The sequence below is a fragment of the Pseudopipra pipra genome, chromosome Z (assembly GCF_036250125.1).
Source record: "Pseudopipra pipra isolate bDixPip1 chromosome Z, bDixPip1.hap1, whole genome shotgun sequence".
In the NCBI taxonomy this organism is placed as follows: domain Eukaryota; kingdom Metazoa; phylum Chordata; class Aves; order Passeriformes; family Pipridae; genus Pseudopipra; species Pseudopipra pipra.
This window is the reverse complement of record NC_087581.1, coordinates 73966327-74038415: the sequence shown is the minus strand read 5'-3', so window position 1 is coordinate 74038415 and position 72089 is coordinate 73966327. Positions and strand designations below refer to the sequence as shown.

Below are 72089 nucleotides of genomic sequence, written 5' to 3'. Positions count from 1 at the left end.
GTTTATCCCAGCATGTTAAAGTGCTCTCCTATTTAAAGAATTCTGATGTGAAAGGCAACCTCTATAGTGTAATACTGGCAGGCCAGAGGATGCTCTGCAACATCTAAATAATGATTTATCTAGATGTATTCCTCAACAATATTCACCAATCTTTTGGATTTCCATTTTTATCTCTCTCTTTTTTTTTTTTTTTTAAGAATAGGAAAATCCCGTGAACCTGCAAGAGAGATTTCAAGGGAGATTTCCATGTGAACATCTGACTGACCATTCTGAAATGATTGTCCCATAGACAACAGGCAAAATCACGTGGCTTTTGCCCTGCTGTGTTACACAAATAGTATGTCAAGGTGTGGTACAAATACCTGGATGCAAGTAGGAGGGAAAGGCTCTCCCGCTGTTACTAAGCTGGGATTCTTAGACCTAGCTGAAACATTTTTTAGGTAAAACAAATGAAAAAAGGTAAAGAAATACTTTTTGGATTCCTGGAAGCATTTAAGGCCAGGGTGAATGGGTCTCTGAGCAACCTGATTCAATGAAAGGTGTTGGCAGGGGGCTGGAACTGGATGATCTTTAACGTCCTTTCCAAATCAAACCATTCTGTGATTCTGTGAATTGCATTTAATTCCCTTATTTTATGTTTTTGTGGTCCTTATCAGGATTCCTTCTTTCCCCTCCTGTTTTCTATCATACAAAAATTAAGTGATCAAAAAAAAAATATCTCTATGCTATAAATAAGAGCACATTCTGAAATATTAATCTTCAGGTCTTGATTAACCAAAGCCTTGCATTTTTCACATAATATTTGAATGTTTTAATGCCGTGTTGGATATTTGATAGAATAGATCCAGTCCCATCTAACTTGGCAATGTGGAAAATCTCTTCAAAATAGAATCACAGAAATTAGATGTTCAATGTTAGGGATTTTTAAACATGTGAAATTTATGTGAAATTAAGGTTAACCTTGACTTCCTCTTTTGGAGTTAGTGGACAATGTTTAGCACAAAAGGAGATATTTTGCTAATAAAGAAAGCCTGCTGTGACCTTTACGTTGTCTGTGATACAAAAACCTCTCACCAATAGCAGAAAGCAACATCAGATTTAATTTAAATCCTTGCAATTTGAACTGTCATCAACTATAATCTCTCCCTTGTCAGCAACAGGGGAATACATGTTCAGTAGTTTAGAAAAGTGTGAAAACCTTTCATGTCAATGAGAGCAAGTTGAGTATTGATTCCCAGGTTAAAAACTTGGGTTGCATAAACCTAAGATGATTGATCATGACTTTAGCAGGGTAATAATTTCTCCTATCAAAAAACTTCAGACCACAAAAAAATTTCAACTGGTAGTAATTTAGTTTCACATTGCTAATGCAGATCAGTCCAATTGCCTGCCTATGGAGGCAGATATAAACTGAATGAAGCAAAGATGCAATTTTCCAAGAGACATTCTCAGATAATTTTCTTGTAGGCATAAAATTTGGAACTAAGAACCCTTTGTTGACATCCAAGGGAGGCCTGAGTGCCTCATTTAGTATTAACAGATATTTAGATCAGTTATCTAGAGAAACAACTTGAATCTTGGACAATAATTTAGTCTTCATTCATGTTATTCCTGCTACCTTCTCAGGAATTTGGAGCCAGGGCTGAGAAGTCCATTATTTACAAAGTTCCTGGCAGTACTAGATAGTTCATGTTGTCTCCAATGGACTTACACAAACATTCATTTCACTACTATCTTTTTACTACTTAGCAGAGAAACAAAATATAAAGCAGTTTATTCTCTCCCTATTCAAAACCTAGATCATAATTCTTAAAATAAAAGTTCACCTTTTAAAATGCACATACTTCATGTATGCATGGCCATTATAACATTCCTTTCTTCTGTCTTTCATATCTGTTCAGTAAAGCAAAGTAAATGAAGCAAGGGCTGGTCACAGAAAAAGGATATGTAACTTTAGTTTAACAATATGACTTGTATTTTTATTACTGTTTAAAAAGCACACTAGATTTTATATAAAGTACTTAATAAGCTTTGCTTCTTACCAAGTTTTAATATTTTTATGGAACATATCTTTTAAATTTTTCCTTAGGAATGATTTATATTTCTGACAATACCGAAACTTGTTTAAGATGGCCAACTGATTTTTGTAGAAACAGTAAAAATAAGAACAGGACACCATGCTGGGAGTCTGAGTTACCACCCAACGTGTATCTTATTTTTAGATGTCATTACTCATGCATTTACGTTTTTTAGATAGGCTCTTGGCTTTACTTCCTGCTTGAACGACGTGGCTAAGATTGACTTTCCTGCCATTTTTGTACACAAACTGAATCAAACTGCAGATCTCAGCTCTGTCAGAGCACAGAATGGTTTGAGTTGGAAGGGACCTTGAAGGAAGGACCACCCAGTTCTAGTGCCCCTGTCACAGATGGGGGGTTGGAACATTCCCCTTATAGAATCACAGGATCATGGAATCAGCTGGGTTGGAAGGGACCTCCAAGATTATTAAGTCCAACCCTTGATCCAACCCCACTGTGGTTCCCAGCCCATGGCACTGATGCCACATCCAGTCTCACCTTAAAAACCTCCAGGGATGGAGAATCCACCCCTTCCCTGGGCAGCCCATTCCAATGGCTGAGCACCCTTTCTGGAAAGAAATTCTTCCTAATATCCAACCTAAACCTCCCCTGGCACGGCTGCAGACCCAGCCCTCTTGTCTTGCTGAGAGTTGCCTGGGAAAAGAGACCAACCCCCCCTGGCTCCCCCCTCCTGTCAGGGAGTTGCAGAGAGTGAGGAGGTCTCCCCTGAGCCTCCTCCTCTCCAGGCTGAGCCCCCCCAGCTCCCTCAGCCTCTCCTCACAGCACTTGTGCTCCAGTCCCTTCCCCAGCCTCGTTGCTCTCCTCTGGACCTGCTCCAGCCCCTCCATGTCCTTCCTGAGCTGAGGGCCCAGAACTGGACACAGCACTCCAGGGGTGGCCTCACCAGTGCTGAGTCCAGGGCAAGAATCACTTCCTTGGACCTGTTGGCCACCCTGTTCCTGAGCCAGGCCAGGATCCATTGGCCCTCTTGGCCAGCTGGGCACACTCTGGCTCCTGTTCAGCTCCCTGTCCATCCCCACTCCCAGCTCCCTTCCTGCCTGGCTGCTCTCCAGCCACTCTGTCCCAGCCCGTGGGGCTGCCGGGGGTTGTTGTGGCCAAAGGGCAGGACCCGGCCCTTGGCCTGGTTGAACTTCATCCCCTTGGAATCAGCCCATGGATCCAGCCTGTCCAGGTCCCTCTGCAGAGCCCTCCTGCCTTCCAGCTGATCCACACTCCCTCCCAGCTTGGTGTCATCTGCAAATTTGCTGATGGAGAATTCAATCCCCTCATCTAAATAATCAATAAAGATATTAAATAGAACTGGGCCCAACACTGATCCCTGGGGACACCACTGGTGACCAGATCCCAACTGGATGCAGCTCCATCCCCAGCACTCTCTGGGCCTTTCCACTGGACCAGCCCAGAGCTCCATCCAATCTGGCCTTAGAGGTGTGGGACATGCACAGCATTTTAGGCAACCTTTTCCAGGGCATCACCTTCACATTTGTGAACCTACAGCCTTGTTTCAAATGCACTTTACTCCCAAAACATTTGTTTTTCTGCTGTGGAGAGGTGAGGGGTCTTTAGGCAATGTAACCTTTCTGGAGCACTGAGAATTGAGAGTCCATTTCCCCACCCCTGGGAAAAAGCACCACTGCTAATAAAACTTTTCTAATGACTTTTGGATTTTGTGTGACAACATAATTTGAGAAAGAATAAGGGTAATGGTAAATTCAATCCAGTAACATTACTCACCAATGTAGGTGAAAACAGAGTTCAGATTCCCACTAAGAGTGGCAGAAGATTTGTTATGAGGGTGGGGATTGCACTCACAATCTATAGCAGCATTAGGCACTAGGAATATTACTGAAACACTGTGCTTAATAATGATTAGATACTTAAAAAAATTAAACTTGAAAGCTCAGGACAAGTCATCATTCTTGATCAATATAAAGTATAAATATTTCCTCTGCATACTCAGTTAACAATGGAGAATTTTACTTCAGTGAATTTTTTAACAACTGTCTTGTTACTTGTCAATATATTGTTCTTAATAGGTGGTAAAGATTTTAGTGTTAATAATCACAGAGGAGTGTTTTGCTCATCTTGTTGGATGAGCCATCCACAGTTTTCAAAGAATAATGAATTTGGGAATGTGCATTTAAGCAGATGGATGCATACACAGCATATGCAAAACACACAAATTTTTCATGGCATATATCTTACCCAGGGGTCTGGATGTCTTTTGTGTTTATTAGATCCATGTAATGAAAAGAAAAATGAAATCATCATCCTGATGATCCTTCTCATTAAATGTCACTCACCCACATCTGGGATAGGTATGCACAACACTCTAAAATGACACTGAAGATTATGGAAGTTTTTTCTGTGCTCTCACTCTTGGCAGGTCACTGTGAGAGCTTCTTTTTTTTCTTCCTGACCTTTCAGCTTATACATCTGGCCTCCACATCTCTTACAGGCTCATGTAAAACTCTGTCCCTTCTTGGATACTCTGAGTCCAAAATAAGCATAAACACCCAAAACCTCTCACCACTTTTGGAGGCAGATTTGCATTAGAGTCTTCACTGCTAATAGACTCTCCAAATGCCTTATCCTGCCCAGGTTCAGGCAAACCTAAGTTGGTTTCTGGCAGCTAAATAAGTAATCATTTCCTATCAAGCTCTACCTTTCCACAGGAAGCATTCTTCCTTAGGTTCTGGTGCTCAGCCAGTGCTTCTACTACCATGGTAGCAGATAAAAAACTCCACGTTTTCCTTCCATTCTCAAAGCAAAAAGAAAAAAACCAAACCAAAATAAGCCCCCAAGCCCCACCAATAATACCCACCCCCCAGTGCTTGGCTTCTCCCTTTGAGTCCCCAGAGAAGCTCAGTGCAGGTCTAAGCTGCTCCAATGCTAATTAAGAGTTTTTGAAGCTCTCCATCATATCTCATATGTAAGGCTGACAAATCCCACTGGAGTTGTCTGAAATTTTTGGGATGCCTAATTCAAGAGAAATAAAGATGGGATGCCTTTTTTTTTTCTACAAGAAAAAGATGTTTCTACCAGAGGTGAAAAGGAAGACCACATAATCATACCCTGTCTGCTCCACACATTTTGAGGCAAATAAATTCTAAAAGTGCCTTAAAGTGTCTTGATTGCATCTGTATAATATACATAAATATACTGGGGGAATGTGAAAGAAGGGGTGGAGGAAGAGGCATTCCAAATATTTGGTTGCACCAAGGAAACTACAAAGATAGACATGTGGCAGTAATTAGACCTCACAGCTGTCATCCTGTTAGCTGAGATACAGACAGGAACGCTCCAACAGGTGAGAGTATGGATTCACAGGGTATGTACAAAGGTAACAATCTCTTCCAATCCCATCATAAATTAGAACTATCACATAAAAGTGGTCTGGGAAGCTGTATCTATATAACAAAAAAAAGTAAACTTCCTATATATCAGTTCTACTGATCCATTTGCTGGCATTTGTTGGCACCACTGTGCCAGTTTACCCTAACAGCTCAAGTTTTACTATCAATGTTTAGTATGTAAGGAAGTGCTTCAGGTTTATGCATGTTGGAAAAAAAAAAAGAAAAAAGCTCCACTCCATTGTATAGATCTTTTTTGGTTTATTTTGCTGCTTACTGAAAGACTTAATGTATATTGGCTGTGCCAGCTCCATTGCAGATCACAGGATTATGTCACTGTTGATTCTCAAATGCAGTTGAATGCCTCACATGCTTGTTCCTATTGGTGGCCAAAGATCTTCCTTTTAGTTCTAAAAGTAAAGTAAAATTGAAGGATCATTCATGCCTGGGCAAACCCTACATCTTTCATTTCATGTACCTGTTGCTCCAGATAAAGCTTTTGGTTTTAGCTCCCACTTTTCCTTTCTGCTCATTTTCATGTTTTGTTTATCATCCAGTATCTTTCCCAGGCCTAATGTGGTATGGATGCATTGACAGATTGCTTTCAAACCCTTCCTCCTTGTCTTTCTGTGCTTGGATGCTCTGCATGTTAACTCACTGAGGAGAGCAAGGCTTTCTTCTTGAACCTGCTCTTGTGCTTCAGCACTCCACCTCACAAGTGGGAGTTGTTTATTAGGGGAAAGGAGCAAGCTTTTCAAACCAAAACTGAGAACTTGTTTGACAAGAAGCAGAAAAGAGACAGAAGATCAGCTGGTGCACTCCAGCTAAATGGGGTGTTGCCATTTCCTCTCCCTCAACACCCAGAGATTGGTGTTAAATATCCAATGAGTGTAGAGTGATTTCTTTTGGCTGTTGAGTTGGATTCTTCTGGAGGCCATGTGGCCCAGAACATGAAAGATGGGTTTTTGGATTCAGAAATAATCTATATGGCTGAACTTCAAATCTCAAAACCAAATCTTTACTTGTAACACTTGAATGCACATCTTTATAAACTTATATAGCCAAGGCAGTAACTCTGTATAACTTTTAGTCTAGGGCCTGATAAAGAAATATGCCTGCTGAGATGAGTGGGACATGGCCTTGGAACTTACAATAAACTTCAGATAAGAATCATCCTTACTTACTGAGGAAGCCATGAAGAACTGGATAACAAATGTTATCAATTACCAAATCTTCCCAGGCTGCTTCTAATTTTGTATTTTAATATCACAGAGCAGCTTCAAGCCCTCTGTACTTGGGCTTGTATGCATAGAGATGAGGTGTTATACCAAAATAGTATAGGGAACAAAGTGCAAGTTGAGACACAAAAGACTCCAGTGGCTAGAATTGAATAAGGTAATAGTCAGATTGTGGTAAACTGGACAAATGACTGCAGAAACCAGTTCAGGTCTGTCTAGCTAAAGAGTGAACATGTTCTTCAGAGATTGCGCATCTCAGTGGCCTCATAACCTTTTTTTTCAGGGCAGCTTTCAGCTTAACTGTGAGATCAATTTTTTTTGTTTGTTTTGTTTTGTTCGGGTTTTTTTTTTTTTGAGAGTGCACTCAGTTCTACATTAGGAGCATGTCACTGGAGGATAAAATGTTAGTATCATTTACATAGAAAAGGACCCATTATCAACACAATCTACCCCTCAAGAAGCAAAATTCAGAATTTCTTTTGCTATCAAATTGTCTTTGGGTCTTAATCTTGATAATATCTGTCAGAGAAGGCTCACTGGTGTTGGCTATAAGTGTATGGTCAGAAGAAAAACTGGCTTAAGTCCTGATATATGGAATGGAAGGTATGAAACAAGCTTTTTCTTCTCAGAACTTGAAGTTTTCCAAAGTTATAATTATCATCTGAATTTCTCAATGACCACTTGGGATTCATATCTTTTATGATTTACTTCTTGAAGAGCTTGCTTTGAAAAGTAAATAATTTCCATGTTGCATAATATTTCCAAGTGTTATTCTATTTAGCTCCATGAGCACAAAACTAATAGGTCCATACACCCAGTTGGTTCATATGTGGTCCACTGAGAATTTGTTACTTTTAGTCACCAGGGGCACTCTGAAGTCCCACCTCACCAGACAAGGAGCATTTCCACCCTCTGAAGGCAGCCAGATAAATAGATATTGTCCACAAATAGATCTTCTTCTGCAGTAAGACAAACATTTACCATAAAACACAATTCAGGGACTGCAGTCTAACATTACCACCACTGCAGATCACAAACTCAGATAGAAATTATTCCCCCTGCTATTCTGGAGGCCCCTTGCCTATATACTTGACCAAAAAGAATCTCTTCTCCATTCCTCTATCTGTCCTCAGCCCTCATGTTTTAGGTAAAATTAGTATTCTCCAAAAATGGACTTCCGTTGAACATGAAATGGATGATAACAACAATTTTAAGACACACACACCACACAGCCTCCTTGTTCTCTTTTTTTTCAAGTCAGTCAGAATGGCTGATAAAAATGCAGTCCTGAACCTCCAAAAGCTGTGTTTGAAATATAAAGTCCTTGTGGGCAGAAAATATCCTCCAGCTCAAAGCAATTCCTCACAAGGAAAACAGGAATGGAAGTCCCCCCAAGCCATGCGGGTTGTGTCTGGATTGCATTCTCCTAGGGCCAGAACTTTATGTGTTTATTAGATGTAGCAATGGAGAACATTGAGGAAGAACAAAATGTATTTTGGAGGGCAGAGGGTCACTCCTAAAGAGCAGCCTGGCAGTGTCATGCTGCAGGATTAGACCATCGACTCATCGTGGTCTTTGTCACAATTCTCAGACAATGTGGACTAGAACACAACTGCCAAATCTTTCCACCTCCAGTTGTCAGTTCCCAAATCCCCCCAAACCAGAGATATTTCACAGAAAAGGAACTGTTGGTTTTGTCCAGTTTTGAGTGAAGAATTATCCACACTCAAAATCTACCAGTGCGGCTAATTCTGTTGAACTGATTAAATAATTTAAATCTTTTAGTTACACACATGACTAAGACTTGTCTGGAATACACTGTCCAAAACTCCAGCCACTTCCCATGGGGCCTCTGTCCATGGTGCCAGACCAGGCACTTTCTTGTTTACTGTCTGTTTGGTAAATGGCACAATACAAGAGCAGAAAGCATGAGTACTTTGGGAAAAAGTATCTGAGGGGTCTGTAAGACACAATTTAAGATGGCTCTTTAACTCTCCAGAGGACCCCATGAAAAATCAAATTGCAGCCATTTGTCCTGTTTCTAAACCAAAGGCTTAAGTGTGTTATTCATGTCACCCCATGTATGGAGAAAATGGCTTTGGTCCCAAAAGTCTACAATATGGCAGATAACAGAAAAGGCAAAATAGTGAAGAACATGCAACAAGAGTAGAATGATACAGCAATGACACCGAGCCCATGTCTTTGTCTGTTTTCTTCAAATATGTTCTTTATTATTTTCTCCCTCTGTGCTAACTGCCATGTTGAAGAAAGGATTGAAAAAAGGAACAAGATAAATGCATAAGCACTAAATGGTTAGAAAATGAAGCTCAGTAATCTCAGAAGTTTGGAGGTTTTTTGCATAAAACTCACCCTAGCAGAAGCTGTGCCTTTTAAACCAGCCTTTTCTGCAAAATACTTCCCCCAGGAAAGGACAAGTAAATTGGAAACACAACATAAGGCATCTAAACAAGAAGCCCAGTTGTGAAGATGCCATCTCTTTATTTGCCGTAAAAGAAATCAGGCCCTTACAAACTGCATTATAGCTCCATCTGTAGGAAGTTGGGACATAAATAATTTTGTAAGTCAGCAGATATACATATGGATACTTCTTTCAGTTTGGGGATTGCTCGTACCTGTTTTTGTAGTCTACCAATCATGTCTCTAATTCTTGCCATCCCCTGGTCCTAAGAGTCTTTCCTGAAATCAGGAGGAAAATGAGTGAAGGGAAAGGGAAGGTGAAGGAAAAAAAAAACCCCTCTGTCTTCATTCCAGTTCACTGAACTGGTTTGTATCACTCAAGAGGTACAAAAGGCCTTTCGGTAAGATGCAGGCTTGCAGTGTGATTGGAACACTTTGCAAAGTTTACTTCCTGCTCCTTAGGCATTTGAATGTTCTTTGAAGTTAGTCAGCCCATCTCCAAGAAGGGTGGGAAGAAGGATTTGGGGAATTACAGGCATGTCAGCCTGACCTTGGTGCTGGGGAAGGTCATGAAGCCAACTTTCTGGGCTTTTCTCCCAGGTAACAAGTGACAGGGCAAGAGGAAATGACCTCAAGTTGAAGCAGGGGAGTTTTAGACTGGATATTAGATCTAAAATTACGTGTAAACTTGGTAAAACAGTACTCCATTTTCTTATCCTTGAGGCACATTAATTCCAAAACTAAAGAGTGTGAAGTCAAGCATGGAGCAAAATAGTATTTTCTGGTTATCCTATGGAAACAGCCACACCCACTGTAGTCGATGTACAAGAATGACTTCTGTGTTTTTATAAGATTGTGTTCTTGACCTGAACAATGCTGTTTCACTGCAAATTTGTATATTTTGCATTTCTGCAGCTAAGCTTGCAGCTCAGTTTAGTACCCTTTGACTTCTCTATTAAACTAATTTTTTAGTAGAAAACAACATACTACTAGTAAAAGATGATCTTAGAATTTCTGTTTAGCAGTGCAAATTTGGAGTTCAGAAATGAGAAACTAAAAATCAAAGGACACTGCATTCCTGACTACTGTAAGAATTATTTTTCTCTGAGGCAAGTCTTTCATTCAACCTCCTAATATTTGATTGCTTAGCTGGGAAATACTTTGCTGCAATATGTTATTGATCAGGTGGCAGAAATGCTGTGACAGAAGGTGTTGTTACTATTAAGTAAAATATTTGAAGAAAACTGATTAGCAACAACTTCACACAGCTTATGGTATATTTGTTTTTTGGATATATGTTTATCCTGTCACCTATTTTGCATTGGTATGTTCCAAGTTGATAATACAGCAAAGAAGAGAATTGAGCAAACACACAGTTGCTTCTATGACATACTGGAGTTTAGTTTGTTTTGGATGTGCAAGCTACAGTGTCAACAACACTTTGAAAATTCCTCTAGCATTTTCCCCAGTGTCTGGGTTTGTTTCTGCTTGTTTTCATATTGCAACCTGAACAGCATGTTACCATCAATCTCGATCCCTGAGAACACTGTAATTAGATTTATCCTGCAGGAAACCCCATCTAGTGAATAAGATGGAAGCACTTCATGTCTCAGAGGTAATAATCCCTTGCAATCTATGAAGATTTGGATCAGAATGCCAAATATGAAAAAAATTGTTCAGCAGGACATTGTGACAGAATTCTACAGATCATAATCTTTAAAGACTTCTAATAACAATGAATTCTGGAATATCCAGTGAGAGCTGCATGGTTGTTCCCAGGATGAACTATCATTCAGCTGTGTGCCCTCTGGATCTTTCCTTGGATATGGCACCATACACATTATAATCTTTCAGTGATTTTGCAGAGCAGGTGTCATTATATTATCCACTAGTCTCCTCTAGTAATTCCCAAATCTTTGGGCCAATTTCAACTGAAAGGAGGAAAATCTTTGACCAGTCTAGCCAGAAGAAGTTCTGGGTGATCATACATCCAACTTCTAGCTAAAAGCATGACTAATTTCTGGTTAGAAGGTCAACATAGAAGCTTGAAGAATTTCAAGTTCAAAACCTAATTTCAAGTTTGAAACCTAATTTCAAAGCTAGAAACTTAATTTTGAGTTAAAGCTCAGCATTTTTTCCAGTCAAGTTTTAAAAAAATGTCTAAAAAAGAGATTATATATTTCCTAAACAACCTCTTGTTATAATTACATCTCTAAAATTTAACAAAATTTGTCTTCTGGGGAGAGAGGTCAACAGAAGTGTCATAGTCAAAGGAAAGGCACATGGAAGACAGTTGATACACATTTTGCTTGGCTTCCTCTAGTTAGCTGTTCAGCTCATAGCTGAGGTTTTTATGGCATAAAGAGAAACTGTAAAGAAGGAAGCTAGTGAACAAATCAAGGATAAAAAAATGTTTTGCTAAGTCTCCTGTTTCCAGAATATCTTGGGGAAATTAATAACCACAAGATTGCAAGCAGAATTTTCGTTTTTCAACTATTTTTTCACCCATGTAAAGCAATGCCATTTCATGAACAGCATTTGCACTTAGAGATTTAAAAAGAGTATACATACAACTGTCCCAGATTAAGAACTGTCATTTGCAGACACCTTTCAAGTAAATGTAAACCACCTAGATGCATTTTAAGCAGAATTTAATCTATTTTGGAAGGCTGAATTCAGATGGGCAGGTCTGTTATGTACTGTCTAATCCTGAAATTCTTTCACAAATCCAGGATTTTACTTCCTGTAACAGAGTTCCTTTAGAAACCCAGAAGAGTAAGAGAGTATCAGAGACTACAGAATGGATATCAGTGTCTCAGATGTAACACTCATAATTCTGTAGATTCATACAGATGGTAATGTACAGTCAGCACTGATGCTCTCAGAGTCCTGTATTTGGCTAAACCTTGATTTCTGAGCAAATCTCATGGAAGACAAACGGCAAAAAATGGCCACTTGCACTGTTTATGGCTTTCACCAGAAATGAAAACTTTATAAATATAATATATTCTTATCATATCTTAGTGATTTTAGACTTCTTGACCTCTGAATGTCCTAATATGGTAAGAAAATACAGGTTTTATTGAGTGATTGGCTTTCATGCCAGTTGTCTAGCAATGGAAGACAAAAGTCTCTTTTATGCAGTTTTAACTGAACATTTTATTGCACTTGATCAGACACATCAATTTAAATAAAAAACCCTTAAATCATTTTATATAATTTAGTACATTACATCAGAGGCAGTAACAAAGCTGAAGACCTCTCCAAAGGAAACAGATTAGGCCAAATTTGTTTTTCAGACTGATTTCACTGTTGTTCAAATTGGTAGCTAGCCTCTAATACAAAAGAAAAATAGCTTAAAAGGATAGAAATAAATCTCAATTTAGAGGTAAAGGCTTACATTTAAACCACTCCATGAAATGGGTTATACATAACCAGGGCAATTGTGGTTTCTGCATATCAGCACTGCATCCAACAGTACTTAGTAATCTTGCACTGTGTATTCTTGAAAGGGAGAGTGACATCAAAACCACTGAGCATTTCAGAAATCCAGTAAAACAGACTGATTTCTTCTTATTTCAGGCACGGGCATTTGTTTAACTGACAAATTGAATTTTTATTTCCTAGTCAACGATATCTTTCAATGACTGATCATCAGTCATCCCTGAAATAAATATTACCTGATTAAAGCAGTAAAGGTTAAAGCATTTAAAACACATGCTGTAGATCTCAGAAATCAAGTCAAGATGTGTAAGGATATGAATTATTAGAGGATTTATGAAATCTACTGCGAACAAATTAATTCATCAGTTGAGCCAAAGGCTTGTCAATGAATTCAAGAACTTTTCAAGGAATGAAACATCTGTTGCATATTTAAAGATTCTGTTTATATGTAAATGTAGTAGATTATTCTTTCCATGGTGGGATACACAGTTTACATAAATGTATTTGGAAGTTAATGTGCAATTCCTTTCGTGTCCTTGAGGATCAGGGGCAATCCATGAAGGATTCCAGCAATCCCTAGTCCTCAAGCCTTTGGAGTTATTAAGGCAAATTAGATCTTGAGTGAAGCTGAAAGATACATCCATAAATCTGGATAATGACATCATTGTCAAAACAACCCATTACCCCACAAGAATTAAAAGCAGCTATACTTTTTTTTTTATTATTTATTTATTTTTTTCCTTCAAGGAATCAAGATTATGAGGCTTTTTAGAAACAATGTGAAATTCTTTCTGGATCCTATTTTCTTTCTGAGGTGACATCATAACCTAGGCTCTCATTTACCCTACACTGAAGAACTAACTAATCTCATTCTATTTTAGAAAATCTTTTGAGCTAAGACTTAAGTTCACTCCGCTAAAAGAATTTGTCTTTGTTGTGAAACAGTGCTAATGATGCAAAAATTTGGACTAAACAAAAGTTTAGCACTTCTTTTTCTTCTGTAAATCTATACAAATACTGTGGTGCAAATGAACATATTCTGTAGATCATGAAGAAATCATACCTGATTGTGAAGAAATCTGTTTAAAATAAATTAAAAAATTAAGGTTGGGAACCAATCTCAGAGTAAGGCTGAATACTCGAGGTTTTCCAGTTTCAAGTGTTTCTTATAAAGAAGCCTACTTCTTTATAAGTCTGTGAGATAAATTAAGGCTACAAACCCCACATCTTTAACAGTGACTCTTTTTCTTTCTTTCTTTCTATGGTTTTTAAGTAACTTATTCTAAGTGTTAAATCTCGAAAAAAAAGTGGTCTCAACTCAGATTTTTCTGGGTGAAGTGAATCAGAAGATAACAGTGTGCTCCAAAGCAATTGAGAATTTGCTCACAGGTGAGGAAGATACAGATGTTTGATTTGGACATTAAGACTTAGCTATTATGGCATACGAGTAAAGTTTGCTATTTTGTGTTTTAATTATGATTTAATTACTGATACTTTAAGGCATTTAAACAGCCTTAATTACAAACTATGAATGATTTTCAGTCTGGTTTTGGGCCGGTGACACAGCATATGCATGCACAGGTATGTGTACAAACCAACAGATTGCTTTTGATAAACCAACTAGAGATATTATCTATCACATTCATCAGGTATCTAGCAACAATTTTGTTACATTTATACAATAAAAGCTATGCATGGCAACTTACTTTTTAATATAGAAAGTATTCCTGATGATTCATTTAAATTAAAGCAACTTTTAAGATAACTGGCTTGACAAATCCTTTGATGCCTTAGAAATCATACCATGATATTTCTCCTATTTTAATTTTATCTTCTGTTTTATTTATAAGCAGTATAGTAGTATGGCCAGTCTTCGCGAACGAAGATTTGGGAAAGGTCATTACCCTTCGAGCCTGCGCAGTGGATTTTTTAGGTGAGACACAGTGTGCGCTGAACTGAGCCCACCCTTTAATCCTGAGGTTCATCTGCCGGGGCCGAGCGAAGCTCGGACGGTGGCAGCGAGGTCCTCAGGATGTAGGTTTGTTTAGAGTGACCTTCTCTTAGATGGATGGCCTTACAGGGCTCACGAGCTCCATCTGCCCGGAGCGCTACCCTGACCGGGAATCGAACCTGGTTCGCGGTGGTGAGAGTGCCGCATCCTAACCACTAGACCACCAGGGGGCTCAATATTTATAAGCAAATACTTGAAAAATCTACCAGTAGTTTTACTCTTGACAGTGTCACAAAAGTTTCATATTTTTTTTAACATAAAAGTGAACATTGGACAGGGGCTGAGAACTTGTTGAAATCAAAGATTTATTTTGCAGTGCAGTTACCCTTGTGCTATGAAATTCTCTGTGCTTGGCTTATTGGCTTAATACATTTGTTACATTGAGAACTGATTCAGCAGAAATAATCTCTGACATGCTGGTCCCAGATGTTTGTGGTTTTTGGCACCAAGAGTAGCTTGATTCCCCCAGTAAAAGATGTTAAATTACTTCAGAGTTAGGGAAAAATACCCCCAGGGATATAGCAAAAATATCCCTGCCTTCCACATGAGCAGGCAGCACTCTCACATGCTTTAGGGGAGCTGACTGGTGAATTGTTTGACAAGCCCTCAGTTTAGCCTGTCTCCAGTTTACATCTCCAACATATTTGTACACAGCTATAATACTCCCCTAAAAACTGCCACTTCATCAAGCTACCCCACTGCTTGATGTGCTGCATGGACAGCACAAAGAAGAAACACAGGAAATAACCTGTATAAAGCACTGGATTCTACTCACAGTATTGGAATAGGATTTTTTTGTGTTTAAATGGGAGTCCTTTATTTAATCAAGCTTCAGAGTTGCTTCCTAATATGCTTTATTTGTGTATGTGTGTGTGTGTCTCCTCAAAAGTATAACACATCAGGTTATGGCTCACACAAGTAATGAGGTAAATTGCTTAAAACAGGTCAGAAAGAAAAACAAATTTTATACTTAAGAGAATAGTTTTTCTTTTTGCATCATCATAGCAGCCTAGCAAGTCACAGATGGCATCCCATTTCGAAGAAAACACTACAATTTCATTTGGTAAAGAGATGTTTTGGCTAGTTTTGACCTGGTTAAGTCATATATCTGTTTACAAGGGTTGTGTATTCTGGGTTTTGTGATTTTGGTTATGGAAGGTGCATGTTCTAGCCTCCCACAGATCACATTTTCATCTCATCTGCTTAGGAGGCTTTAAATGATGATTTTTTTAACCCTTAAGGATAGCTTGCCATGTTATCCGCCCCCAAAAAAGGAAATAATCTGTCCAGTTTTAGTCTTTTTTGCTTTTTTTCTGTGTGCACTGCTTCTAAGCCTTTTCCCTTCATGCTTTGCTGTCAATCAAAACTCGAAAAAAAAAAAAAGTGAAATCAAACATGAAGAAGCAAATACTTTTTATTTTTTCCTCAAGGAAAAAAGGGATTACGGGAACCAAACTCAACTGTAATCTCCATAAACCATTTCTATGACTACTACTCCTCATGGAAAGCAGTGTTCCATTTCTAAAATAATTTTTTATTTGTAAAGTGAAATGTGTAACACATAATAAAAGATCCTCTGAAGAACAATTAGGCTGATTTGGTTTAACCAGACCCAGAGCATAACTGAGACTGGTCCACAAGCCTTTCAAATATTCCCGGATTTTTCTGAAACATTCAAAACTGCTCTGCACAAATACCTGCTACAAATCCAGTGGAGTTGACAAGTCTCATTATACAGTTCCCACTCCAGGCAATCAAGAAATCTGAGTGTTGCTGACATGATCCATTTATATACAATATTTATTTAAGAACAAAACTTTACATTTTCCTCAAATCACCCTTTAGCCAGACACTCAAAGGAAATGAATCAATACTTGGTAACACTTGTGGAAGCGGTCTCTCTGGTTTATTCAAGCTGAGTAACACATCATCTGGCAGACAAACTTTAAAGGACAATTTTGCAGCAGGTTATAAGAATTATACTACCCTGGCTTCTCAGAGTTAGTAAGATTTAGGACTAGCCAGAATATTTTTGAGAGAGAATGAGTTAACAATGAAAGGAATATCTGACTCACTGAGTTAAACTCTCAAGGTGTTGTGCACATATTTAAGTGTTGTGCAGCATTTCCAGACATCCTCAGTGAGCATTTTCAGGCTTTTATTTTACAATTGAGGATACAAAGAGAATGACTTGAATACCTTTAAGTCAGTTTGACCCACAGAATTCTTCAAACAATCTCAGAATTACTGAGGCTGGAAGGGTCTAGAAAACACTCAGTCCAACCTTCCCTACTCAAAGTAGGGTTACGTCAAGCAGGTTGCTCAGGCCTGTGTCCAGCTGAGCTCTGACTCTCTCCAAGGATGTGGATTCCACAACCTCTCTCAGCAAACTGTAGCAGTGTTTGGCCACCCTCACAGCTGAAGAGCTTTTCCTTATCCTTAAATGGAATTTCCTGTTTCAATTTGCACCCGTTGCCTTTTGCCTTGGGCACCGAGAAAAGTACGGATCTATCCTCTTTATACCCTCCCATCAGGTGTTTGTGCACAGACAAGATCTCCCCTGAGACTTATCTTCTTGAGGCTACACAATCCCAGCTTCAGTTTCTTAAACTTCATGGCCTTGGATTTTCTCCAGGATGTCCATGTCTTTCTTGTGGGGAGCCATGAACTGGACACAGCACTTCAGATGTGTTCTCCCTTGGGCTGAGCAGAGGGGAAGGCTCGCATCCCTTGGTCTGCTGGGCAGTGCTCCTCCTGGCACAGCCCAGGCACTGTGGGCCTTCTGTGCTGCCAGGGTACACTAGTGGTTCTTGGCCAACCTGTTGTTGTTGTCATCCCTTTCTGCAAAGTTGCTTTCCAACTAGTTGACCTCCAGTCTATATTGCAGCACAGGGTTATTTGACCCTTGCTGTGGGACTTTGTTGAACTGCATGAGATTGCTACCTGCCTTTTTTTCCAGCCTGTCACAGCCCTCCTGGATGGCAACATAAGTACCTGGTCTGCAAACCACTCCTCTCAACCATGTATTATATGTAAACTTGCTAAGGATTCACTCTGTCCCACCATTCAATTGATGAATGGCCAGTACTGGCCCCAGTATCAGACTCCAGAATACTCTAGTAATGAGACTGCAGCTGGACTTTGTGCTGCTGATAACAATCATTTAAGCCCAGAAGTTCAGCCAGTTTTCAGTCCATCTTATCTACTTTTCTACTCCATGCTTCATCAGCCTCTATATCCAGGATGTTATGGGAGAAAGCAGTGAAATCATTGCTGAAATCAAGATAAACAACATAGACTGCTTTCCCCTAATCCACCAAGCCAGTGAACTGAAGTCCAGGGTTGTGATCCTGCTATTTGATTTGCCTTGTTCCCTTCTTTCAAGGTCTCAGACCCCATCTTCTCATGGTCACTGCAGACCAGGCAGAGCTCCAGGTATCCCTGCTGCTGTCTGATGGAAAAGGCCAGACCTGCACCCCGCCGTCCTGGTCTACCCTTCCTAATCCTGCCCAGATCTGCCCACTGCAGCAGTCAGGCAGGTGAGCCATCCTTCCACATCTCTGGGACTTGATGCCCATCAAAGCCAGGGCTCTAATACCTTTTCTTTGCTCCTTATGGACATGCATCAGTTTACACTTTGGAGAACCCAGTCATGCTCATTTCCAGGAAGAAATCTGAGAGCTTCTTCAATACTGTAAACGGGTAACATGTAAAACACTGTGGCAAATGAAATGCTGGGGAGACTAAAGGTCTTCCAAAATGTTAATTTGATGAGTTTCATATTACAGAGTTCCTCTCTGTAGCACTTCTGATGCTGCCATGCTTAATTAATATCAATTAACTGAACCACCCCTTTCTTCTAATACAGCAGTAAACAACTGACATTCAAAAAAATTCTAGATGGCTGTACTTTCTGTGGGTGCCAGTTAGGCTTTCCAATGCTGAGTGCATCTGAAAATCACTGGCTTGCTTTGTTTTCAGACATACTGATGTGTAAATGTAACCAAGCTGCTCTTTTTAGATGCACATCAGTTAATTTATCTCCTCTCTCTGTCAAAGAAGAGTGAACAGGAAGGCCACACTGTTACATGTGAAATGCTTTCAGGGATATAGCACATATTTAAAAAGTGCTTAGCCCCATTATGGTATTCATTTTGGTTGTTATCTGAGCCTAACACTACTCTTAGGAAACCTAAACTAAGTCACATATGAGCATAGTTCAAATTTTAATATGGAGTTTGGATACATTCAACTTTTCAGTAACGGCAACAGCTTTTCAAAATGAAACCCTTTTACAAATCTTTCCCTGAAGAAACATGGTGTGAAGCACTTTTGATATCCCCAAAAATAACTTGTGTTAGAAAGATTCCTGAAAGGACTTTCATATAATTATTCATATTTTAAAAATACATGACAGAGCTAAAGAATTCTCTGGTCTTGGGAAACATTTTCATTATCAGCCCAGTCTTACAAGGGTATTACATGAAAGATGTCCTAATCTCAGAGGGACAGCTTGTTTTCTAGCAATTTTTTTTTTCCCAAGTGGAGTAAAAATACAGAAACTGCTTGTAATTTGCAAGAGAAATTTTAATGGTAAAAGAAAACCATCTGCTCACATGCAGCCAACGAATTGTTCCTGTTAAGGGTGCTTTCTTCCCTTTGTTCTCCCTCCTGAAGGGAAGAGCTTCAAGAGTGTACCTAACTGTAATGGAAACTCATCCTGGCATTTTCAGGTGCAATTCTGTTTCCAGCTATGCTAGTGAGATTTTATCACTGACATAAAAGCACAATTGGATCCTTGGAGGGTAGGCAGAATTTTACTGCCTGTTTACTAGAGAAATTGAAGTGTTTGAGTTTAATCTGTTTCTTATTTTCTTCTATTGTGAACTCATAATACTGAATTTGTGACCGTAAAACAGCAACTTTACTCTGCATCAGAGTCCTTAAGCACAACTGATAAGAAATAAATGCAGCACAGTACTGATTAAATAAACACCCTGTAGTATAAACACACACATCTTCAAACATGATCCACTTTAAAAGCATCCTTAGAATCAGAACCTATATCCTTGCTCCTCTTCCTAAGATGCTCTGAGGGTGTATTAGGTACCTGAGGTCATGGGACCGTTCTTGCCATGTTTCATTGGAATGAATGCATGACTACATGTATATTTTAAAATAATACAATTTATTAGTACTGTATTATGTTTTATTGTTGAACAGCCTCCTCGAACATATGTGGTGCTCGATATTCATGTAAGTTTATTGCTACAGCAACTGGTAGTTTCATGCTTGCTACTTTTTTGGTACTGTTGCTTTCATGTTTGCTATTTTCCCATCAGTCTAACATAATTGGCTGAGCAAACACCACCCACCTTTCATTGACTTCTTTTAGAACAAAATTCTAATTGCAGACAACTTAAGGAAGCAACTTAATGCTGCTCCAGGCCACACAAGTCTTCATTACTCTCAGGGCAGACAGGTCTGCATCTTGGCTGCATGCACAAAAGGCACAGAGATCCACATACTGGAAAATTTATTGCCTTGCTTCTGAAAATACTGCAGGATGTACAATTTTAATTAGCCAGTCTGACTATCCATCTTAATTGTACACACGTTCATGGCATATGACAAAAGAATCCTGCTTTTTTTTACTGCCAGTGATTACTCCCTCCTTAAAATTCACCAAAAAATGATTGAAGTTAAAAAGATAATTAAGAACAATGGGAAAATAATCCCAAATTTGTTGTCTTCTGCATTAAAAACCAAAGCCACTTTAAAAATAGGTCTTGCATGCTACTTACATATACGCACTCACCTTTCAAAAGTGAAACTACTTAGTATTGCTCTATTAAAGTGTTTTTTCAAAGCAATAGCAGGGATCTGGGAAGCCAAACTCTTCATGTAACATTCTATGGCATTGCTACTGAAGTATGAGTCCATCAGGATAGATTTTTTAATGGGGCTTAATTTTTTTCGGCAAGAACCACGTGGTTTCTACTGACCGTGTTTGTAATCTGTGAAATGTTACTGCGTCCAGCTAAGCTCTCCTGAGAATGGAGAGGTTTTCAGGGGTGGAGGAGGAACAGCTGTAGGCGAGCAGGCCTCTCTTGATTTTTTACTTTTCCCAAATGTTGGACCTTCGGCCCTCAGCAGCTCCAGCTCTGCGCAGCTGGCTGCTCTCTGCCACGCCAGCTGCACCTTCCACTGCACCACATCTTCTCCCCACTTCCTTACCCACCCAGTTTTTTCACAGAGAATAAGTTTAGCTCTCTTTCCCCCCTCCCGTGCAGAATCACGGAACGGGGGCAGGCTGGAAGGGGTCACAGCAGGTCACCTGGTCCAACCTCCCTGCTCCAGCAGGGCCATCCCACAGCACATGGCACAGGATTGTGTCCGGAGGGTTCTGGAATATCCCCAGTGAGAGAGACCCCACCCCTCTCTGGACAATCTGTTCAGTGTGTGGTCACCCACATGGTAAGGAAGTTCTTCCTCATGTTCAGGTGGAACTTCCTGGGCATCACTTTCTGCCTGTTCCTCTGGTGCTGTTATTGGGCTCCACGGGCAGAGCCTGGCTCCGTCCTCCCTCCCTTCAGATGCTCACAGACATGGACGAGGTCCCCTCTCAGTCGTCCCTTCTCAATGCCCTGATCACCCTGTGCCGGACTCGCTACAAGAGCTCCCTGTCTCTCTGGTCCTGAGGAGCTCAGCACTGGGCGCAGCCCCGCCGTGCCCGCCCCGCTCCCCACACACGGCCCGGCCGTGCCCGCCCCGCTCCCCACACACGGCCCGGCCGTGCCCGCCCCGCTCCCCCCGCCCGCCCCGCCGTGCCCGCCCCGCTCCCCACACACGGCCCGGCCGTGCCCGCCCCGCTCCCCACACACGGCCCGGCCGTGCCCGCCCCGCTCCCCACACACGGCCCGGCCGTGCCCGCCCCGCTCCCCACACACGGCCCGGCCGTGCCCGCCCCGCTCCCCACACACGGCCCGGCCGTGCCCGGCCCGCTCCCCACACACGGCCCGGCCGTGCCCGCCCCGCCGTGCCGGGCCCACCCCTGGCGGCCGCTCTGTGCCGCCCCCGCCGCCCAAACCTCGCGATACCTCCCGCGCTCCGCCGGCTCTTTTAAGTTGTCGCGATAGCCGCGCGCCCCCCTCACCCCCGGCGGGCCGGGCCGGGCTGGGCCGGGGCCGTCCCGTGGCCGGAGCGGGGCCGCAGCAGGGCCGGGAGCGGCGGGGCATTACCCCGAGGCGCCCCCCGGGCTCCCTCAGAGCCCCCTCCCAGCGGAGGGGCGGCGCTGGGTCCCCAGAGCGGCGGTGCCCGCCCGCCCCCGGTGCCTCCGCCCAACGCCGGCGGTGCCCGCCCGCCCCCGGTGCCTCCGCCCACAAGGCTGCGTTGGGCTTTGCACGGCCCAAAGTTAAAATGTGTGATGATGGTGCCCCAGGTAAGCGTCTTCCGTGTGTCTTACTTTACAGTATCCTTGAATTTTGGTTTTACAGTCGTTTATTGAAGGGTAAAAAAAACCCAGAAACCCTGACGCTCTACATTAAGTGGTCAGCTTTCAATAGTTAGAAGCATTCATCATAATTTCGCCTTTTTTTTTTTTTTTTTTTTTTTGGAGGAGTAGTGGTTGAAAGGAGCTAGTGTGTGATAGGAGGCCATTATCACAATGATTTGGCTTAAAATAGACAATGTCACATTTTTTCGAACTGTAGTGTAGGCAACCATCTGAAATACCAGCTTTCTTCATGGTGGCAGGTGTACTGTACCCATGCCAGGAGGCCATGCCAGGTAATTTTCTTTGTTTTTAAAGACAGTACTCCACATAAATTATGGTTCTAGTTCAAACCCCACGAACTTAGTGAGTCAGGCTAGTTTAAGTAGGAATTCTTGCTTTGGCCTGGTAGGCTTTTGTAGCCATGGTGTTCTTAATACCACTTTTTGTGTGTGTGTGTTTTTCTCATTTTATTCTTTGTTTCTCACTAGATTTGGAGCTTGGTAACACTAGTACTGTTGCCCAGTGTGGTTATTCCACTTTACACCTGGAACTCCAGTTGTGATGAGTCCTATGCAACTCCTTAACCTCACATAAATGCTTAGTTAAAAACAATGATGCTGTCGTCTTAAATCGTGGATTTAACTTGAAAGTCTCTAAACTAATGTTGCGTGTCACTGCAGATATTACTGTAAAAGAAAGTAATTACAGAAATGCTCTCCTGTTTTAGACTTTGGTTTGCATATTTATCAGTGTACTGTACAGAGCTTGTCTCAGGTTTTCAGTTTTAGTTCCTGTTTTTATGAAATTGTTGGAAGACTTAGATGCTGCTGGGAGAAGTTAACGTACACACCTTTTTGCGTCGATTTGACCATGTGTGAGACACTGGTACAGATACTGAGAGCTTTAGGGACTAGTTGTTTGTGATTTGTTGAACTTGTACTTCACCCTTTGCCTCAAGAAGATACGTTTGAGCTTCAAGTCTTGGAGAAGATCCGAGGGAATGGCCGAAGGTAGGAAACAGCTTATGTGCAGGTCCCAAGGTGCAGGGCTGAACTCCTCAAGTAAGGATGATAGGGGGCATTATTAAAGAGGTCTGCAAAGTGGTGAGTCTTGTGGAGAGGTCATGGTTTATGTCCTTGTTAGTGTAAGATCTAGTGGGCCATCAGTTTGGGTCTTGGGACCGAAGTTCATATCGAGCAAAAGCGTGACAGGTATGAAGAGCAGACCTGCAATATCTGTGGTCAGAAGGCACTGTATGCAAGAAATCTGCGTATGTTGAAAGGGAAATGTAGCTACTGAGAAGAGAGCAGTCAGCTGGGGTTAGCTAAACAGACAAATCACACATGGCCTGTGGAATCTCTGTAGCTAAAAGACTACTTTAAGGCCCAAGAGTTTTAGAAGAGGAGTACTCTGTATGTCTGTACTGTTTTTATTGTTACCTCATGTCAGGTTATGGCCAGTGCTGGTTGCAGAATAGTGGGCTACATGGATGTTTTTGTTTTAGGGTATATTATTCAATCCATTTAAAAAAATGGATTGTAGTTATCACCAATTTAACTGATACATTGTGGAGAATAGTCCTGTGAGCATACAGTTCCAGGACCTGCTGAGGAGAATCTCCATGGGGTTTTCACACAGAAACATAAAAATGGGTGAAGTTTCTTGCCTTCAGGACTCCCTCTTTTCCTTACCTCTGAAAGGTGTCTGTGTTGATGTGCCCAGAAGCGTGTACTACCGCTGGTCATAAGCATGAAGTGTGAATACTTGCTCTTGGACAAGAGTCTCTCTGGCTTGCTCTTTCCTGGAAAAACCTTAGGGGCCTCTCATTGTCATTGATAATGACTTTCTTAGCAAATAAGCAAATAGATAAGAAGCAATAAAAGTCCTGAAATTAATCATATATCCCTTTGTTTTGTGGCTGCTGAGCAGGGGAAAGTTGGAAATTTTTTCTACAAACTCAGAAGGACACCCCTTTCTCAGTTCAGATTTGGAAAACTCCATGCCTCCATTATTTACGAGGTCTTTTTACTGCGAAGAGTGAAGGCCTTGTGTTTTCTGATAGTTTTTTTTCTTCTAGTTTTTGTTGTCAGTATGATGTAGGTTCTTTTGATGCTGATATGCACTGCTGTATTTGCCTGTGTGAAGCCACTGTGTAACAACTTAATGCATCACAATCTGACTTTTACTTTTTTTTTCCATATACACCTTCTGGTATTTATAAAATAGCAGTGTTGGAGCAAACTATAATTTTATGTTTAGTTGTAAACAGTAATTGGTTTCTTTATTTTAGTGCTTCCTTCAGTAAAGTGTTTTATCTTAAGATGTATGCATTTTGTCAAATAAATTTACATCCAATGTTTTAATAGTGTGAAGAAATTAAACACTTTGTATGTCAGGCCAGTTTGTCACTGTGTGTTTGGTTTTTTTACAGATTGTTGGCGTATTGGGGAGAAATGCCTTGCCCCTTGTCTTGAAGATGGAAAACTTCAGGAAGGAGTAATAACCTCACTTGAAAAGGACAAGAATGGAAAATCATTTGCTGTTGTATTTTTCTTGGAGTCTGAAGAAAGGAAAATATTAGTAACTAAACTTTGCAGAGTCAAAGACAGTAGAGGACCCTGGAAAAGCTTAATATTTGATGATGTTGATCTGGAAAAGCCATATTTTCCTGACCAAAATCTTCCATCTCCTGCAGTTGCTTTTAAATTATCGGACAGTGGCGATTTTATCCCATATACAATTAACAGATACCTGCGTGATTATCAAAGGGAAGGAGCCCAGTTTCTGTACAGACACTATGCTAATAAAAGGGGGTGTATTCTTGGAGATGATATGGGCCTCGGAAAAACAATACAGGTATTCTTTTTGATTGTTACAGTGGGAGAACAGCATGTTTTGTGTGAACTGTAAGTCTGTATTTGTGAAGCTTAACCTCTCCTTGTTATTGTGGAGTCAGATGAGCCAGGACATGACCATCCAGGACAGCACTCAGAGCCAGGAGCCATTGCTGATATAAGATTCACTCCTGACAGCCATAAAACTGGGATGTGGCCCCTTTGGTTTACTGTGTTGAATTTACTTTGAGGGTTGCTACCTGTCCATCCTGAAAGGAATTTGCACTGCAGTGCACTAAACCAACTTGGGGCCCTTACCTGACTGTAGCTTTTAAAATGTCTCTTTTCTTTTTTTCCTGAAAATAAATAGTTTCCCTGTTTTGAGAATGGGAAGGAGCAGGCACATTTATTCCCATCTCTGGACCATCCTGCTTCTGTCACTCTTTTGGAAGTGCAGCTGGGTTGATGAGAGGACAAAGTATAGCTGGATTTTTTTGTTATACTTGGATTCTGTGTGGCCCAAATTGTTTATTTATTTTGCTATAATTAGGGTGTTTCTATGTGTGGAAATTCACTGTAATCTGTCTAGTTTAAAGTTAGCAGCCTGAGTCTGGTGGTATCTAGTCTTTGTCCCCGTCTCCTTTTTCTCTGTCCATGTGTCAAATGCAAGCTCATTCCTTCAGTGACAAGTATTGGCTGTGGTATCTGTTGCCCTTCCATTTAGGAGAATGTTGACAGAAGCCTTTCAGGGCAAAGAAGTATTGTTCTGTAGCAAACTTGACAAGAGGAGTGGGTAAGCTAAACTGACAAAACTCGCTGATGATGGTCTGTTAACAGATGCTTGTTAAAAATAAACTGCATCCATTTGAAGCATGGCCATAGCAGTTTAAGAACTCAGTAGTTAGGGAAGGCTGTTTCTACTCAGAACTGTGAATAATCTGATTTCATGTGGTAAGAAGTATATATAGAAGATAATAGTAAACTGGGAGGGGGGGGCAGTAATTGTGTGGTTTTGCTTGCATTGCTTTCATTTTTTGGATCTCAGAGCTGATAGTGTGTTCCTACGTGGAATTCACATATGATGGTTATTTCTTTTAATCTGTGTCAAATTTGCAGAAGAAAAGTAGAGGTTTCAAAAAACATCTTTTGTGAGGAATAACAAGGAGGGATTCTGTAAGTACACAGGTCAGAAAAGAAAGGCCAAGGAGAGCAATCTGAGGCAGGCAGCATGGCCTTAGTAGGGGCAGATTGTGCCTGACCAGTCTGGTGGCCTTCTGTGGTGGAGTGATGGCAATGGTCGATCTGGGGAGACCAACAGATGCCATCTACCTAGACTTCTGTAAGGCCTGTGATATGACATCCTTATCTCCAAACTGGAGAGACATGTATTTGATGGATGGGCAGTTTGATGGGTGCAGAGAGTTGTGGTCAGTGGCTCTATGCTGAGGCGGAGGCTGGTGATAAGTGAAGTCCCTCAGGACTGTTCTACAATGTCTTCATCAGTGACACAGACAGTGAGAGTAGTGAAGCCTCAGAAAGTCTGGAGATGACACAAAGCTGAGCACTGCAGTTGACACAACCGAAGGATGGGATGCCATCCAAAGGGACCTGGATAAACTTGAGAAGTGGGCCCATGAGAACCTCGTGAGGTTCAACAAGTCCCAAGTGTAAGGTGCTGCACCTTGGTCAGGGCAATCCCAGACATGAGCACAGGCTGGGAGAAGAGGTTATTGAGAGCAGTTCTGTGCAGAAGGACTTGGGGCTTCTTGTGGGTGAAGAGCTGGGCATGAGCCAACAGTGTGTCCTTTTAGCCCTGAACTGCAGGTCAAGGGAGGTGACTCTGTCCCTCTGCCCTTTGAGACCCCACCTGGAGTGTCCAGCTCAGCACCAGAAAGATGGAGGGCCACAAAGGTGATCCCAGGGATGTCCTACAAAGACAGGCTGAGAGAGTTGGGGCAGTTCAGCCTGGAGAAGAGAAGGCTCTGGGGAGACCTTCCAGTACCCTTTATGTTAAAGGGCAGGTTGGATGAAGGCCTGATCTAATGAATGGCACCCTTGCCAGTTGCAGGGATTGGAACTAGATGATCTTTTAAGGTCCCTTCCAACCCTAACCATTTTATCATTCTGGGATCTTGTGATTTTTTTATAAAACACAGTGTTTATGTTCCAGTTCAGTATGAAAAAGGCAGTTCAGTGGATTTGAAGTAAAGGGAAGAATTCACTTGTTTAGAAAAAGTTAATACATATTAAAAAATAAATACTAGTTAAACTTCATCGAGTAACTGATTGAGTCTTATAGAAAACTTATGCTTGTCAGTTGCCTGAACCTTATTGTTTCTCAATTATGATTTATGAGAAAAAGACTTTTCTGGAAACCTTTATGTTCTTTGTACTTCTGAACTGATTTTTGCTTAAATTGGCTTGACTGTAGGGCTCTTTGAATTCAAGCTGAGGTTGAGATGGAGGCAAGTAGGATAATGTTGTTTCTTAATGTGAATACAGTAAGTTGTTTTCCTGTTAAGGCCTCTAGGTTGCTTCTTGCTTTGTCTGGAAGAGCTGAAGATTTCTCAGAGTAAGTTGCCATGTTATGGTGTTTGCTGTTGTTAGAAATTTGTGATACAAATGCTTCCAAAAATGAAGGATCTGGAAGAGACATGGAGTTTTATTGTTCAGTTGAATTTAATTCTTATTCTCAAAAGGAGTTAAAATTAATTAAAAGTAGTTAATTAAACAACATATGCAAACTTGCAGTTCCTCTTAACCTCAGCTTATGTGAAATACTATGTATAAAAATGTTTGGGTTACTTTTATTCAACGTACCTCTCTCCCACCCTGCGGCCACATTAATGATGGATTTCCTCTCTCTTCTGTCCATCTGACTTTTCTCAGGCAGGTATTTTTTCTGCACTTTTGACCTCCTGACTGGCTCTTTCTCCCTGTCATTAGAGGGAAACAGCTCTTTTTTTGGAAATCAACAGTTGATAGCTTTACCTCTGCCCTGCTATGAGCAGCTGTGCGGCAGCTGCAGAAGGAAGTGTCTGGAGCTGACTGCTCTGAGGAGAAGGGGCCTGTTGAGTTTTCAAAAGAAGGGCACCTCTCTGATGATGCATCTGGTCCTTGCTGCTGCTTAGTCCCACACATACCATTTATCCCAAGTGGATTTTACGGATTTGCATGTTCTGGCCAGATATCTTTCTGCTTTATTCCTGTTTTGGTTTGCCATGGGAGCAGTTTGGAAGAGCCTGTGCTGTTTGTCCTTGCAGTGGTGTATTATAAGAAACGTCTTCTCACAATCACCTTGACTGGTCTGAGGCAGGTGGGAGAATATGGCACAGCAGAAAGAAATGGTTTTGATGTTAACAACAGCAATTTGAAGCAATGGAACATACAGAAGAAGACACACTAGTAAGAAACAAACCTCTAGGTTAAGCATCTTCTTCCTATTGCAAAAATAGTGTTGAGAGTATAGTTGGCGAGTGTATGTTCCTTCTGAATTCTCATCTGAGATTCAAGTGCCCTCAAAAGGAGGAGAGTTGCAGGGCGTGCTTCATCTCTTATTTTTTCCTGGCTTATTTGTACTCCGTCGGGGCTTTTTCACTTAGAGGATGAAAGAGTGAGATAGAGCAATTAATTGCTGTTATCATAAATTCAGGGAATTCATGGGAATCCAACGGAAGGGGGTCCCATTTTAAAAAGTGAGACTGTTTTTTTTTGTTGTTTTGTTTTTTTTTTTTGTTTTTGTTGTTGTTGTTTAGGGTTTTTGTTTGTTGGTTTTAAATCAATCTCCCCCCTCCGTGAAACCATCTTACTAAGTCACATCCAGGATTTTGTCCTAAATGTTTATTTTCAGTGGAACTCATTCAATTTCTTGTTGTACATAATCACTGAGAATTGTTTTCTTTCTCAAGGTCATCTCATTTTTGGCTGCAGTGTTGCACAAAAAGGGAACACGTGAGGATATTGAAAATAATATGCCAGAATTTTTACTGAGGACAATGAAAAAGGGCTCAAATTGTAACCCGAAGAAGGTACAACTTTTAGTGATATAATCTTACGGATTTTGGTAAAATGCAATACTTGGATTTTTTTTGTTTGTTTGTTTGCTGTAGGAGCTTATGTACATTAATTTTTAAAATTCAGGTACTGAAGTAGATTAGTGGTTCATGCCTTTCCTGTTAGGGTTAGGGAAGCCTTCAGTTTTCCAGACTATCTAGCTGTTATTGTCTAATATGTTACTACTGTTGATCTGCACTAAAACAAAACATTTTGAAATATCTGGGTTAGACTTGTGGCTAGAGTACTTCGAAAAAGCCTGTGTTAGTGAGTAGAAAATCAGTGTCTTGTGATTGTATTTTTAAAGTAAAAAAAAGCATGTATAGCCATAATAACAGGATATTTATTTAAGACAAGTGGATATAGATGGAAAATCTATTGCTAATAGACTTGTGACCTCCCATATTTTCTTGATTGGCTGTCATAATGTCAGAAGTAAGTTTTACTGATAATCTGAGTAATTCAATAAGCAACAGCAAATAAAAGAAACTTCTAAAAGTTCTGTGTGAATAAGATAATATGAAGATCATTTTAATTTTACCCATCATGGAAACCATGTGATTTCTTTTTTCTGTTTTTATTTTATTGGAATAATTAGAGAATTTGACTGGCATAATGAGTCATATGACTGATATGGTTTGAAGCTGGCTCCCTGCCAAGTCTCCAAACTTGGTACCACCAGAAGTCGTCCCGTCCCCCCCCCCCCCAAACCTCAGGGAGAAGAGGGAGAAAAAAAAACTAAGAAAACCCGAAACGAGAGAGAGACAACCAAAGTGAGATATATAAATATATTTACACTTATATATAATTAAAATATACAATTTCAAAAGGGAAAGGGAAGGGGGAAAGGAAAAAAAGAACAAAACTAAAATAATATATATATATGTATCCCAATTAGTAGCCCAATATCTAACAACTAAAAGAGTTAGCAAAGAAATATCTCACTACTCTCCTGGGACAACCGAGAGTCGCTCCGGAACGCTCGCCGGCAACCTCTGTCTCCCAAGGTCGGCAAGGCCCAACCAGGCCTCGCTCCCCAACCGACAGACTCAACAGCAGGGAACCTGCACCTCCAACCGCTGAAGGAAAGAGAGCGAAGGCCTCTCCTCCTTTCTTCTTATAGTCTGGCTGACGTAAAAATCGTAGGGAATACCGGGTAAATCTGGGCCCTTCCTTGGTTACAAACTGGTCACCAAGGAAGGCCTAGACCAAACCACCACAATGACTAAGCTCTGAATAATGGATACATGTTCCTCAGGAAATACAGGCAAAGAGGAAGAGGTGAAGGGATAGCACTTCATGTGCAGAGAAACAGGAATGCTGCTGTCTGGGAGTAAGAGAAGAACGTCATTTTGAGAACATGTAATGTTGAAACAGGTCATAGGATGGACCCCACCCTTCCTTGTGGGGTTTTGAAGACCTGAGTTGGGAAAGCCCTGGTTTGAATTCAGTGTTGCCCCTCCTTTGACTGTAAAGGTGGACTAAAACCTTTACTTCCTACCTCATTAATTTTATTATTCTATGATATGAAGTGAATTGTATGAGCTGTCTTAAGTTTTTAAACCCTTTTCAGGTCTTTTTGTTTTGAAGTCATATAATGGCTAGACTTGTGGATGGCTAGACTTCATCTTTTTGTTTTCTCATCTGTAAAACAGTTTATGGTATACAGATGGTATAACAAAGCAAAGTGATAGTGTTTCACATCTTACTTCAGTTGTTAACGTATAATTTGAGTAAGTAGTGCTGTTTGGTATTTAATTTTAGTATTATGGTATTTTCTTCTGTATTATTTATGTACTCAGAATAAACTGATTACTTTTAAATTTGTATTAACTGTTCAAATATTTTCCATGCTATGTTTTGAAGTGACAGAATTAAACAGTTGAAACTGTTCAAAGCAGTAAAATAAATGTTGAGATTTTGACTTTCCTTGTTGAGAAAGTGCTATGTTGTGGTTTTTCAAGTAATACTGTAATACATATTTGTTTTCAGACTTTCCTCATAGTGGCCCCTCTTTCAGTGCTGTACAACTGGAAGGATGAGTTAGACACATGGGGATACTTTAAGGTCTCTGTCTTACATGGCAGTAAAAAAGATGATGACATGAGTCGCATCAAGCAAGGGAAATATGAAGTTGCTCTTACAACATACGAGATACTTCGCCTGTATTTGGATGAATTTAACAGGTAATAGTTTTAATGTGTTTTTCTACACATAGAATTTTAACTAATTGTGCCTTGTTCTTTGCAAGTACTTTTTCTGTGTAATGTATTTACATTACACTGTTAAATCCAGTAACTCACTGTGCTGAAGAGAAGAATCCCATTTAACTCTGTTTGATGACTGTAGCCTCTAATATCTTTGTAGTGGGATACTTGGTGGCAGTAATAAGCATTTAAATAGTTTCCATGAAGCTAGTCTTTGCTTTTAGCACACTTATGACATGTTCTCTAAAAGATGCAGGAATTGCCTGCCTGAAAACTGGTGACAACTAAAAGACACATAGAAAATATTTCTACCTTTCAATACAGTGTAAAGAGACCAAAAACCTGGAATTTTTAGCAAATGTTCAAAAAGGTATTTTCCTTGTTATTTGCACTTTTCATCAGCTTGATGAAATTCTTTAGTCCTAAAAACTCTGAGATTTAAACCCACACATTTCTTATCTGATCCTAGAAGTCCTTTTCCCTTATTTTGTCTTGGAAGTAGAGTACAATTTATAGTAGCAGCCTGCTCTCAGCAGCTGAAGTTGTCAGTGGATCTGGCAATCTTGTTTCAGGTGTTGGGAAAGGTTCAGGCCCCAGAGAGTGCCCCAGTTGTCTGGACAGCCATCACCAAAACAATCAGATCTTCATCTCTGTGCTCAGGTCTGAGAAGTGCAGATAGAAGAGCAAATTAGTTTTGTCAGTAGTACCCTGAATCTTTGTGTTGTCTTCGAGAGACTCTTCAAGCTTGGTCAGGAAATAGGTGCACGTGCAGAGCAGACCTGATGTGTGACTGCCTGCAAATCCTTTGCTTCAGCTTGCTGGTTTACCAAACTGTTTCTGGTCTGTGAAGCCATGTCTTGCTTAGCTACAGTGATGGATTGGCCTCAAAAACTGCTCTTAAAAAATTAGCTATCACTAATAAGAATACATATGCTCAGTTATGCCTGTAAGTCAGCATAATGAGAGATTAGGTGGAAGGAGCTAGCCTATGGATTTCTGTTAGGCTCCTTTCAGAAACTCCAATTTTTAGCATATTTTAGGAACTCTGATATGAATGAATGTGTTTAGTGGGTATCAAAAATTTCACAAGAGCCTCGAGATTAGCTAAATCTCAGGATAGAGGCTTTCTACTAAACATGTCTGTTTCAGTTTTTTATAGCCTTGAAGGATCATCAAACTGAATATTGTGTTCTGAAATATTCACTCATATATGTAAAGTGAACTCATAATAAATTCCCTCATAGGGACTTGATGGCTTAAATTAGTATAATTCTGTACAGGTCATTCTACCCTTAAGTTTTGTGCTTGAACTGGCTGCAAAATATCTGTTGGTGACTGCCTCTAGATATGCTTCTAGTCACAGTCACAAAATATTGAAATTCCTCTGCCATATTGGTAGTGTGTAGATATTCTTGTCTGGGTTGCTTTCTTGTAGAAAACCACACAGATAGAAATGTTTTCAGCCAACTGCTAGTTATGCTGGATAGTTTTTGTTGGGAAGATGAAGCATGTTTCAGTAGTTCATGTTCAGGGACTTATTTATTTTTTGTAAATCATAATTATGAGCAGAGCTAATACTGGGGAGATGTGCTGCCTTCATTGCTCCAGAGATTGAAATCTGCTTTCTTCACAGAAAGTATTCAGTACAGTTAACACTGCTTCATTTATTTGGCTGTGTAGTTCAGGTGTTATATTCTGCCATATTCAACTATGGCAATCAATTTTACTAAACAAACAGAATATAAAGAAACTGAGTAATATAATACAATGTGAAACAGGGAAATAAAAAAGTAATAGTGTGTTATAATGATCACAGCCTCTTGTGCGTCTGCCTTCACTTTTGTTATGTATGTGGGATGACAGGATAAGAAATGTCAGTTAATAAAATGGTTTTCTTGATGTGCAGTGTAGAATGGTCTGCTGTGATAGTGGATGAAGCACACAGAATCAAGAATCCAAAGGCTCAAATAACTCAAACCATGAAGTCATTAAAATGCAGTGTTCGTATAGGTCTTACTGGAACCATTCTTCAGAACAATATGAAAGAACTTTGGTGTGTCATGGACTGGTAAGTAATTTATTTTTTTTTTATGGTTAAACACCTCTATATGCTAACTGTGCAGTGGGAATGGGGTAGAACTGGATGATATGGTCCCATCTGTGTCATAAAACCAACAAAAACAAACCACAACATCTGCCTCAAACCCCTGGATGTTTTGTGATAATGTAACTGTGTTTTTTTTAATGCAGCTGTGAAGGTGAGCCCTCAGTATGAATTTTCCAGTTATTTAATACATTTGGAGCTCCTCACAACTGGCTTCTTTGGGAAATGTGGGAAGCAGTTAAAAAGATTCTTCCCCCACCCACCATATTTACCTTTTTTTTTCTTATGGACGCTTTTTATGTCTTCTGTCCTTTGCCCAGTAGAGAGGAAATCGTTACAGAACCTTAACCAACATTGTGCCTTTGCTCTGTCCAGTATGTGCAGGTCATTCTGACCTGCTTGGAGGATGAATACAAAACTGTTTTGATGTTTTTTCAAAGTGCACAAATGCACTTATTTGCAAAGCAATGGTCTTATCCAGAAAAACTTTTAATGGAGAAGGAGAAGTGCAACTAACTGTAAATAAAAACCTAAACAGAGAAGACTTACTGGCAGTGCTTTATAGAGGAGGAACAAAGCAGACATACTTTAAATATAAGGATATACAGAGCAGAAATAGCAGGAAAAATACTTTAAACTTAAGTATTGCATCTGGTCCACTGAAGCTATGCTTGTGTTGTTAATAGATTGTTCCGATATGTAGTGCTGCCAAGGATTACTAAATTCTTTTTACTGTTGGGTTTCTCAGGATTTTATTTAGTAGATTGTAATATCTGCATAATCTGATTTAATAAAAATGGTAAAATTTGAAAACATGACTGTTTAGCTTCCAGTTTAGGCTCTGGATGGTAGCAGCCTTGTAGTTTAGAGGTTCTATATATTTGTGACTTCTGTTGGTCTGCTAAGCTTTTGCTTTTCTGGAAATTGCAAACCTTTTTCTAAGGGGTATTCTCAGCACGTGAGAGTCACAGAAAGCAAATGAGAAGTGGCATGTCTGAAAGTAGTATATGTTTCTATTTGCACATACAATTTTTAGTATTTTCTCTAGTGATTGTTAATTTAAGATCTCTTGCTGTTAGCCAGAAAAAAAAATTACGATATGCTTTCAATCAGTAAATCAACCCCATGAATCTGAAAAATCGGTCCAAGAAACTGCTCAGAGACATTTTTTTATCTTTAAGCAGCAAGGTATTTGTTTATTTAATGTTGGGAGCAAACCAGCTCGCGCTGGACAAACTTGCTCTACTTGAAAGTGCAAAACTAAGCCATTTTATACACTTTAGATCCATGGTTACATCATTTATTATACATATTAATAAGCAGGCTGGTCTCTGGGCAGAGTCTTTCCAGACATGCCCAGTCTTCTACTGTGGGGTCTTCTCCTCAAGCCTTCATCCCTCTGGTGGTCACCCATGGACGTCTTCCTCAATTTGACCTCTTCAATTAGGTGACCTGAATTCTTCAAGCTTGCACAATCCTGGCTCTGGGCCTTCTAGATCTTATTCAAAGGTCTAGTTTACCTAATTTATTACTGTGTGTGTACTACTCCTGTTCTTTCTATAATAAGGCCTCTGGTCCAGTGATCAGAACAGAACATGATATCAACCAGTGCTCCTAAAATGTTCTTCCAGCAACACAGGTACTGGGGTTTGTTAGCAGGCCCAAATTTCTCAGTTAACTCTTTTGGGCCTGGCATCCTGTTTCCGTCCCCCCTTTTGTTTTTTAATAGGGCTGTACCAGGACTTCTAGGTAGCAGAGCAGATTTCAAGAAGACGTTTTCTGACCCAGTGGAGCATGGCCAGAGGCACACTGCAACTAAAAGAGAGCTGGCAACAGGCAGGAAAGCCATGGTGAAACTGGCAAGAAAAATGTCTGGCTGGTTCCTGAGACGCACCAAAGCACTCATCAGTGACCAGCTGCCAAAAAAGGAAGACAGAGTAAGAGTGCCTTCACACTTCAAATGCAGTGCTAATGAATGTATCTCTTCTTTTTTGTTTTCCTGTTGTATTTTCTCTCTTTAATCGTATCTGTAGTAGTTTATGGTTTCCTTTCGTCTTATGAACTTCAGAAGAGTCCATAGCCTTGGAAGAGATGCACTTGCCATAGTGTGCTATGTTCATGGAATTATATGTTGAAAAGGAGTTAGTTAAGCTGAAAATGCTCAGCTAGCAGAAGCTAGTCTTCTGACTAGTGATTTATACATTTGTTCTAAGTGTGTTTTTGTACTTATCTGTGCAAACCCAAAGCAATGTATGTAAATCTCTGAAATTCTATGTTGAACTTCGGAATTTGCAGCCTGACACTTTGTGTGTGGAATAGTGAGCTTTTAGCTCCCTCATTTTCAATCCCTAAATAAGAGAAAAACCTCAGACATAAAGCTGATTCTATGATAAATATGTAATCCTGTTCATCTAGTGCAATTGTAAATATTATATGAAGTGATAATACTTTATTAATATAGCTAAGAGTTCTGATAAATCTTTCCGTCTAAGTAGCCAAATATATAAATTTGCAGGTGGTTTTGTTTTCAAAATTTGGTATTTAGTCTTCATCCATAGTTTATAATAATGTCATCTAAGCTATCTTCTGAAGGAAAGATTAACACAAACATCAGTCAGTTGCTTTTCTGAATCTAGCAGGTTTTATTCTTTTCATTATCTTGTTAATGTGAGTATATGTTCAAGTTACTGCTGTATTATTACAGCTCAGCATGGTGCTGCTGCTGTGTGGGTAGCACAGGTTAAGGAATGATCTTGGGATTTCTGTCTCCTGCTGCTTAAGACTAAAGACATCATGGAGATGCCACCCATGGTCTCTAAGAAGAGGGATCAGAGTTTTGGCCACAGCACTGTGTAGATCCTTCCCTTGTCAGTGCTTATTCCATTTGTCCTGCTTGTGGTAGTGCCCCACAATAGCTAGTGCCTAAAAAAGGGAAAGAAAGGGCAAATTATGCACCTTGCAAAGCAGAGAGGAATCTGTAATTAAAATTATGCATGTATTTCACTTTTCCTTCCTCTTCCTTTTCCTTCACAAAAGCCATACTGAAAGGTTTTGAGAAACTTAACAGCAGGTTCTTGTAGCTTGACATTGATACTCTTTGTAGAATTTTGGGAGGGAATAAGATAAGCATACATACACTTTGGCTACAATTCCATGCTCTTTTGGTGTCAAGATCCACGTATTTTTCTTTTGATGGTATGATAATTTCCTGTAACTATTTGAGCAACTGTAGTATTTATTTCTATTTTCAGTGATCTGTGATTTCTGTTCTTTGATGCAATGCTTTTTTTGCTTTTCATTGCACATAATAGTGTTTCTTGGGTTTTCTCTTTGGCAGATGGTGTATTGTTCCCTGACTGAATTCCAGAAAGCTGTCTACCAGGCTGTGCTGGAGACAGATGATGTAACCTTGGTGTTACGAGCAGGAGAGCCCTGTAGCTGCAACAGTGGCCGGAAAAGGAAGAACTGTTGTTACAAAGTAAGAATTTGCACTGTTTGGATTTTAGAGCAGAGTCTTCTGGAATTCTTGAGGGACTCTGCTGATGAAGAGCTGATTGAAATGTCTGCCTGGTTGTAGGCCATCTGTTTGGGAAATCCCAACTGGGAAACATGGGTGGCATCACAAACGTGCTGGAGTTAGGCACTTTGGGATACTGCAAAGCTTCTTGGTGTGCCTTGAGCAGATGACTGTTATTTATGCAGTACATTCTGGATCTGTTGGATTAATAAGTGCCCCTGTGATACAGTTGGTATTGGCAAGGGTACTTCCTTAGGATGTTCAATATGTGTCAAGACAAGCTGCTCCCCTGTGCCTCACATGATCTGTGCAGAACTGAAAATGGGAGACATCCTGAACACAGCAGGTTGTCTGGGCTTTGCTTGTTTTCTAAATTCAGCTGGATTGTGTCTTTCTGTGCCGTTAAACATGCACTTGGTTTTGCTTCATTGAAGGGAGAACTGTAACAGCAACCAGAGAGCGCAATCTCAACTTTGTCCACTAGTAACAGCTTTGAAGATTTCTTCAATCTTCTCTGGACTTCTTCAATACTCCATTAGTCTGGCTGTGTATCTGCTTTGCCCACATCACTCAGAAGGCTCAGATAAAGCACCTCTTTTAAACATTTAGAAACACATGTCTCATGCTTGCTTCTCCCTGCTTTCTTTCTGACGTGTTCTGATTCTTGGTCAGTGTTTTGGGGTTTTTTCCAAAGGATGTAGCTTGTTCAGTCTTCCAAATCTTTCTTTATGCACAATCCCCCTATCAGTCTGTTTAATATTCTGTAGATACCAGCCTTCTTTTGCAGGCTTCTGTTTCTTGTATGTTTTGTAGAAAAATCAAAATGCTGTTGAACTTGATTCACAAAGGGCAATAGGCAGGCCTGCAGATAGTTAAGTGATGTTATGGACTGTCTTCTTCCAAAGTTAAACATGAAATTTAGTACCTGGAGAAGGGAAAGGAGAACAAATATTGATCGAAATCAGCCAGTCGTAGCCAGAAAAATAGCTGATGCAGTAGCTGCTGCTGTGTTGTAAATGAATGTTTGAAGCTTGAATTATGTTCAAAAACTTATATTTTTGCTGTAGAGAAAAGTGAAGTTAGGAAACAGCTCTGGTTTGATTTACATTTAAGTCAGGTGTAAAGTTACCATCTTTTTGTCTACTGAGCAGTTCTTGGCTATCTTAGTGTGATATCGACAGAAATTACTATCTGAAATGTTTAGCAAACTATGAACGTAGCTGTAGGGTTTTTTCTGTTTGAGAAGGTGTTTCTATTAGTAGGATCACAAAGCTGATGGGAAGAACACCCCAAACTTGCTTCTTTTTTATTAAAAATATAGTACACAGCTCTTTGGGGTCAATTATAGTTCTACTTAGAACTGTTAATGCATTAAACCTGGTAAGAATAGCATTTATTTTAGATCATTACTTATTTTCAGGAGTATTTGTTCACATAAACTTTTTTATTTGTAGGTAAATGCACATGGTGAAACAATTAAGTCTCTGCGCTTCAGTTACCTGACGATCCTGCAGAAGGTTGCCAATCATGCTGCACTGCTGCAGACAGACAACACGAGCAAGCAACAGGTTAGTCTCAGAAGTATCTTGTGGAAAATGGAATGAAAACTCTCAAATGAAAATTTTTTCTGATCTTCTGAAGTCTTAATTAACTGCAGTTAAGATATTTTGCAAAATTCCTTTTCCATTTAGCAGTTCAGAATGCAAACCTTTTAAAGGCATCATACAAAACAGTGTGTTCATTTAGTTGATGCATGTCTGAAAATAAGGGTTATAGAAACATCGGAGAGATTAGGAGGGAGAGTAATTTTTAGTGATTTCTAATAGTGCCATTTCTGTTACATTTATGATGAGTGCTGATAAGAGGAATGACTTTGTGCAAATAAATAAATAATAGGCAATTAGGGTGCACTTTTTTTCTCTAGTACTTAATATTAAGAGCTGATTTTGTTTAAATAATGAGAAACATGCTTTAGAAGAAAATGCTCAATGAGACATCACTATCAGTTTATCTTGTTACTGTGGCAAGTCACCTACAAGACCCACAAACCAGCAAAGTTTTTAGAAATGCTTGGATGTGATCCCTAAGATCCAGGAATGAACACTGGGATTTAGGAATGTTACCACTTTCTCTCAGAAGCCACTGAGGAAGAGAAATCAAGTATCCCAACTGATTTTGCAAATTTGTTCCACTGAAGCAGTTTTGCTTTTTAGGAAATGTTACTCTGACTGTCCAGGGCTTTATATACAGTATGTAACCAAGTGTTTTCAGTGGGCTTCTTTTCTGTATTCCATATGTAGTTTTTTATTGTAATAACATTTGGGGTTTAAATAACCTCTGAAATAACACAATATAAGTATTTTTGATTTAATCTATCACACCATTCATAATTATTAACTGCCAAAATCCATTGAAGAAACTGATACTTTGTAGTATTTCTTACTTTTAGTATTAAAGTCCATTTCATGTTTTAGGTGAGATATGTGATCTTTTCTTTCTCTCTGGAAAAGTGGACATAAATACATGTGAGGTTATGTTCAAGTTCAGACCTAAATTCTAGCAGTGGAGCTTTATGTGGCTCTTGAACAGTTTAAATGCACTTCCCATGCAGTTTTTTGTTGTATCAGTGGAACAATATGTAATTCCCATGTTGGCTTATTGTGCCAGTGGGTCAAGAGAAATGTTGGTACAAAACTGTTGGGTAATGCAAAACTGAAGGCAACAGAATTTTTTGAGACTGACAGTTCTAGCCAGTCCTATTGCAGTTTTTGGCCAGGAGAAGAAACTTTGAGCATCTTTTACTCTAGTAGCTACAATCTATGGTTTCAGATTAGCAATCTCTTTTGTTTTTAAATGAAGTAAAGCAAAGCACACAGGGGGTGTTTTATGCAGTAGTTTTGTAGTGAACTGAATAAAAGCACACATAACTCTTCTTGAGATAGTTTGGAGATCACATTTCAACCTGTTTAACTCCTTGTATGGCTTACTGGTATCCTCATATAGCTCTAATTTTTAAGATCTATTCAATCTTTCTGCTTTTCTTCCAGGAAGCACATATCAAACGAGTTTGCAGCCAGGTATTTTCAAGTTTTCCAGATTTTGTGCAGTTAAGCAAAGATGCAGCCTTTGAAACCATTTCGGACCCAAAATACAGTGGAAAAATGAAGGTAAACCCATTCCTTAGAAGAAAAATAAGTATTATTAATAGTAATACGTCTGTGCTATAGTGTATGGATGTAAGAAAATGTACACCTAATAGTTGTGGGGGTTTTAATCATTCTATTTATGGTTGGTCATACCACAGCAGGTATCTGCTGTCATGGATCAGGATACATCTGGGCAAAGACTGGATAAGATATTTGGAGATGTTAGCTTCATGTTTAATGGTGGGCATGGAAACTACCCTTGCAGTCAACAGAATTGTTGGTTCGTGAAACCATGGATTCCAGTGGCAGTTGGGGATACTTGGGAAAGAAAAGAGAGCAAAACAAAATCATTATGGACTTAATGATTGGTGCATACCTTCAGTATTGTGTGTACTTCCAGTCCCTCCTCTCAAAAAGCATGTGTTAGACCTTGAAAAGGTTCAGAAGAAGGTTCAGAGAAGGGCCACAAAGGTGATTAGTACCTGTGGGTCAGAAGCAGCCAAGTAGGCTGAGACTCTCCAGTCTGAAAATAATGTCTTAAGGATGAATGTGAGTGAGACTGTGGTGGTTTGAGACCCCCAAAAATCCAATTTCCAAGTCCAAGCCCCCCTCCCACAACTCACCCCAGTGTGAGAGGGGTTTTCCAGGCGCAAGACTCAATATGGGGTGAAGGGAATTATATTACAATTATTACACAAATAAATATTATAATACATTATATACATAATCCTAACTATCTCTCCTATGGTAAAGCAATATTTACATTGGATTAAATCTCTTTTCCCTCCAATAAAAGTCCAGAAGGGAAGAAGGAAAGATCCTTTCCGTGTTCAGGGCAGCAGTGTCTCTCCTCTTCAATGCAGCAGTCGTAGCTGGAGTTGTTGTAGCTGGATCTCTCTCTCTGTTACAGGGACCTACACAATCATAAGTAGTATGAATCTGGTAAAGGTGTACTGAATGCTTACTGACTTTTTGAACCCTTGGACGTTATGGACATTAAATGAAAATAATAAAAGTCCTGCTAAAGTTGACTAAAATAAATGTGTTGAGTATGAATCTGTAAAACACCTTACCTCAGAAACTGTCTTGCTCTGGTTTCAGAGAGGAACAAAAGATGTTTAATGATGTCTAATGCAAGTTAAAAAGAAGTCTGAGGTACCCTACTAAAAAGAAAACTATACTAGTTTTAGGAGTGTTCCTGGGCTGAGAGTAACTGAGAAATTAGAAGCTGTGCAGGATTTTTGCTCTCTATAAGCCTGGTTATTCACAGTTTTTGTTTGGGACTGGTGGCAGTGGGAAGACCACATTGTTGTAACAGTAATGGCTATTACCACTTCATTGATTTGTTATTATGCAAGCAACACCTTTCTTTACTATTATTACATATGTGTGAGATACCTGCATGCTAACTTTGTTGTATACACTTAATTATCTCATGAAAATGAACATAGTTGTTAAATTTTTAACAATGTAAATATTTAATACATAGGTCTAAAAACAAAGTCCATGATCTTCAGTAGTGCTTATGAAGCAATTCTGTTACTGGTTATTCTCCCATGATATTGCTCATGTTGTTATTTTTTATATATATATATTTTATTTTTTTTTTAATATTGTATGGCTTTCTCCTGGAAAAGCTGGCAGCCTGTGGCTTGGAGAGGCACATTCTTTGCTGGGTTAAAGACTGGCTGGCTGGCTGGCCCAGATACTGGTGGTGAATGAAGTTACATCCAGTTGGTGTCTGGTGGTCCCCCAGGAATCAGTGTTCAGCCCGGTCCTGGGCTGATGATCTCCATGAGGGGATTGAGTGCACCCTCAGCAAGCTTGTGGCACCTGCGTCAGAGCAGCCCTGCCGAGCAGGACCTGGGGGTGCTGGGGGGTGAGAGCCTGGATGTGAGCTGGCATGGAAAGCTGAACATGTCCTGGGCTGCATCAAAAGAGATGTGTCCAGCAGGTCAGGGGAGGTGATTCTCCCCCTTTGCTCCATTCTTGTGTCCAGCTTCACAGCACAAAAAGTACATGGACCTGTTGGAGCGAATCCAGAGGAGGGCCAGGAAGATAACTGGGGGGATGAAGCAGCACTCCTACAAGGAAAGGCTGAGAGAATTGAGGGTGCTCAGCCTGGAGAAGAGAAGGCTGTTAGGGTGACCTTTCTGCCACCTTTGAGTACCTGAAGGGGAGCCTAAAGAAAGCTGGAGGCAGATCTTCTGCAGTAATAGGGAGGGGGGTAATGGCTTCAAACTGGAAGAGAGAGTAGGTTTATGTTAGATAATAGAAGGAAATTCTTTATTCTCAGAATAGTGCGGCGGTGGAACAGGTTTCCCAGAGAAGTTGTGGATGCCCCATCCCTGGAAGTGTGCAAGGCTAGGCCTGGATGGGACCCTGAGTCTAATAGGTGGCATCCCTGCCCATCCATGGTGGTGTGGTTTGAAACTAGATGATCTTTAAGGTCCTTTCCAACCCACACCATTCTATGACTCTGTGATCTCTGTACCTGGAAGGAGGAGTTTTATGTAGTGGGCTCTGTAGCCATATTGAAAAATCAGCTGGGTTTTAGTCCATTAATTTTGACTTCAGAATAATGATGATGCCAAAAACTAGATCATAAATGTCTGACTTCCTGTTTTGTTTACTATTCTAAATTTTAAAAAGGAAGCTGTTGGTGATGATTTCGGGTTTTATGCTGTGGAAGCAAAGTCGTTCAGGAAGTATTTAATTTAGAAAGTCCTCTTACCATGAGAAGGTAATCACAGGAGAGTCAATAGACACTAGAGCTTGAAAACTACTTTGTCAATTTGTAACATGTTTGTTTGGAAATAACTGAGACAAATGATAGTAAAATGTTTTTAATAACCTTGTCACACTGTAGTACTTTATATTTTCTGTTTCATAAATAAATTCTAGAAACTACTTGAAATTCTTTTGTAACTTTCATCTAGTAGTGTAGACTGAATAGATATTACTTAGTCTTTTAAATTAAAATTTAGTACAAACTACACAGAAATTTTGGTACAGGTGATTATTCTTTTGTAAATGAGCATAGTTGCAAGGTTTTTGACATTTTTTTAAAATTTATTCAGGGAAAGGTTTGGATTTTTAATGAAGTTTATTAGCTAAGCTGCTGCAACTGTTTTGAAGAGTTGAACAGGTTACTCTATCTGCTTAAAGTATCTGTTATTCTCGAAGCAAGCAGAGATAGAACACATAGGAAACATAGCTTTTTCTTTGCAGGTTGTTCACACAGAAGTATTGGGGACTGCTTGGAAAAGAAGATGAGTGAGCATAGCTTTACAAGCCTGCAGTATTTCTCATTACTTCCTGGTCTGATTATTTCTATGGTTTTGTTAAAATTCTGGCTCAGAGAGACTCTACTAGCATTTTAAGTGCAAAGGGCTATTAAATGTCTGGGCACTTAAAATAACTTTTTTTTTCTTTAAACTGCACGTATAATGTTTCCACACACATCATTTTTGGGGTTATGGACTACTGTTCTTAATTAATACAAATCTCGCAGGAATAACTGCTGGGTTGATTTAATAATTTTTGCTTGGCATATTATCATTATTTCAGTAGGAAAATAAAAGTCTATTGGAGCACTTTGCAAATAATGGTAACTTCCTCCATTAAACATAATTCCCATGCAGGCAGGCATGGCTTTGAAGTCTTTAAAATACTGTAGGCTAACTTGAACAGCTGTATACAAAAAAGATATTCTTAAAAGCCGGAGGTAACATTTCATCACACACAGACAACTCACAATGTGTAGCAATGGGGAGAGATGTTTAAATCCATGTGAACTCTTATAAAGAATTCTTCCTTTTACTTGAGTATGACCAAATATTTCTGGTTTAGACTAACACCATACGGGATAATACTCTGGTGCACAAGTGTAGAATTTATTTCTCTTTGGTGCAAAAACATTCATTACTTTTCCCTGTTAAGAGTTGTTCTTGACTCCAGGATACCTAAATTCCCAATGGGGAGGAAATGGATCCACTTTATTTAAGCAAACTGTGTGGATTTGTTTTTGTCTTCTTGTATAGGAAAGTCAAGATTTGACCTGTACTTTTATAATAACAAAAACACAGTAGCCAATGCCTTCTCCTTTAAAAGAATGTCACTGTTTTTGTTCTGTTTTCTTTTCTTAATGTGGCTAAATAAAATGCAAATTTAAGTAGCATAGCTCTTGTTAAGCTGCCCTTTGTGGATTTTTTTTTCTCAAGTAAAAGAAGTCCTAGTTTATATGTTCATGTACAATGAAACCAGACCAAAAAAAAAATCTCTCATTTTTACCTTGTTTTCACTTCTAACAGCTGGATAACATATACTAAGTGACGAATAATTTCTGGGTTTTGTTCTAGATATTATCCAGAATTGCAAAGTTAATATAAACATTCATTGCTATTTGGTTGTCAAAAGATTTGTTAGGGTTTTAGTGAAATCAGTGTTGATTAAAAGTTTATGTATTTATCTGTAAATAAATATAATTTTTTAAACATTTATTGCCTAGTGGGAGAAAACTACAGTCATGGTAGAGAAAATTCCTCTTTTCCCTAATGTGTATGACTTCTGCACAGTGCTCTGGAGCTGCCATTGCCAGATGTGGACATGCTTCTTTTGAAAATAACAGTATCACTATTATACACAAGGCTCTGGATTTTTTGCTTTCCCCCCCAGCAGAACGTCGTGTGTGGGCGGATATTGGCATGTCAAGGGCTGTGCAGAGTCTGGGAAGCTGGATACTACTGTAAACAGAGCAACAGATGAGAGTGGGAGTGGGGAGGGGCACACAGCTCACTGATTATTTTAAGAAGACAAGTTGTAAGAAGTTCTAAACTCAGATGTAGGACAGAAAATTTAAACAGACCTTCGACTTTTCAGGGTAAACGTGTGCATTTTTTAAATACAAGAAGTCACAGTCTGATCCAGCGTGTGTCATAAGGAACTTTTTGTTGCAATCTGTGCGCTGACATGAATAGGCTCTGAATTTACCTCTTAGTGGTCTGATGACCTTTTCATGGCAAGAAAGATCACTGAAAAATGAAAAGGTCCAGCATCTCCATTACCTTTGGCACATTTTATTATGTTGGTAATGATTTTTGTTATGCCTCTGTTTGGCTTTGCAAATAATTACAGTGTACCCTATTTAGAAGTTGAAACCATCAGTAAGTGTTCATGAGATGACTTGTGGATAAAAATCTCTTCATTTGTGTGCTCTGGGTCATTTACAGGTCCTGCAGCAGCTTTTAAATCAATTCCAAAAAAATAAGGATAAAGTTCTTCTTTTCTCCTTTTCCACAAAGGTGAGTTCCATGTGATTTACATCAATTAACTGCAGCAGTGAGTTCTGAAGTGTGAAGCACTGAAGTGACACCTGTCAACCATATTTGGTTGGGAAGGAGTTCTGAGGACAGTGTGCTGTACTCCAGAAGTGTATTGAAACCTTATGTTATCTCTTGATAAAAATGGTGATGGCAAAGCAAATGTAACACCCTTCTGTCTTCCTTAGAGCTTTTAAAAATTGTTGTGTTCCTTTGGCTGTAGAAAGCTGAGTTTTGTTTGTGTGTCTTGAGTTAGAGCGGTGTCACAGCACAGTATGACTGCAATATCATAAAATGTTTGTACTAGCATTGAAAGTTGTTAAGTTTCCCCCATTCTGCTGACTTTTGACCATCAGCAGCAATGAAACTTCAATCCTGAAACCTGCAGCACCAGTTGATTTGAATTTAAAACAGTGTTTAATTGGAGCAAGAGGAATATGTACATTTCTCTTTTAAGGGACTTGCTCCTTGATTTTCTTGTTAGGGAGTAATATGTTTCCTGAAACCCTGCACTCTATTGTATCATTTTCTTTATTTAAATATTTGTAATGATAGCACTAAAAAGTATTTTTAAAGAAATAGCAGTTTGAATGATAGTTCAAAGTCTTAAATATTTATTTTTTTTTGGCTTTAAGACGGAAAGCAAGTTTAATGTTTAGATGCAGCAGTAAAGAACTCGTATGTCTCAGGCTGTGCTTTATCATGTTCGCTACCAGACTGGCTCCTGGTTACTGCAGTCTCTTTCTCTCCATGCCCCTGGACCCTGGCTCTGTACTCTGTGCTGGCTCCAGTGCTCCTTTACTGTATTTCAAGTAATTCCAACTTGCTGAGATGGGAGGAAGCTGTTCCAGGCCTGCTTCTTGGGTTGAACTAATTGAGTGACAGAGGTGAAACAGGCAGCCAGGGCTGGAGGGTGGAGTGAGGCTGCAGCAGACCAGTATTAATCACCTTGAGTGCTGTAGAATTATGACTAAAGAGAGTCATGAATATTGTTACCAAAATGGTGAAGATTTAGTCTCATTTGCAGTGCTTGGTCCATTGAAAATATATTTGATAATCATGGCCTCTGTGATCATGTTTAATTAAAAAGGTAGTATTAAGTAAATAATTTTTTTCCCCCTTCATTTTTCTACTCAGTTGCTGGATGTGCTGGAACAGTACTGCATGGCATCTGGGCTGGATTATCGAAGACTTGATGGAAATACAAAATCAGAAGATAGGATGAGAATTGTAAGAGAGTTCAACAACATTCAAGAAATTAACATCTGTCTTGTATCTACAATGTAAGAAAATTTAAGTTGTGGGTTGTTTTGATCTGTCTTTCTGGTGTTTAACAAATGGGTTACTCTGCATTTTTCTTGATGGCCTTGTGAGGGATTACTTTTTTGAGCAAGTGAGTTGTTCTCTTGTCTGTTAGTTGAGTACAGACTTACTGCTGTGGTGTGAAGCTTCTTAAAATATATACAGACTTCCTCCCTCTCCTCTGCTTTATGAAGATTTCTAAGATCTGAAAGATCTGAATCCTAGTTTTAAATTTCCAGTTCTTATAGGATGGAAGAAACTGTTTTAAACACTATTACTACAACATTATTATTATTATGTCATTATCCACAAGACTTCTCATTTTATTGTAGGCAGACTCAATTTCTTGTATACTGGTAGAACTAGCAAGTGAATAGGAAATGCTATATTGAACTGAAAAATTATCTCTCCCTGTAATTTATTAACCATACTAATTAGCATGTCTGTTTAAAATACTTCAGCAAATCCTTGACTGTCTTCTAAAAATGTATCTACCTGTCAAAGTTTACTTGTCAATTTATGGTGGATAGTGAATTCTTTTGAAATAGATTAACAAACAATGACTCTTTTTTTGTTTTATTCTGGTTACTTCCATGCTTCATCTTGGGTTAAGTTTTTTACTGGACAAGGACAGAAAGAGAACAAATAGAAGCTTTTGTTGTCCTGCTCAGAAGTGAAAACTTAGTAAAACTTGAATCATTCTTGACTCTACAGTCAAGTCAGTTCTTCTTTACTGAAAGCTTTCCCTGCCTGCTGATGGTGCTGGAGACAAGAGTCTTCATTCTGTTGGTTTTGGTGTTACTCATCTTACAAAGCAAATGAAAGGAACAAGCCTGTGATGAAATTGCAGTCAGTATGACCAGTGTGTACTAAGCAAAACAGGAGGTGCAATTCCTTGTCTAGTTTATCACAGATAACAGGAAGTGATCTTTTTTCATGTTTGATACAGAGGAATGGAAGCAGCTTTACATTTGTAATCCTTTGGAAATTAGAAAGTGATTTATCGTAATTCTACTCTGCAAGAGATTACTTTTTACACTTACTCAGATTTCAAGTATATATACAATGTTAATATACTTTACAGTATGTTCTGTGTTTTTCAATACATAGTATGTTGACAGAACTAAGTCATACTCCTCTGTCTGTACTCTCTTGCAAAGTTTTTGGTTCATTGTTCTGGGTAGTCAACTTGTGCGTTTTCTGTAAGTCCCGTTCCTCAGAAAGCCAAATGTTGATTTTCACTGACAATACTTTCACAGTCTTGCATGTAGAAGGGCATTCTGCAAAGAATGAATTCCCTGAGTAGTAATTTTGAGTCTCCCATTATATTCACTAGCACAATTAACATGCAACCTTTAAAACAGAAAGCACCAATCTTTTAAATCAGCTTGACCTCAAATCTTGCAGTTAGTATTGGTACCAAGCATAGTCATATGGCTATCCCTAATGCTTTTATTGATAGCTATGGCTAAGGTAACTTTATGGATAAATATATTTTATAGGTGTTCAGAGAAAATATAATTGATTTCTTTGGAGCTTGTAAATTCTATTGAATTAGATCAAACCATTAGATACAGATCATGGATTTCAGAGTTGAGCACCAGGGAAAAATAAGTATGCATCTGTTGGAACTTCTAAGTCTCATGAAGTAGTATCTGTTTGTGAATACTTAAATCCTGTGCTAGTGTTGCTAAAAAAATGTGTGATTATTTCGAAGAAGAGAAGGGGATTTTGGGGCATGCTTGGAAACATTAAAATAGTTGCTGGAGTTGCTGTAACTTGAAGGAGAATGTCAGAGCTTGCAGCTCCAATGGTGCTGCTTAGCCTGGAGAAAGGAAGCTGTGTACAGTACCAAAGTCAACACATCTGTTCCGTTGGAGTGTTGTGAAGAAATGAGAGCAGCAAGTGTTCCTGTTTTTAAATCACTATTTCTGGAGTTTCTATGCCAGTATTTCTCTAGATTAATTCCTTCAGAATAATTGTTAATGAAAATCCATTTCTGCATCTTGGTTATCTTTGTTATGTAAAGAGAAGTGCTTAGAGAAATTTGTAGGTAGTTTTTTTCATGAAAGGTTACATATGCACTTCCCTTCTACCTGCTGCATTCTCAAAGACTGTCCATTGCTGGACTCCTGATCATTACTTTTTACTTTTACAGGGCTTCATTTAACTTGAACTCTTCTCACCTCTGTTGCAAATAACTTTTAATGCATATGTGATAATGTTCAAAGAACTTTAAACCGCAAGATCTCACTGAAAGAGAGAATGTAGGAACTAATAAAAACTTATCTTGGTAAACAGAATTACATCGTCAAAGCTTTCATAGAAACTTTCCTAATGCAGTATTGTTCTGTAACTTCTGAATGTTGAGGTAAAAAGTTGTGCAGTTTTAAATAAGATGATCTTTTGACAACTGTTCATTGTAACAAAACTCTTTATTTGAGCCATATTATAGTGGTTTGCATGGATTAAAATTGCAGTAATGACTAACAGCTAATTAAAATGATAGTTAAAATGGAAGATATGCTTTACAGTGCACAAATGACTGCATTTGTTCTGTCCATGAAGGACATAGGAGCCATTCTTTTTCTGCTTTAGAGCACCTGAGTTTTTGTGTCATACTTAAAAATACTGGAAGGTGAAATTATTATAAAGCTAAGTATCCTGTTTAGTTTTTATAGATAGTCTGTTTTACGCATTGACTTATGTTTCAGTCCAACTGCAGGGTTAGTTTGGGAAGACAAGAGGCTGAATTCTGTTTTCACTGCAAAGTAGTACACTAAATTTCGAAAATACCACAGCGTATCCTGAAAAAATGCAAATATTTTTATTCAGCATTTCAAACTTTGAGAATGTGCATCCACCGGAAACATCTGTTAGTGTTGGCAGGTTCCCATATCCTCTCCCTTCCCAGATTTAACTGACCCAACACCACATCACACCTGGAAGGACAAGGCCAGAACTGCGTTTACATTTAGATGGATTCCATGAAAACCAAAATGTGGTGGGGCTCCCTACATTTTTGGTTCAGTCTTTTACTGGAAACTTTACCTTTCCTGTCTGCTTTAAACAAACAGAATCTAAAGTAGTCTGTTAAATTTGGTAAATTAAATGCGATTGACTTTTTCAGTTTTGTTGTAGCTCTTTCAGGAAAATAACACACTTGAACTTAGCCATGCCTATGTCAATGTGAACATTTGTTTTAATAGTTTAACTGATAATAGTGTTTAACACGTGCTTGGATAGGAACTTGTCCCTTTTGTGCGATGGTTGGTTGAGCCAGTTGAAAAGAATATTCAGTATTTGCTTGTTTTGCACCTGGATGAGAAGTGGTGTTTTCCTCACTTTTGTTCCTGTCAAATCATTCAGCTGTGCACATGCCAGACTCCAAGGAACTGAGCAGTTTATTGGATTCTGCAGTTAGCTGCCTCAGGTTAGGCATGTGCTCAAATTCTTTCCTGGCTTGCAGGCTTTACCTGAAAGAACAGTCCAGCTATTAAGTGTTTTAAGATGATGTAACTGTGACTCCCAACCCCCAGAGCAGACAATTTTCTGACAGGGACTTTTTTCCTTGTAATGACTGGTATGAATATTGCTCATATGCAGCTGTGTGGGCAACTGTGTTTTTAACAGCTGAGTGACATACTGTACAAATACACTTGGGAGAGCTGTTAATTCTTACAGGTGTGACTTACCCTAGAGTGTGACCATTTCAGTGGAAGCTGTGTAGCATTATTGTTGAAACTCTGTGCTGGGATTAGAGGAAGTAAAATTTCACCCTAAATTTTCCTGCTTCCATGAAGTTAACTGGCATAAAAGTGGTTATGAATTTCAGTATAATCACTGGAGGAGTTGGCCTGGACAGGACTTAGGGGGAATGAAGTAGCAACCAGGACTTTTACTAAGAAAGCTGATAGTAGTTGGTTATGACTCAGCTATTCAGTTTGTAACAAGCATGATACTGAGGTGAGAAGACTGCATTTTGTAACAATGGTTATTTGAGTACTTGGTGGTTATTAATACAACAGTAGCACAAAGGTGTACTGCACTGTTTTCAGTATCTTTATTGTGTTCTTTTTTATGTTGGGAAGGGTATGCCAATATGGATCTAATACAGAAAATTTTTTTTCAGGGTTGTTTTTATTGTCATATAATTCTATTTTTCTCATTTTTATTCTTTTAGGGCTGGTGGACTGGGTCTTAATTTTGTGGGTGCCAATGTTGTTATACTGTTTGATCCTACGTGGAATCCAGCAAATGATCTTCAAGCAATTGACAGGTACACTCTCAAAATACAGAACTTGATCCATGTTGTACTCTTCTTTCGCTTTCATTCCATAATCTGATTCGCCAACTAAAACTTTCCTTGAGGAAGAAATGTTTTACTATAACTTTTTGTGATCTCTATAGAATGGGTGTGTGGGTAGCTATCATTTTTCTTGTGTTTTTCATGACAGAATACATTGTAGTTGACCCCAGTTAAAGTGATGTTTTGAATTCCAGAACCCCTAAAGACAACCTTTCTGCTTCAGCCTTGTGGAGATTAGAGTATTTTCAGCACTCAGTTCTAGCTCTTATATTATGCTGTTAGAGTATTTCTAGTAATACAGATATTTCTTTCAAGGCTTTTTGGCTGTGGAATGTTTCCCTAGGAATTCAAGACAGACTTCTGGCTGGCTGAAGTAAAGAACATTGAAAGCTTTCAAAATTCAGTAGCTCTATATATTTTTATGAGCAGAAATAAATTGTTTCTGTTATCTCCTGCAATTATATATTTCCATTTTAAGGGTCTTTCTCACTTCTAATAGATATTTATGTTCACCTGTTCGAGAGAAATATGTGTGTCAGAAACATGTATTGGGTACTGTCTTTAAAGAATCTTTGCAAGATCACATTTCTATGAATTGGTTCAGCCTCTTGTGAATTTTGTGGAATATAGTTTATTAGATGTCTCAGAATTTAACATTTGGATAGAACACTGCCAGTTCATTAGCTGTTTTTATGATATTGTAACTTGCAAAGTGCTTTAGAAAGTTAAGAAAGAACAGACTGTTCCATGTAATCCATGAACTAATTCCTCTATATAATACAAATAGGAGAATACCTTGAGCAAGAGCAGGTGTAGACAGAGAGGAGAAAAGAAAAATGAAACAAACCTGAGATAAACAGAGTGGAAGACGTGTTTTCAGAAGAGATGGGATGCAGTTCTTGTGATACAAAATGAGGAGAAAGCTTTTTAACTTCATAGGCCTATGGAGAAACATGGAATACTAAGGGTAAAGAAAAAGGAAATTAATTACTGAGGAAAAGGTGGAAAAGAAAAACAACCCAACCAATGCAAGCATGATTTAGAATAGTCCTATTTTTATTAGAATGCTTTTACTTATTTTTGTGTTTATTTACTACCGCAAGAGCTCTCTTATCTCTTAAAATGTTTTTTGATGTACCACTGTCCTTGCAGAGCTTACAGAATTGGCCAGTACAGACCTGTTAAAGTGTTTAGGTTGATCTCCTTGGGAACTGTGGAAGAGATGATGTATTTGCGACAAGTTTATAAACAGGTAAAGTTCACAAGCTGTTTAAATTTGGAGCTCTTTTTAGCAGTCTTGGTGACTGAAAGCTAATCTAGCCTATAGCAAAATTGTAATTTACTTTGGGTTGATGATATATGCTATTAACTTAACTTACAAAGCAAAGATACATCATTTAGCAATTGTCAAAAGTCGCAAATTAAGAAATAAGATGATTGAATTTAAGGTTCTGACATTATAGGCATGTAAACTGGGACAAAGATAGAAAACCAGTGGGGTACAGTTGTCCTGAAGAATACACTGCATAGAAAAGATAAAATTAGGTCACCTCAGTGGGAGAGTGATACAACATATTGAAGAAAACCTTACTAGATTTGAGGAATTAACCTGGTAACTTGAATTTTTAGCCATAAATAATAAAAAGTTGGTAATGAGTCCTCAGTGACAAGCAGTTGTACTTAGGTTATTTACAAGGAGGAAGCTGGAGGCTGAATGAGTGGGAAATGCAGTTGTAAACAGATTGTCATTATTCTCCTTGGATTTAAGTGACAAGTAAGAATAAAGTTCTAAGATCCTCTGATTTCACAGAGCAGATAGTCAAAAACCTGACAGATCCAATCTTGAACTGCTCCCAGTAATGTGTATGGCTTGCTTTAAAATCCTACTTTCAAAGTGTAATGGTGACTTTCATCTCACTCAAATTCCGTGTTTTGTAGAAGCCAAGCAGCCATTAGAGTTCTGTTTAATTTTGACAGAATTATGTAAATAAAAAAGACAAAACTTGTTAAGGAAAAGTAAAACGAAGTAGGTGATGGGCTGAGGTGGTAACAGGTAATTGGGCAATTTGCAGAGATTCTGTGTCAGAAGCTCAGAATTAAGAAGATGCATTAGTAGTTGAAATCATATACTAACAAGGCAAGTTAAATATAATGCATGGTAAGTCCAAAATCTGTTTTTGAGGGACAGTGGTCCAAAAATATAAAAGCTAATAATTTACATTTTTAACATATCAGGAGTATGAATTGTACTGCTCTATGACTGTTACTTTAGCAAGATTTGAAAGAGCATTCCTTGCAAAAAAAACCACCTTACTTATGTATTCTTCACATCCACATTCATGGGAAAATGTAGAGAGGATCCTCTTTCAAAGTTTTGATGTGCAAAGTACTTTTGAGGAGTCGTTTCAACAGCGGGAATCGGTAGGAGAAGTGTCAGAAAGGCTGACAAAATGAGCAGTAGCAGATTACAGCCAGCTCCATTCACTAAAATCCTGAAGGATGGAAGCCTGCTTCACAGAGGCCTTGGGAGTTGGTGAACTTGTAGGAAAAGAAGACCTGGATATTGTCTGTTTGGATTTCCAAAAACCATGCATAAATATTCTTGAAAGGCTCCTTGCCTTTTTTTTTTTCCTTTCAAATTGACTTGTGTTTCTCAAGTTAATTAAGAAGCAATAAAGGAAGGAATAGTAAATCTGAGATTCTTTTTTTTTGGCTACGCTTGGATTGCATTCCCTTACTAAGTAAACATACAAGACAGTAAAAGAATAGTTACAATTTAGTACTGAGGAAAGCTAAGCAGTCAAGGTATAGAGGAGTGCTTCTAGTGTGTATAGTTGGTGTCTGATATTAGCCAACGATACAGTAAAAGGCTTCAAATATTTAAATTTTTGAAAATTCAGTAAAACCAAGCAGGTGTATATTGTACCACAGTCTATTATACCAGGATCTGCCAGGGAAATTAAAACATCCTCTCTTAGGAATTTCTCCCTGCTCCAGCTAAAGCTGTGTATATAATGTGGGAGCCAGGAAATTCTGACGTGTTGTTGCAGCAAACTCTTCTCAAATCTCTCGTGTTATTCTGTTTTAGCAACTTCACTGTGCGGTCATTGGAAGTGAAAATGCCAAGAGATATTTCGAGGCAGTGCAAGGATCAAAGGAACACCAGGGAGAGCTTTTTGGGATCCACAACCTTTTCAAACTTAGGATTCATGGGTCCTGTCTTACCAAAGACATCCTGGAGGTGTGAAGTGCTATCCTTTTACTTTTGGAATTAGTTTTACATTTTTTCTTTCCTCGGGAGATTCTTTTGTTGTCGTTTTGAATGGAAAAACTATAAAACAGAATGGTGAAACTGGAACAGTGCTTGTCTATGCAGTGACTTAAATGAAATAGACATGCTAATTTCTCACTCTGATGTAGAGGACTAAATTGTTTTAAATCAAAGAATGGAAAAAGCTTGGATTATAATTCTCATAAATTTGCTAATATATTTCTTAATAAAAATTATTTAACTTATATTTTGATACTTTCACATGTTGTCAGCTTTGTGCGCAGATATCTTTTATTCATCAATAGCTCAGGCTGACCTTTTAAGCTGGAATTCTGGTCATAAAAATATTTTTTGTGATCATAGTAACCTTTTCATAGTACATTTTGAGGTGTCAAAACCTGTTTAATAAAATGTATTTTACAATGCGGTATTTTAGAATGTTATAGGGTGGAAGTAAGTAAATAACTTACGAGGCTTCATATTTTAAAATTAATTTCTTAGTTACTCTGAAAAGCCTGTTGGCCCAATTCCATAGTTTAAACTGATTTCAAGTATATGCAGTATTATACCTTTTTGTGTAAGGCATGTTTGCTGCAGCTAGCTTGCATCTTGAAATTTATTGTAGCTTTATTCCAGGTTTCTTTCCATCCTTCCCATTATTTTGTTATTTTGCATGTGCTAGGATTTAGTCTGGACTTTGCTAATTGTGCTTCTACACCTCTGTAGAAGGAAAGAAAAAGCCTTTGGGTATTTTTTCCTGGGCTTGCCTTTTATATGTAGCAAAACCAGTATCTGTTGATGTTAATTAAATATTTGATTGTTTCAGAGGGAAGGGCAGGTGGAAGCAGGAGTCATGACAGCAACTACCTGGCTGAAGGAAGAGAGTGCTCCGTGCAGCTCAGAGAAGGTGAGATGTCCTTGTGGGCTGTGGGCCAGAGAATGACAGTCCCTCTAGTTTCTGGTACTGCAGTTGTTAGGCTGATAATACTTTTACCCTGTTGTTTAGAAGATTTTCTTTAGGGAATTGTGGAAAGGAGAGCAATTGGTTTAGACTGTTGAAAGCTTCAGGCTGTTTAGTTGTAGTCAGACAATGAGACAGTGATTCCCATCAAGTCAGTGGTCTGGTAAATACTGTCCTTTTTTTAATGTATGTAATTACATAATGGTCTTCTTCTGGAACACGTTTTTTTTTTTTTTTTTTCCTGAAAAGATTGGTTTTAATAGGAGTATTGTATTTATAGGAATGTTTGTGGCTGAACACTGTGTTCAGGTACTCAGGGAAGCAAGCAGTTAGGTCTGTAATATGGCCTGCAAGAGTAAAGATAGTATTAGATTAGATCACACTGAATGGTGTAAAAAATTAGCTGCCATCTCTTATGCCTGTTGGAGATTTCTATGAGTAAATGTCAGTATTAATTATTAATTTAATATGTGCCCTCACATTGATCATAACTTATTGATCATAGCTCATTGATAATACATCACTATATGGTTGTGATCTCATGTTGGACTTGGTGATAAACAGTAGCTTTCTAAGCTTATGTTGAATACTTTTTGATGAGCAGGATGATACCAGGATTTATATATTAATTTTAAAACATCTCTTCATGTACCAAATTTTAGTGTTTACCCTTCTGACTTTCCATTTACAGGTTGTCATAATTCTTGTCTCAGTAGTACAGAGTTTTGTAGCTGTGTTCTGGACTTTGGTATCTTCAAAATGTTTAAAAGTTGCCTGGGTGTAATTCTGTTTGATTACAGTAGGCCTCAACTAATTTTAGAGTGGACTGTTGTGTGCTCATGACTATTTTAATGTTGGCCCCCATATACAAGGTGGTTAACCACTGCAGTGAGATTTTTTTTTTAAATGACTGTTATTACACAATATTAAGGTTTGAATCATGAAGTCACCTTTCAAACTACCTTTGAAAGATGAAAAGTAGCAATGAGATTAGTATAAACTTGAAAAATATGGATGTAGATTGTGAAGATATAGCTTGTTTTAGTAGTGTGCAGCATATATTGTCTCTAATATGTAATATTAAGTATTTATCTAATATCTGATTTTTAACCAAAATTATTGGTTATTTTCATTATTTTTCTGCTAAAAATTTTCAACTGCCAGAGACTTTAATAATTTCTCATTATGATTTATTTTGTATTTGCTTTCTATTTGCATTTTGTAATACCACTGTGTATTTTTTGCTTGAGTAAGATAGTGAAAATCCACTTTTTTTTACACTGCTTTGAAATTAAGTGTGTTCCATATACTATTAATGTTAAATAGCTCTGATGTAATTTTTTTTTTTTTTTTAGTATGAACAAGCAGACTGTAAAGAAGATGGAGATCCCCAAAGCGCTCAGGCACAATTAAACAGAGAAGAAACAGATTTTTGGGATGACTTCAGTGATGATGATGTTCTGGAAACTTCTGTGAAAAAATGTGACAGAAGGAAGCGTTGCAATGCAAATAATTTAATGGTAGCAAAGGGTCAGCTTTCTTTAATGCAGTGTGGATTCTCTAAGTTGTTGCAGAGAGAAATTGAAGCTACCTCAGAAGGGGATGATAATTATAATTCTCATCAGTGGCCTTCTGATGATCAGACTGTAAGAAAAAACATAAATAGCAAGCACAGTGATTTTCAGAAATGCCAAAGCAGTGTGCCTGTTTTGGAGCATGGGAAAGCTGTTCTGGCAGCAGATGGAACTGATAAAAAAGATATGCATGGTACAGACTGGCTTGATTTCTCAGGCTCTGAGGAGGAAGGGGACAGAGAAAATGAGGATCAAGGCCTTTCCAAGCAACCTGATACAGTCTTGGAGACTGGAAGTAGTTCTGAGGAGGGTTATGATGTCATCTTTCCTACTCAAGTTCAAGCAGTGCCTACTAAAAAAGTTGAAATACACAGGTCAACATCTGGAAATTGCAAAGAGTTAGCAAAAGAAAAAGCTGGGTTTGTGTTTAAGGGAGCCAGTAGGCAGTTTGGGTTCCACAGTGTTGAGTCATCTTTTGAAGACATCAAGGATGACCCAGGTTTGAAAGGAGCAAGTGACATAAGTGATGAATCTGATGATATCGAACTTTCCCAGGATTCTAAATCAAGAGAGCTAGAATCTTTCAGCTTTCCAAAACACAAGGAAAGATGTGCCCTTAAACATGAACTAGATAATGTCTCCAAATCTCTGCTACAAGCAAAGAAGCCCAGTAGAAAACAAAAAGAAAGTGATTCACAGAATATAGATGAATTTTCATCCTCTGAAGATGATTTTCCAGCTGAGAAAACTGAGGCCAGAAAGCAAAGCCATAAGTGTAAAAGACAGAGAGGCAGAGTTCAGTTTCGGTCTAAAACACTGAATCCTATTCAAGATACCTCTGTTGCACAAATGGAGTCTGGCAGTTATGCTGTGCATAGAACTTCTGCAAGAAAAAATGAATTTGAGCATCAAGAGCAAAAAATGGAATCAATGGATAGATATTTAGGTAACTAGTAATTTAATTTCTTTGGTTTTATTTCAAAGTAAGTAATAACGTAGGTTTAATTTACCATTGTCTGCAGGCTCTAAGTTCTTCTTGCTATACATGCTGTTTGTTACAGGATGCTGGTAAATGCTCTGCTGAATTAGTTAGTAATATCTTTTTGTGTCTTTCTTTTTACCTATTAGTCTTACTTTCCTGTCCTCTGGGGTGACAGACTGCTTTGTAATACTATGTTAAAGACTGACTGTCTCTTGAACAATGCTAAGATCAAAGATGTATTAAGAATTCACAAATGAAATATTCGAACTGCAGAACCTTAAAAGTCTTTACAGAGCTGTTAAATAAAAACGTACATGGAAAAAAAAAGTGATCTGGGAGTTTGAAATACCACGTGCAAGGCTTGATTCTGTAAAAGACTTAATTTTAAACATTAATATTGCAGCCATTAAACCATAGATGCTTTGAAACTTCCTTGTCCATCTGAAAAAAGCACACATGGAAATTGAAGTAGTTTTAAACCAAGTTTAAATCCAAGTAAGTCTGATGATTGTTGTTCATTTCATAGAGCTGAGAAACTTGGTGCTGAGTAAAATCAGAACAAATTTTCTGACTTCGATGTAATTTTTTTTTCTTAATTACAGTTTCCTTCGGTGGAACCGTGTGCTTTCGAAGTTTTGGAATAACCAACATTTTTGATTCTGTCTTTCTCCTGATGTCTCAGATGGTGTTCAAGAGGTGGCATATATTCATTCCAATCAGAACGTGGTGGGATCCAGCAAGGCTGAAAATCACCTGAGCCGGTGGGCAGTGCGAGACGTGTTTGAGTTGAAGCAGTTTTCCCAGCTTCCTGCTAATGTTGCTGTCTGTAGTGCCAAGGTAAAGAGAAATGTTTGGAAATGTTGGTTTAACTCTTTTTTTTTACCCTCGTTTTTCATCTTAAAAAACTCCGAAAGACTTGTTTTTCTGTTAATGGCCACCATGAATGATCAAAGCCATTGAGGATGGGAGGAGGAGAAGGCTCAGTTGGAAGTCTAATAAATGACTGTTGGTTTTTGGGGTGGCTTTTAAGCAGCACAGCACCCTCTGTGGGATTTTTCTGTGAGAGAAATGGTAAGATTAAAGATTGGGTGTTTGAAATCAAATTCTGTGCCATGTTTTTCTCATTTGAGCCTTGAAAATTCTTTGGCTTGTCCTGGATCCGGTTTAAAAAAATCCAGTTGCCACAGTACATTCTGGAAAACTCTGTAGCATAGAAAGTCAAACATAAATCAGTTTGCAGGCTTTTTTGGGGAGCTGAATGTGTGCAATTGCTGTAGTGAGTCAGGTTGTCTAATGTCTGAAACATACCACTAGAGTTTCCTGGGAGTGCTTATTTGCAGGGACAGATACATTTAATGCTTTTTGTTGGTCATGCATCTTGTTTGATTGCATTGGGAATACATACAAATCTGGAATAAATTCAGGTAGAGCTTCCAGATTTTTGTTCCCTTTACCTAGTGGTTTTAATCTACTCTGATTATCCGGGTACTTTGTTGTTTCTCTTGTAATAAACATTTGCAGTTCCCGAGGCTGATGCTTAAGATAAACCACAAGCACAGAACAAGTAATTGGTGAATGTGCAGCTTAGTCTTCACAGACTTGTTAGCAATCATTATAGAAATTGTAGACATACATCTATGTTGTTCTGGTGTGTTGAACATCCGCAGTGGCTGGAAGAGTTTCTTCCAGTGTTGTTGTTGTTGTTCTTGTACTGTATTTAATTAAGCCATTAGCACAGTTGCCAAAGAATTTTTAGACTGGGAAGATCAAACCAGGAGAACCAGTAAAAGTGAGGCTTTTTAATTCTAACATATTTGCATTAGAATGTCCCTCATTAACAGAAAAGTTGGTCAAAAATACTCAAGAGTACTGTAGAAAGGTACTTATTAATTGGCACGGGCTGACAACATTATTAAACTCAAATATAAATGAAAGAAAACTTTTAAAGGGAGTATATTGTCTAAAAGTCTGTTGATCCGCCTCTGTTCAAAAAGTTTGTTTTGTTCCTGTAACTTAGAGCTTATTTTATGTGAGTGGAAGTATTAGAAATCAACTTCTCTTGATTAACTTGTCAGTTTTTATAAGATATAAATTTGTTGCTCAGAAGGAACAGTAGTATCACTTCTCTTGGAGAACTAAGTAGGAAGAAAAATATCAAAAATTATAGAGAAGTCTGCCTCTTCCTTCACTTCCTGTTATTTCTTTTACTCTAGAGGCACCAATCCAGAAATAATCCCTAGATCATGGCCTATTCTTAGATGTGGCACTCTGAATTTTTTTTCTGCTCTGCTTAAAAAAAGAGCTGTCAGAGCTTCACAGACAACTTTAAGAGATTCTTTATTACTTTGTTTTACTTTAGAAGGCATTTTGGGAAAAACATGGCTATTGTTGTGCTTCTGACCATCAGTCTTTGCTGGTCATTTTTACTTATTTCCCATTAGTTTAAGTCAGGACATTCACTGTCAGAGCAACTACTTGCATTATAAAAAGAATGCTGCTTTTATATAAAGTCTAATAAAAGGCTTTTTTGACAGATTAAAGTAGCATTGTATGTAATACTAAAAATACAGGTGAGTAATTTGAATTTCCATCATTGTTTTAAGTAAATAAAATTATAGTTTTGAATGCTGGAATGTTAATTTAAAACTGATAGTTATTGAGAGGAGAGCAGAGTTCTATCAGACAAAATTCCTCACTTATGTCATTTTCTGGCATCATTGGTCTAATGGAGTTTCTCAGAAACTCCTGTGTAGCTGTTTGATTGCTCTGGGTATCAATGATCATAATTAGAAGCTATTTTTACAGTGTATTTATATGGAAGCTTTATTTGATAGTGTCATGAAGGCTCCTGAATAATATTTTTTCCCTGATAATATTTATGTCCCTTCCTAAGCACACATAATCAAACTCTCTTATTTCTAAGCAGAAGTGGAAAAGTTATTTTCCTTTCATTTCATAGATAAGTCTGCTTAGGACCAAAAAGTAAAATGTCCTTTGTGCCAACTCTGTCTTCCTGCTTTACAGTTTCACTCAGCAGGCTGTCTGTGATAATGCATTTCTGATTTAATGTATTTCAAATACATTTTTCAAGTAATCACTAATATCTCTGTGAAAGGGGTTCCAGAATTCTTAAAAACTAGAATTATTCCATTGAAGTGGATGAATTGCAAGTTGGGAGATACAAATTCCTCCAAATCTTGGTTGAGCACTTGAGTGAAATATTTTTGTTTCATGTTTCCATATTAATCTGGAATGACAGTGATAATAAGTGGTTATAATAAGCAAAAATAATCAATAACCTCCTGTAAGAACATTGACATGCTGATTTCTTGCTATTGACTAGTCATCACATCACATTTTTACTTCACTAAATATATATAAACTTTTATAGCCTCTGTTAAGTTCTTTAGTTTCAATGGCTAATTTATGGAAACTAGGTGAGCGAGTAAACTAAAAATAAATTGCTGGAAAGCAGTAGAAAACAATGTATGCTTCCTGTTTTTCTACCTGTAGTAGCTAAAAGGAGTATAAATTAGGTTTATTAGTGCTTTCGTTTCTGCTGAAGCATGGAGACTAATGTAGTTGCTTGAGCTGTAGAAACTGCTTAAAGCTGGAGCAGACTGCAAAACCTGTGAGGACTCTGCTTTGAAAGTGAGAGAGGTTGCATGAGAAGAAGATCCTTGAGAGCCAAGGTATAAAGGGTGGTGGGGCAGCAAGTCTTATTCTTCAGGAGAGAAATTTGAAGGTATGTAGAGCACCTTGTTTAAGAACATGAGTAACTAATGAACTTGGATTTAAATTAGTTGTACAAAAATGTAAGACTTGAACACTTTTACTTAGCCCAAAGTTCATCTTGGTGATAGTTTCTTTCCCTAATTAGAGTTTAGAAGGTCTGTGTTAGATCTACATGGTTGCACTGGTGTAATTCACAGTCAAGTCTCTCTTAACCTTTTGAACTGCAGGCTTCAGTCAAGTTTATTTTTTATTCAGTAGTAAGTACCCAATCTGCTCTTAATTTTACCTGTGCCCAGTATTTGTATACCCCAGCTACCTTTTCTCTGAACAAAGAGACTTAATTAAATATTCATTGTGGTTTCATTAAAAAAATAGAAGATTAGTGTCTCTATTACCACGTCACTATTTGCTAAGGACATAGCTGAAAACAAAAAAAGGGCTATCTTGTGTAACCACAGAGAGAAGCATATGGAAAACAAAAGCTTCTAAAAGCAAACATGTGAAATGAACCTGTAGACTGGACATGGTGGACTTACAAAGCCAGACCATAATTTTCAGAGCAGACATACAGTTATTTCAGCCTTCCAGAGGAAAAAAAATAGTCTTGAGAATTCATGAGATATATTGCTCAAAATTATTCTGACTTTACTAATTTGCAGGAGGGGGAATTGAAAGTGTTAAGAGCTTCACTAAGATCTTAGTCATTTAGTAAGTATTGATATTTTTGATTTATTTTTTGTTTTTGATGAGCTCCAAGTTCCAAAACAACTTGGCTGATTTTCAGTGCAGAAGTTTTTTACTTACTTCAGTTTTTTGATAACTTGCACTGTTATCTGTGAAACTTTTTCATACTTCCCATAAGAAGGAGAAACTTCCTGGAGGCGAGATTAAATATCTTCTTTCTAGTGTTTCTAGTCTATTCTCAATTAAATGACTACATTCCTTAATGAATTTCCTTATTAATTTCTATGTTAATTGGCAAAAACAGCCTATATGAAATGTTTGACACCAGTATGGAAGTCTGGGATAGGCTTTCTCTAATTCCTGTAAAGCTGAATTTGTGTAGTACTTCTTCAGTTGGAATCCAGGGTGATGGGGGTGTTGAGTGAGCCTGGGGAAATCTTTGGAGAAGGCTTGGATGTTTCACAAAAAAAGACAGAAAATGGGAACAGGACACACTAAATAATTTGGAAAACTGATGATGTCCCACATGGGAGCTAATTTTCACTTTTTAGTATGTGGAAAAGTGTTAGTCGGGAGACCCTGTACTGTACCTGTTGAATATGTAGAGTCTCTTTTTTAGTCAACTGCATGTTTTCAACTTAAGTTTACTTTAAGTTCTACTGAAAAGAAATGTACAAAGACAGCCATTCAATTGAGGATTAATCACTATGGCAACAGAAATGTGGTGACTGAAAAGGGGGAGGATATATTCTTCCCTCAGCTTCCTGCCAGCTGTCATATTCAACCTTTGCGGCAGGAATTCAGGCCAAAATATAGACTGTGACCAGCTCTAAGAAACTTTATCTGTATTTTTATAAATTTGTACAAGAATTGCACTATAAAGGAAGACTTAATCCTCTAAATTGGATGACAGACATTTGGCACTATTGCCAGTGTTTGACAGAGAAATAACGAGATGCTTTGTAGTAAAACCTGGATTAATGGTAAACCCCTCTTTATGTTATTGCAATGTGGTGTAAATGAAAAAACTAAGCATGCTGTCAGCCTAGGAAAAACCGTGCCCTTTGTATCTCCGCTGCACATTTAAGTACTGTTGAGAATACTGTAAATACAAAAGTTGTGTCATTAAGAACTCCTCTTTATCTTATTTGTATTACATTGACATTTTGTAGATTATGTAAACAAAGACTTTCTATCAGTTGTAGGAACTCTGATTGCACTGTGTTTGCACAGCTATCAGATTCAACAAGTTTAGATGGTTCTTTACAAAGAGTAGGCTTTTGGGAGATAACATGCCTTTATCTTTGCTCTTCTAGGATGGTGAACTCTTCAGCTTTAAAAGAATTGTTCCCACATGATTGGCCTGTAATGCTGCTTTTTTGAGTTTACTTTTTCAGTTTAAACATTCCAGTATGGCTTTTGGTCGTGTTTTTTAAATGTATTCAGTTCATATGTGGCATTCGTTGAGTGGCATTTTCATTATGATAAATGTGCGTGGCCTTTGGTTTTGCTCCTGTTTGATGGAAGGCTGAGAAGGTGAAAGAAGATAGGAGTAAGTCCACAGACTTCTGCTGGAGTAAGCAGTTAGTTTAAACTTTGAATTCTGAGACAGGCTGACTATCTCCTCTCATTCTCAACAATAATAATAAATGTTGATTTATCGATAATATGATAATATGTTGATTTAAAATCATGTTTTTGTTGCAAGACAGTGATCTGTCATATAGCAATTATCTTTGCTAAAGGCTCAACAACTTAAATAAAACTACTCCAAATAAAAAATTCTTGCTCTGTTACCTGATTGTAGAAGAAACAGACTTGGAAACAAATGTGAAGTAGAGAGAGCACAATTTGTTCACAGTTGACTTTAGTAGTCAATTCTCCACTACCATGCAAAAGAGCAGAGTTTGTGGAATGTCCTCCATCTCAGTTTATTTATGCAGAAAAGCTGTTTGGAACAAGCAGAGCAAAGTTAGTACATATTACTCTAAAATTTCTTTAGTTTTATTAACTTTAATTTTACTGGTCTCTTCGTTTGGCAAAGTATTTTGGAGGAGTAATTTAGAGCCATAATAAATCTTAACCCTTATTGTAACTTGAAGCATAATTCAGCATATATTCAAGAAAAGCATATGAAAAGGTCATAGTAACTCACACATAATATCAGAAAAACTTCCGGGGGGGGGGGGGGGGCGAAGAAAAGGAAGAAAAAAAGAAAAACTATATAGAATTGTAATTTGGGTAGATAATGAGACTGGAATGCAGTAGCAAATGATCAAATTATCAATAATCATCCAAAACCAACTGCAAATCACAAATGTATATACAAAGTCATGTATTGCCTTCACGTTTTGAGGAGAGTGGGAAAATACAAAGTAGGATATGGCATAAGGGTTTATTTGCTTGTAAGATGTGTTTTAAGAGTTCAGTCACCCTGAATTCATTGTGCTTCATGCTTTATATTATTTTGGGGGACTGCAAGGCAACAAGCCATTTGAGAAGGCCATTCTTGTTTGTTTGAGAAATGAAAACGAACAGTGGAACTGTGCGGTGTAAGTGTGTGTCCTGGGTATCTGACAGCAATGGTCTCACACATACCTGAAGAGAAAAACCTCATAACATTGTTTCAGCTGCGAGTTGGGAAATCAGGGGGTTATTGCTGACTGGAAGTCAGTATCTGGCAAGATACTGCAGGGATACTTTGGGTGATTAGGCAGTAAAAGAGAGGAAGATGGTCAGACACGGTGCAGCTATGGCTGAAGAATAATTATGCAAACATATTTTCAACTTCAGATTCAGGCTGTTGAAGAACGTTCATTATCCTCCAAATCTGGTGACTCAGTGAATTGCCACAGATATGAGGCAGCTTGAAAAAAAAAAGTATCCCTGAGCCTATCTTTTCTCTCTTTTCTCTCTTTTCTCTCTTTTCTCTCTTTTCTCTCTTTTCTCTCTTTTCTCTCTTTTCTCTCTTTTCTCTCTTTTCTCTCTTTTCTCTCTTTTCTCTCTTTTCTCTCTTTTCTCTCTTTTCTCTCTCCTCTCTCTCCTCTCTCTCCTCTTTTTTCTCTTCTCATCTAACTCCCACACCTTTTAATCTTGGTGTATTTGCTTTACTAGAAGGGAGTAAAGAAAGGGAGTGAATTTGCTGGCTCAGGGTGGCCAGTCATCTCAGTCATGTCTAAAGATGCTTATACATGAATTAGCATTCATTGCTCCAGAATATTGAGCTGCTTCTTTATGCCTGTTATAGGAAGAACAGATACTGAAGTTTTGTACTGTCAAAGATAGACAAGAATTGGTTTTGGTAGGTGCATACTAGTTTTAAAACTTCCATACTTAGGCAGCAGGAGACAGATTTTTATCTTTGATGTCAATGTAATTATTTCACTGCACCTTCCCCTGCTGCCCCCAAAGTTTTTTATGGAAAGGAGAAAATGTGGATACAGAAATGTGTAATGGTTTTACAGATAATTCAGTATAGGCACACTTAATTTATCAGATGACCAGTAAGTATGTTTTCCAGTTAAAGTGAAACGTTTCCCCTTTGAACAGCTGAAATTTCTTAAAGTGCACTGCAAAAGCTTACTGTCTTTAATGTATTTAAATATTTAGTAAAGACTAACTGCTTTCATGATTGCTGTCATTCTCCCTGTCAAAATTATTTTAAAATACATTTAGCAGACAGTGTATGATATATGTGTGCTATAGCATACAGTGAAGGGGTTTTATTTCCTTTATTATTTCATTCTCTTGGTCCTAGCATTTATTGATTCATAAAGGGTGTGACATTAACAATATAAATAGTTAAAATGTGCTGGTATCAGTAGTGTCAGAACAAGAGTCTGATGCTCCTAGTTGAGTCAAATTCTCTTAATTTCAGTCTTACATTAGGAGACTGTCTTTCACATGTAATATATGTGATAATTCAGGTGAAGGTGACCAGTGCTGTACAGTCATGGTGGGATTTTATGTAGAAACAAATAATGGGGACACACTGGTTTGTTAGAGAAGGTGCTCGAGGAACAGAAAATATAGAAAGCTGCTGAAAGGAAGTTTTCATCATGAAATCAGTGAGTTAGAGGGCAAACATTAAAAGAAATTTGGAAAGATATTGGCCATGAGAACAATAAATTAAGGAGGGTAATCCATCTGGTCAAATTCAAAAGAAAGCAAAATAGTGTGAAATGTTGACAATGCTGGAACATGACTGAAGTTTTTGCTTTTTTCACGATAATTCTAAGAGAAGGGTAGAGGGAGTATTTTCATCCCAGTGTGCAGACCTTTGACCTTTAACAAACATGGAAACATTTTAAAAAACCCTGAAAAAAGTGGTTTGGATTTGCTGAAGAAGTGTTCGTTGTTTTTCAAAAAGAAGTTATTGGATTTGGGAGTTGGGGGCTGGAATTTCTGAAACATTCACCAATTCAGCAGAGCCAACCGTTGTGTTTCAGCCCAGTTGGGTACCATTTAACCAATTGCCTTTGCTCCAGAAAACTGAGATAAGCTTTTCATGAGTATCGCACAGTGACCACAGGCTTTCACTGGCATTAGCTCCTTCAGCTCTTGTGCTAACTTTTTTATAGTCACTTTTTCTACCTTAAGGAAAAAAAAAATCTTTAAGCAGCTTATTTAGGTAGAAGAGGAGCTCTTTGTGTGTATATGGTGGTATTTGGATGTTGTTTTTTTGGGTGTGGCACTGTGGGTCACTCTACTTAAAATTTTGTGCTTCCTGAACTAAATATGCCATTTGTGCATTTATTTGCAATTAGCAATACTTCTGACATTAATTCTGTTCCTCTGCAAAGACCAGCAATTTTATGACTTTCAGTGTGTTTACGGCATTTGGCTTTTTTCCCAAAGATACTAAAAATCTTCTGTGTTTGAACAGATGTGTAAACCAAAGTATTACTGCCTCATATACTTTGGTCTTGTTTAAAAAGACGTAGATGGATGCACATTTATGGGACTTTAAAATACCTTTAAGACAGGCACTGACGTGGCTAGTCTTGTATTATATGGGAGTTACTGTTTCTTGAATTAAACTATACAGCCCTGATTTACTGACAGAGTGAAAATGTGCCAAGTCTTAGCATAGTGAGATCTGAATACTATGAATGTTTTTCATGCAAAATTTCCATCAAAATAAATATATTTTAAAACTATCATTGCTTTCTTCTTTCAAAGTTCTGTATTATCCATACATTGGTTAAAAAAAAATTTAAAATCTTAACAAATGTATACAGAACCAGCAAGAGAATTGTAAAATATTTATGCTGTAGGTAATGACTACTAATTCAATCTTAATTTTGTTACTGGCATTATACTGTTATTGGGAGGATAGGGGTTTTATCTCGACTGGAGACTTGGCTTCAGTTTTGTATAGTGTAACTTAAAATAGTGCAGTAGAATTTTAAGCTTTGGAGTTGTGCATTTGTCTTAAAGTGAAAATTTATGTCTGTAGGTCCCAAATATTAACATCTCTCTCTGTATGCTAGCTCGAGGTTTCTCACCAAAGTAAAGTTGAGAACAGATGTGAGATCCTAAAGCTCAAAAACCTTGTGAACGGCCCATGGAAATGAGGGAAATGGACACGGATCAAATAGAAACACATTGAGAAGAAACATTGTAAATCTGAAAGCAAATTTTGAACTGCAGATGACAAGGTGTGAACACAGTTTGTGTTTTCATCTCTAAAGTAGTGTTAGTAGGGAGACCGAGGGCATCACTAAGCAGCTATTCTTTCCTGTGATTTTATTTGAAAAAACTAAAAGGAAAAGGTACTATTGTTTTTTTATGTGGGTTTTTCTTCTGTTTTTCCATGCTCTTCATACACATTATTGAATTTTCTTATTTCCTTTGGCTTGCTTTTTGGCAAAGGGGAAATTTTGATGAAAATTTGTGAGAATTTCCAAAAAATAATTTAGGTGTAAATAGGATTGTATTTTTGTTCTAGAAATCAGAGAACCAAGACTTCCCTTCCACATCCCTGGAAGTTTGTGACTGCGTAGGGACTCTGATTTGCAGCTGTGAATCCCAGTCTGAGTGCTAGCTAGGAGTGAGAGAACTGGGAGCAGTAGAATTCATCATTCTGTCAGAGACAGAGCTGTCTTAACGATTTCAATGTCTCATTTTACTAGGAAAATGATGAAAACCCAGAAGACAACACTGCAGAGAAGAGCATTATTAAGGGAAGGCAAGAAATGCTGATGAACAGTAAGCAACATCATCTGTATGTCAGGCATCCTGTGACCCAGAGAAAGAAAAAAGTATGCAGAGTAGGTTCAACCACGTTCTTGATTGGAAAGACACCCAAAGGAATACGCAGGTGAGGCTGTTTTGGTGAGTTGGAAGTAAAATTCTAAGGTTAAAACAAACTTCCCTCTGGCTGGTTGTTGCTTTTGTCTTTATTTCAGCCCTACTCAGGGAATACTGATTGTTTTCTCTGACAAGAGTGGAACTAGTGGGAAACTTCCACTGCCACCGCATTAGGAGTACTGCAGCTGATTAATTGAACACACAAATTAGAATGAAGAACCCTTCATTCTAAAAATATTCAGAACTGTAATCATAGTTCTCAATAATTTGTTGAGGTAAAATTTTGGTTGGTTCAATGGTCGTATAACACATAACTGTGCAGATGTCATCATGACGAGTGTTCAGGGTATGTTCTTCATGCACAACTACAAAACAGTGATTAAACTGTATAAAACAAGACATTTTGTAGTGTGAGCTTCTGACTGTCTACTGGTTTTGCCCAGATCTCATCACTTTCTTTGAAAGACTAATTTAAAAAAAAATTGGACTTTGTGTTTCTTTTGTAACGTGAGGCTCAATATTTTTTAGTATTTTTTTTAATGTTTTGTTTCCCCCCTCATTTTTGGAGTGATAATAATTTCTCTGTTCCCTTGCTTTCCCTTTTCCCCCAAGCAATTGTTGTTATTAAAATGAATTTTGAATTCCATTGTTACATAGATAGAAATTCAATAAAAAGAGCCAGGTGGTATGTGGAAATAGAAAGTGGAAATCTGAAGCTGAGCTGACTAAGCAAATATTTACATAAAAACGTAAATAAATACCTATAAAATAGATATTTGGAAAAACTAAAAGGAAAAGGTACTGTTGCTTTTTTATGTAGGTTTTTCTTCTGTTTTTCCATGCTCTTCATACACATTATTGAATTTTCGTATTTCCTTTGGCTTGCCTATGTATTTTCAATTTTGTCTTGAGACAATTAAATTGCTATATGAGAACTGACAGGTAGGTAGTGCCTGTAAGTGTTCAGGATCTGTCATATCAGCTCTCTGGCCTCAGCTGTCCAAACTGTTACTGTAGAGCTGCTGGATTTGTTTCCCAGAATAGACACTGACAATTCTAAATATTTACCAGGCAGGTAAAGAAGATCCTTTCATTCTAAAAATATTCAGGACTGTAATCGTAGTTCTCAATGATTTGTTGAGGTAAAATTTTCTAAGGTAACGAAGTGACTGAGGCTGTTAATTCCAAGATCCTAAAGCCGTATCTGGCAAAAAGCTTAAACCATTCACTCTTAAACATGAAGCAGGTCATCTGTTGGCACCTGGCATGCAGTTAGGCTTGGTGTACATGTGGGTATGCCATGCAGTGAGTGAGGATGATTGTGTCTCAGTCCCTTATAGTTGTAGGGCAGAGTGGGAAGTTGTCTGCAGTCACCTATTTAAGGCAAACAGTGTTACATCTTGCTGCCTTTTGGAGCCCCCATTCAGGAAAGGCAACATGTTTGATATCCTTTCTCTGACATGGGAGGGTAAAGCCACCTCTCCAGCCTTCCAGTAAGGTTACCTGACCCCAGACTAGGGCTAACTCAATTAAGGTGATCTCTTTGAATTAGATCTTGGCCTTTTAGCAGAAATATATTCCATAACTCACTGGGTAGGATGATGTGGACAGTCCTTGTCTCCTGTGAAAGCTTTTATCCAACTCTTGTTTAGCAAGTCTTCTTCAAAAGAAATCTGAGCAACTATTTCCTCCCCCTGCCTTCCCTCCCTAAAAAAAACCAAACAACAAAACAAACAAAAAACCCCCAACATTCAACCATCTGTCCATCTACACTTTTTTAGTAGGTAAATGCCTTCTGAAATCTGACCCTTTCTTATGGTATCTTACCTACAGTGACAGTCAGTAAGTCTTTGAATCGCAAGCTGAGGAAATCACAGTGTAGTTTGGGATTCAAAAGTAATTTCAGTTTTTCTGAAGTTATTATTCTTTCTTCTCTTTGCTAATAAAAACCAAAAATGCTTCTAATAAGGGAGTTACTTCTGCTGATTACCTTCTGGGTTATGTGAAGTAAGTGAATTGAATTAATTGCTTGAAAGCTGCTTTTGTTTCTAGTTAAAGGTGTCAGAATAACACATTTTTCCTTTTTGATAATTACAGGACACAGTTTGAGGAAATGGTATCCCACTTTAATATGGGATCAGTGAAAGACCTTGCAGAACATATTGCAAAAGCTACCTCAGAAACAAGGCAGAACATGTTGAAGGAATTCTATGTTTCCAAGCATCCAGAGGTGGAATCTTTCTTCTCAGTTGAAATACCAGTACGAGATTTATGTGACTGTGAGGGAGGAGAACTGGGTACAGCACAGTCTAGAAAAAGAAAATCCATTGTTAATTTTGGAAGATCAAAGTCTAGGCCTTCATTGACTGAAGCACTTCTGAGCAGAACTACAGAGACACAGGCCCAGCAGACATGTAAGGGAGGAGCAGAGAAGCTTCCCAATGACTGCTGCTCACAAGATGTGTTTGTTGATGCAAAATGTAAACAGTCACCCACTGTTGCTACTCAACATATCAAAAGGAGAAACAGTCAGGCATTCAAGGATTTTATGGCATCTGGCTCATTAAACAGTAAATCAGAGGTGCTGCCTGTCAAAAGTTGTGAAGGACAGCAGGACTCAGAGGGAACACAGCTGCCAAAAAAAAGATCCCTGTCTCAGTCAGAAAACGGAGAGAGAAAAGCTCAGATTTATAAGAAAAAGTCTTTTACGGACTTACTTGGAGATACCTCTATTCTCAATGACCTCTTCAGAAGTGATGGAAATGGGCCTGCAGGATCACCGAGGAGATTCTCTTCAGGGCAAGTAGAAAAATCAAAGGGGAAACCAAAAGATTTCTGGGATATGCTGAATGAGCAGAATGAGGAGAAGCTCAGCAAGCTCACGGACATAGCAGTCATACAGAAGCTGTGTGAAAGAGCACCTCGTTCCACAGTGGCAGAAGAGACAGAATTGTGTGAAGGTTCTCTTTGGAAAAAAAATGAAAATTTTCTATGGAAAAAATATGGTGCAGGTGATTCAGATGAACCGTCCAGTGCTAAATCTTGTAATGCAGTAAAATGAAAGTTTGCACTTTAATTATTTTAGTTGAACATTGAAGAACTTCAGCAGTATGGAATAAAACATTGTAACTCCATGAAATTAAAGGCAAAATGATGAATTCATATCTATAGTGAGAGAGAATTACATTTTACAGGTGTGAATATGTATGTAACAACATGCAAATATGTATGTAATTACATAATCGGTGTATATATATGGGCATAGTAATGCATATAGACTATATATTGTTAGCTATGATATATTAATTTTAAATTAAACTTTTTTTAGAATTTTCTGAGTGCACTTTGCTTTCTTTAATTCTATTTCTGGGCTCAAAAGCTGTGCTTTGTAATTATTTTCCCTTTACTTATGTTTGGACACCCTCAGTCATCTCAATTATCCAAGGATAACAGGATTGATATTTCATATGTTTTCTGAGGTACTAGAGACTGAGGCATATCCTGAGGCAGGGATGGTGTCTTTGTGTCCAGTAGTTTTTGATGGGTTCCCACCCTCCATGATTTTGCTCTGTCTCTGAAGCTGTGGAACTTGTAGGTCCTCAGTGTCCTGTCCGACTCAGCTTGGTCAATGTGAAGAACCGCCAGTTTTTGTTTGTTTGGTGTTTTTCATTAAGTGATGCTAGGTGTAGGATTTCATCTCCCTTTTTATTTTTATAGGC

At 38.4% G+C, this 72089-nt stretch overlaps 1 protein-coding gene across 6 annotated transcripts; it reads left to right on the top strand.

Moving 5' to 3' along the window:
* Positions 1-21897: 21897 nt before the first annotated feature.
* ERCC6L2 (ERCC excision repair 6 like 2) lies at positions 21898-71700 on the top strand. Of its 6 annotated transcripts, none has more exons than XR_010426880.1 (19): positions 21898-22004; positions 24490-24914; positions 28801-28920; positions 30938-31131; positions 33059-33220; positions 34986-35193; positions 36594-36734; positions 38228-38341; positions 39821-39940; positions 45151-45222; positions 46378-46523; positions 50726-50821; positions 52004-52103; positions 53940-54092; positions 54949-55029; positions 56439-57603; positions 58322-58476; positions 67551-67718; positions 68193-68317. XR_010426880.1 is itself a non-coding variant. In XM_064642490.1 (19 exons), exons 1-19 carry the CDS (start codon positions 21983-21985, stop codon positions 71429-71431), a joined length of 4626 nt encoding a protein of 1541 aa, XP_064498560.1. In that variant the 5' UTR covers positions 21898-21982; the 3' UTR covers positions 71432-71700. The 6 variants fall into 6 exon arrangements, 5 of the variants coding, with proteins under 5 accessions (XP_064498560.1, XP_064498563.1, XP_064498565.1 ...); XM_064642490.1 differs by lacking the exon at positions 67551-67718 and adding an exon at positions 70468-71700 and having other exon boundaries at positions 68193-68380; XM_064642491.1 differs by lacking the exons at positions 21898-22004; positions 24490-24914; positions 67551-67718 and adding exons at positions 28158-28297; positions 70468-71700 and having other exon boundaries at positions 68193-68380.
* The last annotated feature ends 389 nt before the right edge of the window (positions 71701-72089 follow it).

Excerpts from the sequence above, each read along its gene's own strand:
- ERCC6L2 (XM_064642490.1), top strand. The coding sequence starts at position 21,983 with ATGTGTGATGATGGTGCCCCAG. Across the intron at positions 50,822-52,003 it reads GATCTTCAAGCAATTGACAG|AGCTTACAGAATTGGCCAGT; the intron begins GTACACTCTCAA and ends CTGTCCTTGCAG. Across the intron at positions 54,093-54,948 it reads TTACCAAAGACATCCTGGAG|AGGGAAGGGCAGGTGGAAGC; the intron begins GTGTGAAGTGCT and ends TGATTGTTTCAG.